At 33.2% G+C, this 72089-nt stretch overlaps 1 protein-coding gene across 1 annotated transcript; it reads left to right on the top strand.

The window, feature by feature from the left end:
* Positions 1–4215: 4215 nt before the first annotated feature.
* On the top strand, positions 4216–46320 carry LOC145293114 (inositol polyphosphate multikinase-like). The gene is made up of 6 exons (XM_080139495.1): positions 4216–4491; positions 31333–31524; positions 37705–37887; positions 38615–38784; positions 39701–39785; positions 45248–46320. The coding sequence occupies exons 2-6, from the start codon at positions 31422–31424 to the stop codon at positions 45718–45720; spliced, it is 1014 nt and encodes a 337-aa protein (XP_079995621.1). The 5' UTR covers positions 4216–4491; positions 31333–31421; the 3' UTR covers positions 45721–46320.
* The last annotated feature ends 25769 nt before the right edge of the window (positions 46321–72089 follow it).

A 72089-nucleotide genomic window follows, 5' to 3' on the forward strand; every position in this document is an offset into this window, starting at 1 on the left:
GACATGTTAGCCAGTGAGATATACTGGTTCTAGTTATGCCGATGTACGTGTTGTTAAGACAAAAAATGCTGGTCAAATATACTAATATATATCCCTAAAACCTCTGGCCTTGATGCGGGAGAGACAGAAACTTGCTGATATGGTTTCAAATGATCTGAAATAACAGCAAGGTGATACTTGATTCCAAATATTTCTCATATGTTATATCTCTCCTCTTTTAGAAATAGAGTACGATTATGAATATCTCCAGTATCAAATAATACTTATACACTGTGAAATTTACTTTATGTATGAAAACCAAAGAGTGGAAATATAACATATGAGAAATATTTGGAATTAAGTATCTCCTTGCTGTTATTTCAGATCATTTGAAACCATAGCAGTTTTAGTCTCCCCTTCATCAAGGCTAGAGGTTTTGAGGAAATATCAGATATTTTGTAATTCATATGCAAAATAGGAAAACAAATGACTATAATTGAAACATTGGTAAAGGTGCAGTATCTTTCCACCCACGAAAAATCTTTTTAAATTACCAATATTATAGGTTTTCGATGGTGCTGAAAACCAAAATAACAGTAAAAATCCCAGGAAACGAGTAGTTTCCAAGATATGAAGACATTATAAAGTGGTGGATCACTTTTCTATATTAATTTAACGCAAAATGAACATCCACTTTATAGTCAAGGTTGCTATAAAGTGGGTGCTCATTTTACATTAAATTAATGTAAAAAGTGTTCTCCCACTTCTTGAAATGATAATTTGCGATGTTAAGGGCAAATGTCTCATAGCCCACTACATAATTCAGGTCATTACCGTTCCAACGAGCCTTCATTTGTTAAATTCTGATCTGGAGTGGCCAGGATTTCGAACTTATAAAATTGACCCAAAAAGTGGTATATCTATATATGGATATATCTATACTCGTAACAAAATTGAATATTAAAATGCTCATATCTTTGGTTCTATGGGCCGAAATTACATGAAAATTTGCAGACTTTTAGAAGATTATTCTATGCTTAAAATTTTATGACAATTGGTAAAAACGAACCTATACTTTCAAACCAATAAAATATGTCAAAATTAGCATACATAGCAAGGCAGCTTTAGGTTTGCTGCTTTGGGATGAATTTTGCTTTGGATTTTTTTGCTTGGATGTCTCCCCTGTGGCCTTGCCAAGCCACTAATATATATCTATTAAATACCTCCAATGCAAGATATAGATTCAATCTCCCCCCCCCCTCTTTTTTTCTCAATAATATATATTATAATTAGTTAAATCACAACAAAAAGAACAGAATTCTAAAAAATAATTTTGAAAAGATTTAAATAGAATAAAATTCCAATATTCCCCGATATGAAGCTTTAAACATAGATTTTTAAATAAGGTTTTCCAGTTGTTTAAAAATATTTTAATATAATATAAAAAGTGATTATTGGCAATTATAGAACAACAAATTCAACTACAACTTGAAATTATTTTAATTGTTAAAAGTTTTTTATTTCTGAGGAGGTCAACTTGATTTTAGTGCAAAATTTAAATTCCCACGATTTTCTTGTTCCAGTTCAAACTAGGCTGAAAAGCTGCTGACACAGCTCATGATATCAATGATGCATTTGGCCTAGAAACCACTACCAAATGTGTGGCAAGAAATTTCGCAGTGGTGACGAGAGCCTCAAAGATGAAAACGGTCACGGCCGGCCAACTCTGGTTGATACCGAACATTTGAAAGCCTTAACTGAAGTCGATCCTCGCAAAACCACATGAGAAGTTGCTGTGGAACTCGAGGTCATCCACTCAACAGTCGTTTGCCATTTAAAGCAAATAGGGAAGTCAAAAATTGGATAAAATGGATGAATTGAATGATAATAAAAAAAATCGTCATTTTGAGGTGTCTTCTACACTCCTTCTGCACAACAGAAAACCACCCATTTCTCAAGCGGATTATGACGTATAATGAGAAGTAGATCCTCTACGACAACCAGCGATGTTCGGCACAGTAGTTGGATGCTAGAGAAGCTCCACAACACTTCCCGAAGCCGAAATGACATTAAAAAAAAGGTTATGGTGACTATTAGGTGTTCTGCAACCAGTCTTATCCATCACAGCTTCTTGAATCTAGGCGAAACGATTACAGTACTGCCAACAAATTGACAAAATGCACCAGAAGCTTCAACGTATGTGCCCGAGATTGGTCAATATGAAGAGATTAATTTTCCTTCATGACCACACTCGCCTGCATGTTGCTCAACAGACCCCGTAGAAGCTGAACAAATTTGGCTATGAGACTCTGCCTATCACTTTTTCAAACATCTCGACAATTTCCTGCGCAAAAAATGTTTCAAAAGCTGAGATGATGCTGAATCGCCCCTCAATGACTTCATCGCTTCCAGAAATCCGGATTTTTATGCTAATGGGATAAATAAATCTGTTTCTCATTGACAAAAAGGTGTCGATTCTTATGGTTCTTATTTCGATTAATAAAGTTTATTATGAAAGAAGTTATGATCTTTTTAAGTTAAATGTCAAAAAACGACATTATTTTTGCACCAACCTAATAAATTCATTGGTCGCCATCTTGAATATTCTTGTTTACAAGTCACTCCAGCCTCGTTTTCAAAAACAAGTCAACTTAGTCTCGTTATTGTTTTTTGGAGGGGTGGGTATTGGAAAGTCCCGTCGGAGCAAGGGAAGTATTTTTTTTAATTTTAATCTCTCGTTTTTTAGTGAAGATTCAAATGCCCCTTTTTTTGCTCTCATTTATAATTTATTTTTTAAGGAGGGGGGGGGGGCGTGACACTCCCTCTCTCCAAAAAATTAAATTATAAAAAAAAAATAATTTACAAAAAAAATTAACGACACCGGTGTTTGCTGTTTGACTTGTTTTCGAAAACGAGGCCGGATTGACTTGTAAACAACAATATTCAAAATGTTTAGGCCAAAACCACAGTGTAGTATCTGTTCTTATACTGCACTTTACCTTTTCTGTCCTCGGTTAGTAGAGGAGAAATCCTTCATGACTGAGACAATTTTTATTTTTGTTCCCATTCAGAGTGCCTCTTTTTGAGGAGCTGGATTTTCCCTACATTAAAAACTGATCTTGTGTCGAACTGCCTTTGTGGGGAGGCAAATAAATAGGAACAATATTCAAAATGACGACCAGTGAATTTATAAGGAATGCCGGCGACTATTAAATATGATATTCGTAGGAAACATATCTAAAAATCAACTTTTTAATGATAAGTATTCATTTGGTCTTCCATTCCACAAATAACTTCAAATGACTCCTTATGTAATAGTATTCAACATTAAAAAACAACAAAACTTTTTTAAATACCTACACAGATTTTTTTTTTTTTTTTTTTTTTTTTTTTGCGCAATCAAACCTAAACATAAACCCGAAACCGATCGCTCTTAATGTACAAGATCAACAAAAAATTAAATAAATAAAACTAAGTTAGCATCACCATCACCCTCCTCCTCCTCCTCCGTGCTCCTCACAGTAATCATATTTATCAGTGAGGAAAAAAAGGGTGCGGGTCCTCGTTACTTTCTCACAAACACGCACCAACGAATTTGTGCGTGTTTATGTAAACGCGGCGATAACGCCGGGAGCGCAATTAATGGTTTTAATATACGAAACTAAACAAGCACCGCCCCCTTTCTTCCCGTTAGTTTCGTATGGAAAGTTAGAGAAACGAGGCGGTTGTGTCATTTTCCCCAACTTATAGTTTTTATCGTCTACAAAGCAAACGTATACTTCAAGCAATCGCTTTATGAGCAGAAAATATAAAGCGGGAAGCATAAATAAAATTAATCGATTACTAAAGAATATATATTCAAATTTACAAGATAAAATTGTTTACTTTCAAAGCTAAAAAACATTTTTTTAAAGTTCGATTCATATTTCTTCGTTTAATTTAATGAAATTATTTTTTAAACCATAACCCGGATTCATAATGACACCTCATCATGCCACAGCTTTCTTTTTAGTTCTATTATTTTCATTTCTTTAAAAATTTATATATATGTATAATATATATATATATATATATATATATAGTTTACAAATATTTTCATTTCGAAAACTTGTCATTTGGTTTAACAAAATAGAAAACGATTACACTCGCTTTAATAAAATTAAAGAAACGGTAGACGCAAAACTAATTACTTCGCCCGTATTGAGTGCCAAGTAAATTCTGTACATTTTTATGAACGATCATAGGATGCAATTATGGAAATGAATGAATTCGAAATAAAACGGAAAACGCCTAATCTTATCGTCCGTCGTTGTTGTTGACAAGTCGTTGTCGTCGATGTCAACAATAATCACGTTTAGTTGATCGCCTCTTATTTCAACCGCGAACATACAATATTTATACAGATCTTTTTTTTCTTTTTTCTTTTTTTTTTCTTTTTTTTTTTAGCATAAGATTTCAGCTAAATTCAACATTTACATCAAATCTCACCCTACACAGAAAATCTTCGAACGAGTAAGTACCTATATTTTTTTTATTTTTCTTAAAAAAAAAAATAAATAAATAAACAAATAAAAATAAAGATTGTGCACGTTTTCAGCGTCCGGCATTCTCTTTCCAATTATTCGAATTGTAATTTTAGGATTAACTTTCACATTACGATATAAATGTAAAAAATATTCCTGAGAATTTAATTTAATATCTATTCTCTTAAGACATATTTTTTAATATTAGAAAAAAAAAAAAAAAAGGAACTTAAGTCACAGAGAAAGTCCTGGTTCCAATTACTAGCAAGGTCACCCGGCGTTGTCCTGGATTGAATGAGGATTAACGAATATTCCACCCCCCTCATATTTTATTGTCATCGAAATCGGTGAAATCATCACCCATTTTTCGATCTAATCGATTGATTGCCTGCTCTAGTTACGGACCTGCCGCGCTACCTACACACAGTACACACCGTGAGAAAACTTCACATGCCTCAGTGAGGCAATGAGGCATTGCAATTGCCTCACCCACCAGTCATCACAGTGACTTAGTCCACAATACAATGTAGTCTACATTGCACTGCAGAAAATCTACAGTTGATTTTATGAAATTATATATATATATATATATATATATATATATATATATATATATATATATATATATATATATATATATATATAATGGTTTGAATTAAAGTTTAAACTGCAAAATAGCACTTGGTCCGGTCCGCCGGTCCGGCTGTGGTGACTGGTGTGGTGCTCTAAATAGAAGCATTTATTTCGAACGCTCCCCTGTCATATCAAAGAAACTACTGTTGATTTTATGAGCCGGGTCTTTCTGTGTGTGGAGTAATAAAACTGCACACATTGATGCGCTTGTTAAAATCGCCTGTTCCTTCTTTCATCGAATTTGTCGATTATCGATACATATCGAAGACATTCCGATACAAAACTTATCTAGCAAGTTAACGACACATAAAGTACATTTGCGTGAAATTTAAAAAAAAAAATCGTCCCAGCCATTTAGGAATCCATAGGGAACTCTCTCACACACACACACACACACAAAGTTTCTTTTATACACGCACACAGTTCCTTTTATATAATAGAACACACACACACACACACACACACACACACACACACACCGTTCCAAAAGAAAAGCCTCCAGAATGATACCATGAAATCGAACAACCTTTTGTTCTCCGGAATTTTTTTTTTTTTTTTTTTTTTTTTTGTTCTACATAGTCACCGCCATTCTCAACGCACTTTTTGCAGGAATTCAATGACACATCTGCTCTGCTTCTGACGCATGTCCATCCATGACATGGTTTGCTTTTAACTTTAGTCTCACACCGCACGCAACAGAGGTGAAGCTTCCAGGTTTCAGTCATCATAAAAATGTAATTTGCAATCCCCGCTGATCCATTCAGGCGGAATAAAAAAAATAGGAGACATTACTTTTAGAAAAAACACGCATTTTTAGAGGAGGGCATTCTCGTACGGACAGCCGCCCACCGCCCACCCTCGTATATATAATTTGAACCAGGACCCCTGTGGCTTAAGGTACTTTTGTTTGAGGGTGTGTGTGTGTGTGTGTGTGTGTGTGTGTGTGTGTGTGTGTGTGTTTTTGCAAAGAAAAATTTTTTAAAAATCGATAATAAATTAAAACTTTGAATATTTTTACTTTTTTTACTACATCTTAAAATGCAATGCAATTTTAAAATGATAAATAGAAATTTGGGGCTTATTCAGATTGGCACGCATATCGGCAATTAAAATCAATATTAAATATTGAAAAGTCTCTATGATGTACGTACCAGTCACGAAACGAAGATAAAATATTCCCAAAATCACATAATTTGGTGAAGTAGTTTTTTGGGTTTTTTTATTCAAGGAAATCAAATTTTATTCCGTGCCAATGCGGGGGAAAAAAGCAACGTCTTTTGTTTTTGCTTTTAGATAATGTTGGAAACGTAAAATTTAAAACCAAACAATCTCCCAAAAACCCTATTTAGCGACATTACTATATAGTGCCAATCTGAATAAGAACCAAAAATTCTTTAAAAAAGAAAATTTCAGTCGCTGAAGGCATACGCATCTTCAAATTGAGGTGGAGTCCCGAGTTCGACTCCGCCAGTGATAAAAATGGATTTACTTTCTATTTAGATCACATACATTATTTAAAGTGAAATAAGTTTCGGTATTGTTCCCAAACTTACAAAAGGGTGACTATAATAACATTAAAAGCACTAACTGATGAAATAAAGTTGGTGCTAGTAAAGGCACTTGATCCGCGCTATTTTTTAAATCGTATTTCCAAGTTTAATTAAAGTTTTATGATATGTTTTTATTCAATTGTAAGGTTAAAGTATCGAATAGGTACAAAACACCCTCCCCTCCCCATGTTAAGAATGGCTTTTAAATAATAACGTTATTATTTCAGCACGAATCAATAAGTGCATGAGTACCATAAAGTTAATCTCTGAAAGAGAACATTTTTGTTTTTGTTTTTTTGTTTTTTAAGTTATAATGAAAAATAGGAGCTTCTACACTATTAGGACGGAATTTCGGAAATCATGATACTGAATTTCATATGAAACAATAGTATCTACGCATTCCTCATATTTTTAAGATGATTATATCCAAAAATTACGAAAATTGTTCATTAAAGAAAATAAATAATAGAATTTGATGAAAACGATCGTAAGACACAGGAGAGTTCAAAGGGAGGGGGATAATTTTCCGTTTCGATTTAAATAAGATGGCCGCAATTTTTCACCTGCTAACATGATTATGCTGAACTTATTTTGGAATACATTCTATCTAAAGAACTATTTTGCATTTTGGATCAATTTGAGAGGATTTTCATTCAAGCTGAAATATTATGCGCGGTTTGTTTTTATATTAGTTTTTTACATATCCAACATTTTTTTCAATTTAAAAAAAAATTCTTTTGTTTGGCAATTTATAACTACAATAAATTGCGGTTTCACTTAATGCCTTAACTAGCAAATTCTAGCATTGCTACAAATATAATTTGCTGATTTCTTTATGTCCTCTGATGAGAATAATAATAAGAATAGCATTCTTTGAAAGTCTGCGGAATAAAGACTTTGTAAATTGTTTTTTGGAGTATTCAGTTGAACAATAAATTTTGATTGTAAAGTTCAACTTACAGTTTTAATTTTCTTTCTCTTATATATATATATATATATATATATATATATATATATATATATATATATATATATATATATATGAGTTACATTCCAATGATCAATAACAGAATCTGTTCACTATCATGATTTATTTTATTATTTAATTTTTATACTTTCAAATTATTTTACTTATCGTCAAATGCCTACATTTTTTTCACAAGTGCTTTACACGTGTTTCGTTGTAATGATGGCATATATGGTCCATTGTGCCATCAAGCAACTCATCAGAGACAAATATTATTACAGACTGCAACAAATAGACGAAACAAAAAATAGTACCACAATAAGATAGAAACAATATCATTCATTTGTGTGTGTGTGTGTGTGTGTGTGTGTGTGTGTGTGTGTGTGTGTGTGTGTGTGTGTGTGTGTGTGTGTGTTGTCTTTTAGGGGACTATGACTAATCATTCTCTTTTTGCTCCAATCATAATTGCTCTAACAATGCATTTGATTCTAGAAATCTATAGTTTTCATGACAAGAATATTTGAAAGAGTTCCATGAAGATTTTAAAGAGGGTCTTTCCAAAGAATTCTTTTTTCTATCGGCACCCCCTCCTTTACTTTGAGGAATCACAAGAGAAACTGGTGCTAGTGTTTCTATCAACATTTTAAAACTTTCTGCGACCGTGAGACTCCTGGCAAAACCATGAGCCTTGGAAGGTCTGAACTAGCATCTTATCTCTAAGAGAGAAGGTAATAAAACCCATGTCTCCTCGTTTTTAGACTATTTTTCCTTATCATTCAAAATGTGTAACATCTATCACTTGAAGAGATACTTCAAACAAGAAACAAACTAGGTAATCATCATCATGATTATCATCATCACGTTTCTTTCATAGTGGCCTTCATGAGAAATTGGGATGATTATCTATTTTATTTACTACTAGCAGGACCCGTGTACTGGCGTTGCCCGGCACAAAGATGGCACAAAACCAGGATAGATTTGTTAAAAGTACCCTACCCCTTTAAAAACAAAGTAAACTATAATTATCTAGTGCATTATCATAGACCGAGGAAAGCAATAACTAAAGAATGTTAATGAAGACATATTTTAATCAATCCTGAAACTATTGATTCTGGTGTATTTGTAATGAAGAAGAAATCCTTATAGGCTGAGTTGTGTTTTTTTTCTATTTTTATTAAGTAATGGATAAGTTAATACATGAAGCTCTGCTCTAACCTATAACCATTGGTTCTGTTGTCTTTCAGTTAAGAAGAAATGCTTCTAGATTGAGATATATTTGTTTTGTTTTTATGATGAAGTCTATAAATTAAGAAATAAAGCCCCATTAATAAAAAGAAATTCTAGAAAGCATGTTAACCAAGCGTAAAAGCATGGTTCTGGTTATATTCAATGAAGAGAGATCCTTCTAGATTAAAGTATTTTTGTTTTGTTTTATGAAGCAGTCGTTAAGTTAAGGAATGAAGGCCCTTTAATAAAAATAAAAGACAATGCAACAAAAAGCATATTAATCAATCCTATAACCACTGTTGGAGAAGTCCTTCTGTACTGAGGTAGTTTTATCTTTTTTGTTTTTATAAGGTGGTCTATAAGTTAATAAATGAAGCACCACTAAGCATGTTAAGCAAGTTTAAAATCATGATCTGGTAGTTTTCAACAAAGGAGAAATCCTTCTAGACTAAGGTATTTTTGTTTTGCTTTTATGAAGTGGTAGTTAAATTAAGAAATGAAGCCCTGGGAAAAAAAAAAAAAGGCAAGTGTTGAAATTTTTAATAGAGAAATAATTTTTATTTATTTTTTTATTTATACACATTCAACATCTCCTCATTTGGGTCAAGGAACGCATTCCTTGACCGGTAGGTCACATCCATCATCATCATCATCATCATCGGTATAGTTCCCTTTCTAGCAGTCGGCTCCACTCCTACCCTCTGGAGGGGGAGGGAGGAGGAGGAAAGGGCTTTTGCCCATTTTCGTCAGTTCGAACCTAGCCGGCCAAGAAGAAGGACGCTATTCAGCTCCATCAAAAAAGGATTCTTTGACATTAAATTCTTACGGTAAATTCTCTCCTCCTTTAGAGAAAAACGTTTGTTTAGCACTCCATTGGGTGGTATTAAACTGTTAACGTTATTTTATTCTCAGTCATTATAAGACAACTAGGTCTTACGACTGGAAGATAATTACTTATTATTAAAAGACAAGAGTCTTACAACTGGTAAATTATTATTCTCAAAGGATTAACAAAGGAAACAGCCATGTGTTGTGGAGTTCTTTTCTGTAAAGAACAAAATTAATTTCGCCGACAAGACGAGCAGAATATCGCCCCTAGAAAGAAAATCCCCTCTTTGAAAAATTTTTCAACCGAAGTTTCCTTCAGAAAGGAAATCTTCCATAATTCAAGAATTTACCCCGTGTTTGTACACATAAAGCCTACCAAAGCGGCTTTATGGTCTTCTGTTTCTCCCCTTTGAATTAAAAGGCACATGAGCCTTCACAAATGAAATTACTTCTTTCTCCCATTTTAGGTCAAAGAAACTTTTTGTTTGTCCTTTCGGAAAAGAAAAAAAGAACATTTTGTCAAAGAAAGACTGAACATTTCGTTAAAAGGATTGAATTCAAAACAAGGACTGTTTTCTGTTTTTTATACGTTCTTTTCTTTCAGCCTTTCTTGCAAGTAAGGATTGACGTCGTTTTTTTTGTAATTTTTTATATGTATTTTTAAATGTTTCTTAAGGGTTTTTCTTAACCCCAGCCTTGGGAAATAAAGGCAATCGATAACTTTTTGTTTTAATAAACTTGGATCATATTGAACATATTCGGGTCTGTATTTCTTTGCTCATTTCCATTAGTTATTCATTTCCGAGAATTTTGCTTTAAATGCTTTTTTCCCCTTTTTTTTTCTTTCCTTTTTGTTACCATGAAAAACAGATTTTGGTGACGAACCCAAACTTCCGTTAATTTGCCTTTATTTCTCTACAAGCAGCATAAGACATTTTCTTTTAAACCCCGGTATTTTGCCTTTATGTTTCCACGCCTTATGCGTTTACAAGCAGCGTAAGACATTTTCTTTTAAACCCCGGTATTTTGCCTTTATGTTTCCACGCCTAATGCGTTTACAAGCAGCGTAAGACATTTTCTTTTAAACCCCGGTATTTTGCCTTTATGTTTCCACGCCTTATGCGTTTACAAGCAGCATAAGACATTTTCTTTTAAACCCCGGTATTTTGCCTTTATGTTTCCACGCCTAATGCGTTTACAAGCAGCATAAGACATTTTCTTTTAAACCCCGGTATTTTGCCTTTATGTTTCCACGCCTTATGCGTTTACAAGCAGCGTAAGACATTTTCTTTTAAACCCCGGTATTTTGCCTTTATGTTTCCACGCCTTATGCGTTTACAAGCAGCGTAAGACATTTTCTTTTAAACCCCGGTATTTTGCCTTTATGTTTCCACGCCTTATGCGTTTACAAACACCTTAAGACATTTTTTTTAAACCCCGGTATTTTGCCTTTATGTTTCCACGCCTTATGCGTTTACAAGCAGCATAAGACATTTTCTTTTAAACCCCGGTATTTTGCCTTTATGTTTCCACGCCTTATGCGTTTACAAGCAGCGTAAGACATTTTCTTTTAAACCCCGGTATTTTGCCTTTATGTTTCCACGCCTTATGCGTTTACAAACAGCATAAGACATTTTCTTTTAAACCCCGGTATTTTGCCTTTATGTTTCCACACCTTATGCATTTACAAACAGCATAAGACATTTTCTTTTAAATCCCGGTATTTTGCCTTTATGTTTCCACGCCTTATGCGTTTACAAGCAGCATAAGACATTTTCTTTTAAACCCCGGTATTTTGCCTTTATTATTCCACGCCTTATGCGTTTACAAGCAGCATAAGGCATTTTCTTTTAAACCCCGGTATTTTGCCTTTATGTTTCCACGCCTTATGCGTTTACAAGCAGCGTAAGACATTTTCTTTTAAACCCCGGTATTTTGCCTTTATGTTTCCACGCCTTATGCGTTTACAAACAGCATAAGACATTTTCTTTTAAATCCCGGTATTTTGCCTTTATGTTTCCACGCCTTATGCGTTTACAAACAGCATAAGACATTTTCTTTTAAACCCCGGTATTTTGCCTTTATGTTTCCACGCCTTATGCGTTTACAAGCAGCATAAGACATTTTCTTTTAAACCCCGGTATTTTGCCTTTATGTTTCCCCGCCTTATGCGTTTACAAGCAGCGTAAGACATTTTCTTTTAAACCCCGGTATTTTGCCTTTATGTTTCCACGCCTTATGCGTTTACAAGCAGCGTAAGACATTTTCTTTTAAACCCCGGCATTTTGCCTTTATGTTTCCACGCCTTATGCGTTTACAAACACCTTAAGACATTTTTTTTTAAACCCCGGTATTTTGCCTTTATGTTTCCACGCCTTATGCGTTTACAAGCAGCATAAGACATTTTCTTTTAAACCCCGGTATTTTGCCTTTATGTTTCCACGCCTTATGCGTTTACAAGCAGCGTAAGACATTTTCTTTTAAACCCCGGTGTTTTGCCTTTATTATTCCACGCCTTATGCGTTTACAAGCAGCATAAGACATTTTCTTTTAAACCCCGGTATTTTACCTTTATGTTTCCACACCTTATGCATTTACAAACAGCATAAGACATTTTCTTTTAAATCCCGGTATTTTGCCTTCATGTTTCCACGCCTTATGCGTTTACAAGCAGCATAAGACATTTTCTTTTAAACCCCGGTATTTTGCCTTTATTATTCCACGCCTTATGCGTTTACAAGCAGCATAAGGCATTTTCTTTTAAACCCCGGTATTTTGCCTTTATGTTTCCACACCTTATGCGTTTACAAACAGCATAAGACATTTTCTTTTAAACCCCGGTATTTTGCCTTTATGTTTCCACGCCTTATGCGTTTACAAACAGCATAAGACATTTTCTTTTAAACCCCGGTATTTTGCCTTTATGTTTCCACGCCTTATGCGTTTACAAGCAGCATAAGACATTTTCTTTTAAACCCCGGTTTTTTGCCTTTATGTTTCCACGCCTTATGCGTTTACAAACAGCATAAGACATTTTCTTTTAAACCCTGGGTTTTTGCCTTTATGTTTCCCCGCCTTATGCGTTTACAAGCAGCATAAGACATTTTCTTTTAAACCCCGGTTTTCTGCCTTTATGTTTCCCCGCCTTATGCGTTTACAAACAGCATAAGACATTTTCTTCTAAACCTCTACACATTGCATTTATGTTTTCAAACTCTTATGTATTTACGAGATACATAAGACATTTCTCTAAATTTTCTGAATTTTGCTTTTAACCTCTCCTAATATGATGTGTTTCCAACAACGTTGTAGCTTTTAAATTCTCCCGCTATTTCAACTTGTGTGCGTGACGTCAGCACATACCTTGAGACCTCCTCCATTAAGCCTTTACAATAGTCCGTTTTTTTTTCTTACTATTTTAGACTTTCTTAAAATTTAACATTTGGAGCAAGCGCTGTTTTAATTTGATCTGGTTATTGATTGCCTTATTTCCATTTTGTATATTTTTGTATATCATTTTGTAAGCTGTTTTCCATCATTTTTGCCTGGCTGTGCGCCACCTCCCACCTTTATGTGCCTCCTATGTCGCCATTTTGAAATTTTAGGGAATTGAAATTTAAACATTTTTGCTTTGGAGTTTTTTTTCCCCTATAAATTTGCATTTTCCTTTTATTTGTTACTTTAGTGGAACACACGTAACATTTATTGATACAAATTTGAAAATTTATTGATAATTTGAGAATTTAATGTATTATTTAATTTTCTATAATTTTGTTATGTAGAAATTACTTTTTACCTTGTGAGTTAAGCGAGAATTTAATAAGATATTTACCTCCCGATAATTTAGTCATAAACAGCAGGTTCTTAAGATATATTTTGCTCTCCTATAATTTTTTAATTTACGATAAATTTATTTATCAACAATTAAATTATTTTCCCATAGTCATAGTGGGGTTATTATAAAAAGGAAATAGGTTTCCTGGAAGATGTTTTGTAAATTGTATACGTTTATTTCAACAAAGAATTTATTTCTTTGTTAATTCATTTATCCCCAAACCTTAGCGCCTCAGGTTTTAAGAAGAAAGTTTTAAAAGAAATATTTCCTTTTTTTTGTTTTCGCCAATAGTTGGCAGTTGGGTGCTTTTAATTGTTGTAAGTCTACAACGTGGGAATTTGCCCCGGGACTTAGCGTTAATAATTAAATTTAAGTTGTAGTTTTCTTCTGACTTTAGTTTTACCTAACATTGGTTCTGTCCGTAGTTAAAAAAAAAAAGAAAAAAATATTTATGCTGCATTTTTTTTGTTGTGTGTAAAAAAAAAAATCCTTCTGTCCTCAGTCAGAGAAGGAAAAATTGATAGCTTTTATTTTAGGAGAAAAATTAGAAAAATTCTGCTGCACTTTGGCAGTTAATATAAGAAATTTATTTTTGTCCTCAGTCTTGAAGGATAAAATTCCTTCGGAGGTTACTCAATTTGTCCCAATCCAAAGTGCATCCTTGGAATTGGATGTTCTCCTTTCTTAAGACCGACTTTGTGTCCACTTACACCTGAGGGGAATAATTGATAATTTTATTTATACAATTTTAGTGTTTAAAATTATTACTAACGCAAATCTCAGTTTAATGCGGATTTGTTTTAACTTTCTATAAGAGAAAATTTAGGTAGAATTCTATGTGATAGTTATTCGGCTTTAGTTTATATTTATTTCATATTTTTAAAAGCCTCAGCATGTCTTCAAATTCTTCTTACCGTACATTGGTAGAGGAAAGGTCGTTTGCTATGGATGCTATTATTCTCAATCTCAGCTTTATGAGTTCAGACAAAAATTGTCCTAAAGTTCTCTTTCGACAAAATATGACTGAGATTAGAGAAGGCTTAGATACGTTTCTTGACTTGACTGAGCAAGTCTATGCTTGTTTTTCTCCTGAGACTGTGGATATGGAATTTCTAGCGCAGATGCTTCTCGGGTAGATGCATTCCAGAATGGTGTTAGAGAAGCCATGCATTGTTTAGCTAGTGGTAAGCTAGGTGAGTCTATTAGTATCCTGGTGCTCTTTGATACACCGACGATAATGCCGGTCAAGGTTTCCAATCCGGAACCAAAATGCCATGTTGCTGAGATCAACTCTCTAAGTACTGGAGAATTCGGCTTAGTGAGGGTCAGGCCACAGTTAGAAAATTGTGCAGCAATTAAATTTAATCTGCCTAGATTGCAGCTTGCTGTAAATATAGCTAGGAATAATTTAAATTTGTTAGGAATTTTTAAGGACTCCAGTTTCGTTCATAATTTGTTGAGCATGGATCCCTGGAATTTTATGCAATTCATGGAGGAATTTAAGTGGGAATTGGATAGAGGCATTGTGCCTATTATTAAAGGGAAACAGTTAGGGTTTTTTAAGCAGTCCGCTGATAGTCAGGGAAACTGTTTAGATTTGGACACTTGCCAAGATGGGCAAGCTCTGGTATCTGCACGCCTTGATGTGCATGTTATTCCGAAGAACTGCCCCGCTCCTATTTTCGGAGTCAATATGACTGGGTTATTATGGATTAGAGAAATAATTCAGACTTGCCAGTTCTCGTAATTTAAATTCCATAATAAAAGACAGCCATTTTTGATTTTCTTACATAGATTGTCATCTAAGAACATAGAAGATTAATATTTTTCAAAATTTTAATTATGTTTATATTTCGACGTTCCATAGATAGAAGTAAAAAATTAAGCCCCTTTAAATTTTAACCTGATCTAGGTTTTAAACTTTTGTTACGGGAATTTTTTTTTTTCTTTTCTTGTCGGAAGAGTGTTGAAATTTTTGATAGAGAAATAATTTTTATTTATTTTTTTTATTTATACACATTTAACATCTCCGCATTTGGGTCAAGGAACGCATTCCTTGACCGGCAGGTCACTTCCATCATCATCATCATCATCATCTGTATAGTTCCCTTTCTAGCAGTCGACTCCACTCCTACCCTCTGGAGGGGAGGGGGGAGGAAAGGGCTTTTGCCCATTTTCGTCAGTTCGAACCTAGCCGGCCAAGAAGAAGGACGCTATTCGGCTCCGTCGAAAAAGGATTCTTTGATGTTAAATTCTTACGGTAAATTCTCTCTTCCTTTAGAGAAAAACGTTTGTTTAGCACTCCATTGGGAGGTACTAAACTGTTAACGTTATTTTATTCTCAGTCATTATAAGACAACTAGGTCTTACGACTGGAAGATTAATACTTGCTATTAAAAGACAAGAGTCTTACAACTGGTAAATTATTATTCTCAAAGGATTAACAAAGGAAACAGCCATGTGTTGTGGAGTTCTTTTCTGTAAAGAACAAAATTAATTTCGCCGACAAGACGAGCAGAATATCGCCCCTAGAAAGAAAATTCTCTCTTTGTTCTAGGAACTGGAAAGATTTTTCAACCGAAGTTTCCTTCAGAAAGGAAATCTTCCATAATTCAAGAATTTACCCCGTATTTGTACACATAAAGCCTACCAAAGCGGCTTTATGGTCTTCTGTTTCTCCCCTTTTAATTAAAAGGTACCTGAGCCTTCACAAAGGGAAAATACTTCTTTCTCCCATTTTAGGTCAAAGAAACTTTTTGTTTGTCCTTTCGGAAAAGAAAAAAAAAAGAACATTTTGTCAAAGAAAGACTGAACATTTCGTTAAAAGGATTGAATTCAAAACAAGGACTGTTTTCTGTTTTTTATATGTTCTTTTCTTTCAGCCTTTCTTGCAAGTAAGGATTGACGTCGTTTTTTTTTGTAATTTTTTATATGTATTTTTAAATGTTTCTTAAGGGTTTTTCTTAACCCCAGCCTTGGGAAATAAAGGCAATCGATAACTTTTTGTTTTAATAAACTTGGATCATATTGAACATATTCGGGTCTGTATTTCTTTGCTCATTTCCATTAGTTATTCATTTCCGAGAATTTTGCTTTAAATGCTTTTTTCCCATTTTTTTTCTTTCCTTTTTGTTACCATGAAAAACAGATTTTGGTGACAAACCCAAAATTCCGTCACAAGGTTGAGTATTGGCTTACTAGGGACGAGTCACCACAGAAACAATAGTGAAACGTTTTGCAGCAATTTAAAAAAAATGCAAAAATATTCGAAAACGAAACAAAATATTTTTTGCAGCACTTAGTTGTACATATTTTTTTCCTAATTTATTTATTTCGTTTCAGTTCATTTGTTGATGTCTTGTTGAATGATAACCAGGTACGCGTTAATAAACAAAAGAAGAAAAAGAAGTGTAGCAAGTATATCGAAAAGAAGTTTAGTGTTTTAGTGTTTTGTTATTAATTTAGAAAGAAAAAGTATAAAGTATTTAGTTTTATTGCGTTATTTTGTTTCCGTATTCAGCTTTGTTTTGGTGTTTTCGTTCTTAAAGCAACGTTTGTATGTTTTTATTTTTGTGGAAGAGAGTAAGCCAATAGTCAATCATAACAAAGAAAATGATAAACAGGTTATCACCGGAGGAAATAAAAAGGAAAACAACTAACTAACTAACTAACTAACTAACTCTCTCTCTCTCTCTATATATATATATATATATATATATATATATATATATATATATATATATATATATATATATATATATATATATATATATATATATCAATGTAAACAAAGTATATTTAAAGATGGAAAGCATAGGAAATTTAAAAGTAACCACTATGTATGTTGTTTGTTTTAGATGATGCATGAGAAAATTCTGGTAGTTTAAAAAAAAAAAAAAGGAAACAACCGAAGGTGTGTTGTTTGGATGGGTGACGCCATCTTGTTTATTTCATGAAAGTTGTTGAAAATGCCTTATTCTGATATGTTTCTGTTCTAATGAATGGATACGAGCAGTCAATGAAATCGGCCGCAAAGTGTGCAGATGAAAGAACTAATATTGAATGTATAGGAATAAGAACTGAACATCGATGATGCTTGTGTTAATAGTGTTGCCCAATGTAGAAAAGTTCCCGGTTATGCTGGGGAGAGGAAGAGGAGTAAATGATTAGCAAGTGCAAATTGTGCTACCACCATTTAATATGACATTTTGGAATGTGATTCTCCTCGGAAATAATATATGTTAAACAGTTAAAAGCGAATGATAATATGTGCAAAACCTATGACAGTAGTCTGACCAGATTGAATTTATATGTGCTGTCTGCATTTGCAAAGCTATAATGTTCTTCTTTTTGTAATCTTTTTCCTTGTCGTGACGGCATCTCGCATACAGCTCAGTCATTTGTATACAGCTGCATATGTGCATCCTCACTTTGTTACAAGACGCTCTCTGTCAAAAATGACAAGAAAAGTGTGCTTCCTCAGTGTTCGCACTAGATATATCACTAAAATATTCATATAAAATCGGACTTTAATAATTTAATTTTTTATATGTAAATCATTATCATCATTTCTGGTAACAGTTCTGAATTTTTGTGAAGAGGGTTATTTGGATTCATCAGATTTTTTTTCTCATCTTGAGTGTTATTTTTTCAATGTTTCGGTTGACTTTCTTCAGGTGTATCATCTCAAACTCGGGAATCTGGATAGAATTTTGAATAAAACCTTTTATTTAATCCATGGGGGTAGTCAGCCATGACTGAGTAGAAGTCCTAAGCAATTTTCAATTATATTTTTGGGTCGTCCACACTGAGGATTGAACCTTCAATCTCCAGGAATGTAACTTTTACAACTGAATTTCACCAAGTACACTGCACTATGAGTCCTTACAAAACTCAAAATAAAATTGCAAATTACTTAGGTCTTTTACCCATTCATCACAGGCAGGAACTAGAGCATGCTATCATTGTGGATTAAATAAAAGGTTTCATTTGAAACTTCATGCAGATTCCCGAGTTCAACAGAAATATTCCCGAGTTTGGCAAAATACATCGACGAGAACGTTTTGAAACAAGATGAAAACAGTAGTTCAAAGAATCCAAATAATATGAAGAATCAACCCTCATCTCAAAAATTCAGAAACGAAATTACAGTTTAATGATATTAATTCAAAACTTTAGAAATTAAACCCGAATGCTAAGAGGACGTATACGTTTAGATATCTGCCACTTGTTGACTCTTATATGCTATCTGAATTGGTTGACTACAATTTAAACGAGATAAAGAAACTCAAGGTGAGCGGAAATACCCATTTGATACTTGAAAATCAAATCAATAAAAAGAAAAGCAAGGATTTTAGATTCTCAACTTGACAACTGTGCAATTTGAGCAAATTTAATTCCAATTGACAAAACGAGACACAATCCTATGCAACCACTGTTGGCTGTTTAACCACATAAACAATCATTATTATTATTATTATTATTATTATTATTATTATTATTATTATTATTATCATCATCATCAGCTGTAACTGTGAGACTTGAAGTGATATTGTTTACTACTAGTAGGGAGATCCGACGTTGCCCGGGAATGAATGAGGATCAATAAATGTTTCACCCTCCCGTATTTATTGTCATTAAAATTGATAAATCCTTTTCAATCCTTCCTGCAGTTACTTAGTTCACAATGCATTGTAGTCTACATTGCACTGTAGAGAAGTTACTGTTGATTTTATAAAATTATTTTTATATAATGACTTGAAAATGCAAATATCAAGTATCATGGTTCAATTGTGCTTTAAAGAGAAACATTCATTTTGAATGCGCTTCTGTCATATTAAAGAACCTACTGTTGATTTTATATGCTGGGCCTTTCTGTTTGTGCAGCAATAAAACACTTATGATGTTAGATTGCATAAGGCGTTAACTTTAGTAAAAATTGCTTATTCCTTCTTTGATTGGATTTTTGGATTACTTATCGAAAACATATCTAATTATACATAAAATACATTTGCGTGAAATTTTTAAAAAAATCAGCCTAGCCGTTTAGGAGTCGATAGGGAACTCGCGCGCGCGCGTAACGTTCCTTTTTTTTTTATAATAGAAGATATATAAGAGTCATTCCAAAAGTAAAGATTTCTTTGATCGATATTTATTGAAGACATTCTGATACAAAACACTGCCAGGCACATTTGTGTGAAATTTTTAAAAAATCAGCACAGCCGTTTAGGAATCCATAGAGAACGAACTCACCGACACACACAAAAACGAAGTTCCTCTTATATGATAGTAGAGATATGTTTTTTAGAATCAGAAGGCATAAGAAGGCCCAACTCAGACACTGATAAAACGAGACATAATCTTATGCAACTAATCTTAGTTACTTTGACAACCACATCAACAATTTTTGTTTTTTAATTTTTTATTCAATCTGAGGTATGACCTTTTTTTCTTTTTTATGGAAATCGTTTCAAACAAGGCGAGGAAAACAAATGAACATGCTCCAAACAACGAAGGGAAAATGAATGAACACGTATCCAAGGCAATTGCGGAAAACCTAGAGGAAGACCTCCAGTCTGTAGTGGAATGGGGACAAAACTGGATATTCACATTCAATGCTGCCAAGACTAAGCTTCTTTCCTTTAATAACTACAAGAAACCTGTTCAACCTCTAACAATCATGGTTAATAAGATATTATGTGAAAATACTTTAATGTTTAATGTTCACAGGAGACATGAGTTTGGACAGATATATTATGGGCACTGCTAAGGCTGCTGCAAAGAATGTGGGCTCTCTTCACCATGTTAGAAAGTTACTTACACCAAAGAGTATCCTATACCTCTACAAGGCCACCATTCGCCCATGTATGGAGTCTTGTTGCCAAATTTGGACTGGTGCATCTTCTACTTTTAGACAAGGTTCAAAAGAGAATCGCCAACCTAATAGGTCGTGCATTATTATATTTGTTGAAAATTGCACATTAGTACCATTTAATGATACAGTTAGAACAATAAAACATAAGTGTATCGAAAAATTTTCCAGGCAAGTCAAAGAATATTTGTCATTTAATTCTGTTCTTGAAAGAACAGAAGCTACACATTACTCAACAGAATTTCATGATTTGAGTTATCAGGATTACCTCCTGATAGACTTGAACTCGAGAAAGGAGCTCCAATCGTGTGTATGAGAAATGGTGATTCAGCACGCTTATGTAATGGCACTAGACTAATAATAGATGAGCTGTATAATAATTTGTTTGACAGTTTGAAGGAGAAATCGTTTTAATTCCAAGATTTAAAATTTTTTTATCTTAAGGAGACAATATTCCATTTGGCAGAGTTCAGTTTCCTATACAATTAGCATTTACTATGACTGTTCATAAGTCTCAAGGACAGACTTTACAAAAAGTTTATTTTACCTAGTCAGACCTGTCCTTCAACATGGACAACTATATGTTGCACTTAGTAGAGTTAAGCAAAAAGATAACATAAAAGTGTTTTTAAAACATTCAAATTGTACAAAAAATATTGTAAATAGAAGAGTCTTGTCTCAATCAGTTTTATTGACCTTATTATTAACATATAAATTAAATATTTAATTTAATATATAGTCTATTTCAGAGTTTGTCTCAATCATATTTTTGAGTGTCACCCGCACTGAGGATTGTGCCTTCAACCTCCATAAGAGTGTAACCTTACAACTGAATTTTACCAATTATTTTATCTGCTTCAATTGTGATTTACTTAGGACTTCTACACTGTAATGGCTGACAGTACAAGAGCATGCTATTCCAATAAGAGATGATGTTTAGAATTCTATGCAGATTCCAAAAATCAATAAAGATTCCTGGTTTTGACAAGAGACATCTGAAGGTTAGAGGTTACATCGACCGAAACATTATGAAAATGACACTCAAGATGAGAACAGTAGTCCAAAGAATCCAAATAATATGAATAATCAATCGTCATCTCCAAACTATAAATATTCTTTGAAACAGATTGTATATTAAGTCCAATATCTATATATTAAATGATTAAGAATTTAAGTAGAAATAAAATGTACTAAACTACATTTTTGTATATCTATTGGTTTAGATTCTACTAGGGTTTAAGTAAGCCATGTTTTATTTCAATGATTGTTGGACATCTTTAAATACGTCTGCCATTCTCACGAATACTAAATATTTATGTTTGCAAATAAAAGTATAATGTTCAAGAGTCTATTGGCATTCATTTGCTACCATTTTTTTTTCACCCCAACCGAGGCACAGAATAAAAATTTTAAGTGACTTTTTACTTATTCTTTCCATAAAGTTAGGTGCAAATGTACTGTGATAACTATGTTAACAAAGTGGTGATATTGTCCCCCAACTCTCATTGTGCAAATTGAATCTGAAAGAAAAAAAATACAGTTTTAAACAAATCCCAATTTCATACAACAAAAGATTTTATTTACATTAATATGTTATTGTTTTCATTACTTTTATCAATATTTAATCAAATATCAATTAACTTTACAGCCACATTTAAAACTCAAGCAGATAAGGCTTGTATATGTAACATAGTAAGAATATGTAACAGTTGTGAAAAAATCTCTTCAAAAATGAATTTATACATCTACTAGTAGAGAGACCCGACGTTGCGCAGAAATTAATGAGGATCAACGAATGTTTCACCCTCCCATATTTTATTGTCATCGAAATCAGTTAAATCGCCTATTTTTCAATCCTCCTTGCAGTGACAGTCCACAATACATTGTAGTCTATATTGCAGTGTAGAGAACCTACTGTTGATTTTATAAAATTATTTTTATATAATGGCTTGAATTAAAGTTTAAAATGCAAAAGTCAAGTATTATGGTTAAATTGTGTGCTAAGCAAAAACAATTATTTTGAACATGCCCCTGTCATATCCAAGAGCCTACTGTCAATTTTATATGTCAGGCCTTTTGCTTGTGCGGTAAAAAAACTTCTCAGATGAACTTGTGATGTTAGGTTGCATAAGGCGTTAACTTTAGTCAAAATTGATTATTTCTTCTTTCATCGGATCTTTTCAATTATTGATACTTATCAAAGACTTTCCAATACAAAACCTCACTAAAAACGCTGCCAGGCACATAAAGTACATAAAAACGTCGGCCCAACCGTTTAGGAGTCCATAAGGAACAAACACACGCAAAGTTCCTTTTATATAATAATAGAGATTCGTAATGGAGATTTGGTATCTGTTTGTTTGCCCTGTCTGAAGCCAAACCTATACTATTATTATCTTTTAATGTTAAAATCAGTTTACTATACTACTTTAGACTATTGTACTATCTTTGTATGATTAATTCAGGGAACTGTAGTGTAGTATCTGTTCGGTTGTGATGATATCATTCACCCATGCATTACCTCCTTGTTTTGTTTTTGGGAGGGTCGTCCAGAATTCAACCTAATTAAAATATAAAAATGCAGAAAAATCTTTATGATGTAAATACCTGTCACTGAACAAAAATGTCATATTCCAAAAATTGATCAAGTAGATTTTTTTTTACCAAGAAAATTAATTTTTATGAGGAATCGAGGATGGTATGTCTCACTCCGCCATCTCTAAAATTCAAATTCTTAACAACCTCTCCAGAAATAGATCAAAATCAGCCTTGTAATGGCTACGATTTATTATTAATCATTAAAAATAGTAAAAAATGATTTTCTTTTTAAAAAAAATACTAGATCAATTTACGTCATTTTTGGAATACGATATTTTTGTGACCGGTATGTTGTACATCATAAAGATTTTACTGTATTTTTTAAAAATTAGATTGAATGCTAAATAAAAGCGTTTCTTTTTGGGGGGAAGGGGGTAGTGTTTAATGCTTGTGTGTCTTGATACCTTCCTCCTAGGTATCACCTTCTTCTTTGGGTGAGGGGTAGTGTAGTATGCGTTCGTGTGTGATATATATTAGCAAAAAAATGACGGGCATATTTTTGCTAGTTTAATAAGAAATGAATGAATCATATATATATATATATATATATATATATATATATATATATATATATATATATATTAAAGAATATGTTTTACTAATTGATACTAATAAAATGTCCCTCAAAAAAATAATATTTAGCAATAAATTTATGATAAACATATGCGACATAACGATCATCAGAAATGGGGCTTTGAAGTGGATGGTGTCCTTTCAAAAAAAAAAAAAAAAAAAAAACAATTAGAGAGATAAGGTCAAAATAAAAGTGGGGAGTTGGCGTCTTGGTGGATCTCTTATTACCAAAGAGATAAAAAAGAAGATAAGATTCATTCATCCAACTAACTGAGATTATCTTAACCAGGCTGATATCCAACAGCGCCCAGAACTACATTCATCATGCTCCAGCAGGGAACACAAAAGCTTGCAACTTGTATCCACCTTTTGTTGAATTCTACAGAATTTAATTTCTTATTATCACATCTAATTTTAACTTTAAATTGATGCTTAAAGAAAGAAATCTGACTGACTAACCCTTGGATTTAGAGTTGAAATCACTAAACTCAAAATTTGCCCAGACTTTACCCAAGAATGTCATCCAAACATGAACATTAAGAGCCTAAGTTAAAACTTGTGAAGAATCAATTTTTAATTTTTCAATAAATAATTATATTTACTTTATCCAAAAAGATCAGTTGGTGTCATTCTTTCTTCTTTTGGCTTGAAATGACTTTTACTCCGCCAGCGATACAACTTTGGTAGCCAGCACCGAATAACTTACTCTTTAGATCTTTTATAATGTGGTGATTTATCGGACAGGATCTTTAACTCCCAGGGCCTTGACCAAAATGACTGCCAGATACTACGTAACCAACTTAGACATGGAGCAGCCGAATTAATCACATCACTCACTGGATGTCATGGTAAGGGAGGTGGGGTACTCTATGATACTGGTCTGAGATGATTTTTTGTTTACTGGCTGCTAAATTAACATCAGTTTATTCAACATCTGATTTGTTCAAGCTGGGAAGGTGGAGTATATTAACAATGTCTGATTCATTACCAAGAGGGTGGGGTTGTAAATACCTATGACTTGATTAATAAATCTTTTAAAATCACGTTTTCTTTAAGGAATACTTTTTCATAATAGATACTAAGATTTGTATGGCTTTGAAACCTCTTCTCTACCATATTCTAATCTCCACCCTAATAAAATCCCAAGTTCAACAAGAACAAGACTTGAAGAAGGTCTAATAATACTTCAATCAAAGCGTTGTGCGAATAACACTAAAGATGAGAACAGTAGTTGGAAGAGTAATCATTATTGTTCGACACATTTTCTAACTTGCATAATAGTTTTGTTAATAGATTATCAAATTTCCCACTTTTTAAGTTAAGTCGTATAATGTTTGACCTCATTAAATTCATGCATCTGTCATTTAACTTTATAATCGTTAAATTAAAACAGTTTTCACTTCCTGTCCTGTCGTGGCCAAATGGGTAAGATGTCAGTTTTTTCCCTTTCGCTTCCACCTTCGCGTCAAGACTTCAGGTACGAGCCTACCTTCCTACCAAAACTTTTTATTTTCTTTTACACCTCCAAAACACCCAGACAATGTCGGGCACCCCCGCTAGTCTATATATATGAAAGGCAAAATGTGTGTACACATTTTATGTATGTCCGGCAAAGGCTTTTTTCGCCAGGCTTCTCAGGGTGGGAGTGGGGGTGGGGGGTTACTATGTCTTAGACGTGTTTATATACCCCCTAGATAATAATATCTACGATTTGCAAACACGCATCGTGTCTAGATTTATTTACATTGACTTTTAAAAAATTCTTGCTATTTCGGTTCCCCATCTGTGTGTTCAGGTTTTTCATATAAAACCAAAACTAAATCTAAAGCAAAGGTAGTTGTTCCCGGCCCTCATGCCAGGAACCTCCAGAAAGGTTTGATCAATGTGGGGGAAACTCCTTATATCAGACAATTGCTATTCAATTGGATACTTCCCTTTTTATAGGGAGCTGGTTTCTCCCCCCCCCCAACATCTTGGGTAAACAAACAACCAAAGTTGGCGAATGAAAACCAAAAACAGTACCTCGCAGTAAAAATTAATTGCAAGATTTCTATTAGACCTTATAAAATTCACGCACCTGTCAATTTGTGTAAACAAACCTAAAAAAATTGCCTCGCAGTAAAAGTTAACTGTGCGATTTCTATGGCATGATATTTGACCTCATTTTTTAATCCTTAAATAAATTCAAACGTTTTTTTCTTACTCTCCCTTGCTGGCGCAGCGGTAAAATGTCCGGGGGTTTTTTTTCACACTTTATTTTCCACCTTCGCCTCAAGGCTACTGGTTCGATCCTACCTACCTACCAAAACTTTTTTTTGTTAACCCCTCACCCCACCCTTGCAACATACGCACCTACAAACACCCGGGCAACGCTGGGTACCCCCGCTAGTATATATATATAAAAGGCAAAAGTGCCGCGTGCGTTTTTGTGTATCCATGAAAGGCTTTCTTCAAGGCAGCTCTCAACCACGTTATTATTTTTTTAGAACTTTCCTTATACTTCCTAGATTATAATATCTACGATTTGCGAACGGACATCGTCTCTACATTTATTTTGATGGTCTTTTATAAAATTCACGCTATTCCGTCCTTTTGCATGTTTGTTCGTCTTTTTTTTATAAAAGCGAAACTAATCGGAGCAAAGTAGGCCACCTGGCTTTCCGGCCTCCATAAAAGCAATTAGCTTTGATCAATGTAGGGAAAACCCTTCATATCAGACAATTGCTATTCATTTGGAGAGCTCCCCCTTTTTGGAGGGAGCTGGGTTTCCCTAACATCGTGGAGAAACAAATAAATGAAATGGTGGAAAACTGAACTGGCCATTCTTTCAATGTGACCAAACCAACAGTTTCCTGTTCTCACACAGGGTTTGGAACTTGGCTTCTCCGACTTTGTCTATGAAATTAGTAATCAAAACAAAAACTGTTAATAGGATTAAATATTAAATTTGATGAAATCGATTAAAAATGTAATTTTTGTTTTTAAGATTACAAACTAATATCTGTTAAAACTAACTAATTGGACAGTTTTAAGTGTTCTTTTTCTTGACAAAATAATAGGGTTAAAAACTTATATAAACAAGATTTGTCTCTGGAACATATGGTCAAGATGATTAGAACATTGGATATAATTTAAGGTCTTTAGCTCCTTTCTAAGCAAAGGCAGTAATGTAATCTATCTATCTATCTATCTATCTATATATATATATATATATATAAGTCAAAACAGCCACGTTTTTGTATGTCCAGCAAAGGCTTTTTTCATTGGGCTACTCTGGGAGGGGGGGGGGGGTAATATGTTTTAGAACTTTTTATATACGCCCTAGATCATAATATCTATGATTTGTGAAGGGACGTTGTATCTAGATTTATTTTGATTGACTTTTATAAAATTCATGCTATTCAATCCTCTCGCATGTTTGTTTTTCGTATAAAAGTGAAACTAAAAGCAGCGAACATCAGTTGCCGTCCTTCTCGGCCGGGAACTCCAGAAAAGCAATTAGCTTTGATCAATGTAGGGAAAACACTTCATATCAGACAATTGCTATTCATTTGGAGAGCTCCCCTTTTTGGGAGAAGCTGGTTTTCCCCAACATCATGTGGAAGCAAAGTCTAGCAGAAACTGGCCTGCAGCCGACCTTCATTTCTGAAACTGCATGATTCTTAACTTATTCATTTCAAGTCAACTTTTTGATTGACATCGCGAAATTTGAACGCTTTTCACTTCCTCTTGCATCATAGCATAGCGGTAAGATGTCAGCTTTTCTTTCACTTTCTTTTCCACCTTTGCGTCATGGGTTCAAGCCTGCCTGCCTACTACCAGTTTTTTTTTTTTTTTTTCCAAACAAACACCCGGGCAATGCCGGGCACCCCCGCTAGTCTATTGTATAAATCTCACTTGTCTGTTTAAATGCATGTATGTATGTATGTATGTATGTATGTATGTATGTATGTCTAAAACTTTTGACAGAAGTGACGGATTTTCACGAGATTTGAAGTCATCGGATGGCAAATATTGAAAAATTGGCTAAAATCATTAATTCCTTCACCCTCAACTGGGCACTTTTATACAGGGAGGAGTTGCTTTTTTTTATGTCAATAATATTTTCGAAAATCATCCCCTCTTTTCTATTGACTAGCCTTAATTTAATCATTTGTCACTTCCGGTTTGATGATGGGCACAACAGCAAAGACGTTACTTTTTTTCCATGTTCTTTTCCTCCTTCGCAGAACAAGTTTGAGCCTGCCTGCCTACTACCACTTTTTTTTTCTTTTTTTTTTTTGCTCAACACACACCTCCAAACATCCGGGCAACGCCGGGCATCCAGGCTAGTAACTACTAAGACACAAACAAAAAACAACACTTAGATGTAGTTCCATGTTAACATCAAATATAATCTAGTTTTAACATTTCTTTACTGTGTTTGAACAACCTTCACTAACCCGACTGGTTTGTGCCTGATTCTCGAGAGGTGTTCCAAAAGTAATGCCTGCTATTTTTTTCCACCCGAAATAGATCAGTTTGAATTGCAAATTGCATTGTTATAATGACTGAACTTATGCATTCATGACCTGAAAGTTTTGTCTCTCTGTTGCAGATATTGATGGGGTGAGAGTCTATAGATGTAACCCCTGTAATGGACATGTATCAGAAATAGAGATGTGTCATAGAATTTCTGGAAAAAATGCATTGAAAATGTCGGTGACTGTAGAAAAATATATTCTAGGGCACAAAAGCTGTTCTTTTTAATGGTATCATTCCCGTCTTCATAACTCTCCAACTTTGTGAGTTAAACAAAAGAATGAGAATCTTTACTTTTGGGAACAACTCTCATATGAAAAAGTGCACTCCAGACACTCATGCACAGCCATTGTTCATTGCTGGCAAAAGTGCATTAAGAATGATGGTGACTATGTAGAAAAATAAATTCTAGAGGACAAAAGGTCGTTTGTTTTAATGGTACCATTCCCGTTTTAGTAGCTCTTCAACTATTTCAGTTTTTAAAAAATAGAAGGCTTTACTTTTTGGTATGACCCTTGTATGCAAAGTCTGCCAGACAACAGCTCTTGACATACTGTCAAAAGTTTTCTCTACATCAATGAAGGTTAAATATTCTTTTTACTACCAAGATATTTCTCTTACAATTGTCTCGGGATAAATATAGAATTAGTGATACCTTGCTCAGACATAAAATCAAAGTGCAATTCATATATGCTTATCCGATTTTTTATTTGTTGCACAATTATTCTCTCAACCATGTTCAAGATTTGATCCATGAACTTTGGAGCTTTAATTTTGTAATAGTTCACAATCTATGTGTCCGTTTTCTTCTGGGGGTTCGTGTGAATTGCTCTACTCTCGTTCTTTCTCATCAAATATTTGTAGGAGTCCATTGCTTTTTTTGCTTCTCATAAAATCAGTTCTCGCTATCATTCTAAACACTTTCTCACACATTCGAGGCTATTCTTTATCACTATAAGTCTACTATCAAACTGTGTGGAATACTGTTGTCATATTTAGGCTGATAAATCTCTGTCAAATTTGTGGGTCCTTGATAAGGTGCAGATACATATCTATAATTTGATTGGTTGCATTCTTTTTTCTCTGCTACCTCTCTCATAGATATGATAAGACTTGATATGGCATAATCACATTGATGCACCAGTTCTCATTAGATCACCAAATGTAAGCAACATTGAGCCTGGGCAGTACTATATGGGTGACCATTTGAAAATACCAGGCGCTGTATGTAGGAAGACGTTGACACCTCCCTGCAAGAACTGCAAAAGCCTAAAGTCATTATGTTCACTGAAGAGATTAAAAAAAAAAAATTAATAGAAATGTCTCTAGACAAAGCATGAAGATGTAAAGAGAAAAATAACATTTTTTAAATACTACTTCAAGACATTAGACAATGATAAGTGTGAGATGAATTGATTCTGATATTAAAAAAACAGCAATTCTTCCCCCTTTGTCAGAAATATCGCTCATGAAATGTGAGGACTAAAGGACAAAATAAGGAAAGTAAGAGTTACCAGGCTGCTGAAAATAAATATGACTGGTGACTGCTTCTAAATTTGGCATTCCCTTGAAACTTCTTCCTTCAAATAAAGCCAGTCCAACCCACCAAGGGTAAATACCACTTCGGTTTGGGTGATTAAGACTCAACAGACTTAATATGTTTTAAGTTTGTATATAATTACTAAGGTTGTGGTGCCAAAAGAATATTCTTTTCATTATTCTGACTCTCGAGTATATACTATATATATATATTATATATATATAATCAGTTTATATCTTATGTTTTTGAATAGAGTGATGTGGTTCTCGATTGATTAACTGTGTCGGATATATACTAGAGACTCAAAACAATGATAAGAATATTCTATTGTCATAGCCCTAATAATTACACCTGACCGACTAACTGAAAATATTGAAAATTAACTATTTTCCATATAGTTTTATTACTTGCTTGTTTTCACATAGAATGTTTAGATGTCGAAAAGAGGGCACTAGTAACATCACCTTTTTAAAGATACAGCAACACCTTGAGATATGAATTTAATTTGTTCCATGACCACCAACGTATTTAAAAAAAAAAAAATGTGTCTTCTAATAATTATTCCCATTTGGATTAAAAGAAACAGAATTAATCTGTTCCAAGAGTAAGAAACTTACCCAAAACAAACTCAAATTATGCTCAGCTATTACTAAAAAAAAAATAAATACAACGGTAATGACACCGAAATTGATATATAATAATAAATGTTAATAAAATCAATAAAAAATAGTTGTACTTACAACCTAGGCAAGTGCTAGTGTACAGGATGCATACAAAAGGGAGGATGGCAGGTGCTCGTCTGAGCTCCACTCTCTGATCCCGCCTTGCCAATCTTTCACGAAAAACACCCGTCTAGCTGAAACCACTGTCAAAAATTTTCCCTACTCTTTATCTGTGCCTAAATCAAAACGTAGATTCCATGAACAAAGCTTCTTTCTTAAAACTGCACGCCTGTGGAACTCTGTTCTGGCTGCCTGTTTCCCCCCTGACTACAACCTGGATGTCTTCAAGTCCAACGTAAACAAATTCCTGATGAACCGCCCCCTTAAGTAGACACTTTATTAAAACTCAACATTAATGTACTGTACATGCAATAGCCCTTATCCCTGAGTGGCTTCCGGGCCTTAAAAAAACAAAGAAGTAAAGCTATCGCACAAACACACAACATGCTAACTAAAAAGGGGCAAGAACATAATTAAAACGGTGAATGAACTTATTAAATGGTTAATATTTAAATCTTAATGTAACAGAATAATGATTAAAAAATAAGTAAAGAATACAATTGTAACCAACTTACCATGGAGGCAGGGATAAGCGGCCAATAAAGGTGAGCTACGAAGAGGAGGAGGCAGGGAGAGAGGGCCCAGACAGCCTAATCTACAATGGACACACACACACACACACACACACACACACACACACACACACTTTTTTCTTGTTTTGCATTTTATATTTTTTCTATTGTTGACTTTTAATTTTTTGGTGTTGTATGCTTTTTGAAATCATATCTCAAAAAATCATATCTTAGGGTATAAATATAGATACAATGTATCGTTATATTTCCAAAACATTGTATCTTAAGGTATCACTGTATTTGTATCTTAAGGTATCACTGTATTTGTATCTTAAGGTATCACTGTATTTGTATCTTAAGGTATCACTGTACTTTTTTTTTTCTCTCCTACAGATTTCTTTTGTCTTCCTCAGCTGCTGCTTTTCTTGTATGCCTTTCTTCAAAACAATTTCTGTACACGAATAAAAAAAAAACTCAGCAAAATGTCATTAACTCAACACAGCTTAAAAGGCATGAACCCAGAAATTAAACCCTTGGCTCATCAAGTGGCAGGACATCGACCCAAAGTACCAAGTGCTACAAAAGGTAATGAAAATCATTTTGTTTACTACAAAACTGTTTCATGTTGTTTGTTTGTTTTTTTTTGTTTTTTGAATACTGTTTTCATCTTGAATGTCATTTTCATAACGCTTCAGTCGATGTGACCTTCGACCTTCTCCAGGTGTATCTTATCGAACTCAGAAATGTTTGTCGAACTCAGGAATCTGCCCAAACTTTTGAATGGAACCTTTTATTTAATCCACAGAGGTAGCATGCTCTAGTTCTATTAGCTATGACCGAGTAAAAAGTCGAAGTAATTTGTAATTATATTTTTTAGTGTCACTCACACTAAAGATTGAACCTTCAACCTCCAGAAGAGTGTACCTTTACAACTAAATATTTCCAAGTACACTATTCACTATGACACATGTTCTTGTGGACACTCAAATTACAATTGCAAAATACTTAGGACTTCTACCGAGTCATAATTAACGGAATATATATCTTTGTGGATTAAATAAAGGGTTCCGTTCAAAATTATGTGCTGATTCCCGAGTCCAACAGAAAGATTCTTAAGTTCAATAAGAAACACTTGAAGAAGGTCAAAGGTTACATTGACCGAAACATTGTAAAAAAGAAAAAAAATAACACTCAAGAAAAGAAAAGTAGTCTGAATAATACAAATAATGCAAATAATCGAAAAAAAAAAGTTCAGAAACGTAAAACTGTTTGATTTCATTCTTTCACAAGCAAATTAAAATATTTGAAATTTAATTGAAAACAAATATATTTAAAATTTTAATTTTAGATAAAAACGAATATACGTAAATATTTTAATTTTAAAAAATATATATTTAAATATATTAATTTTAGTTAAAAACAAATAAAATTGAATATTTTAACTTTAATTAAAAACATATTTAAATATTTTTATTTTAATTGAAAATAAATATATTTAAATATCTTAATTTTAATTGAAAACAAATATGATTAAATGTTTCAATTTTAATTGAAAACAAATATATTATATATTTTAAATTTAATTAAAAACAAATATATTAAAATATTTTAATTGAAAACAAATATGATTAAATATTTTGATTTTTATTGAAAAGAAATATATTTAAATAAAATAAAATACGCATCAAGTGCACTTGAAAGCCAAATCACAACGTAATATTAGGAAAATAAACAAATATTTTACTTGTTTGAAATTTATAACATAAATATATTTCAGAGCTAAACTCCATCCTCGGTATGTTGTTTTCTTTCTTTTTTTTCTCTTCTTCTTTCTTGACATGTAATAAAGTTGTGAAAAGAAAAGTTTGTTTGTAAAGATCCACACATTGTTTTCAGCGGTTGTATTTTGAAATGTTAGAATTGTGCGTTGACAACAAAAGATTAATGTCAAAGGTGCGAGTTCCATTATAGAAACATTGATTTAATTTTAATAAAATAAATGCATATTTTATTTTATTAAAATTAAATCAATGTTTCTATAATGGAACTCGCACCTTTGTTGAAAAATGTTGAAAAGTATTCTATTTTAAGCAATTCTGGAATGTTCTAAGATGTGGAATATTAAAGTATTCTATTTTAAGCAATTCTGGAATGTTCTAAGATGTGGAATATTAAAGTATTCTATTTTAAGCAATTCTGGAATGTTCTAAGATGTGGAATATTAAAGTATTCTATTTTAAGCAATTCTGGAATGTTTTAAGATGTGGAATATTAAAGTATTCTATTTTAAGCAATTCTGGAATGTTCTAAGATGTTGAATATTAAAGTATTCTATTTTAAGCAATTCTGGAATGTTCTAAGATGTTGAATATTAAAGTATTCTATTTTAAGACATTCTGGAATGTTCCATCCACCAAAACTATAAAATAACGTTGTTCGTGTAAACTCTTCAGTTATGCAGTAGGTGTGTCAGAATTTGGGAGGAATTTTTGACACCCCTAACACAAAACTGCAAATAAAATATAAAAAACTCATAATTTCTCTTTTAAAGTGGGTTATTTTCTTTATGGAATATACTTCCAAAATAAACTATTGCAGTTGTTTAAAAAATAATAGCAATATTATTTTTTATTTTAAAAACAGTGTTTACAAAGTGCCTGCGCACGTTCATGCAGCCATTATTTTTATTACGTAATGAAATCAATTGAATTCTACGAGTTAAATTTTTTTCAATTTTTAAACTTTAAAAATCTATCAAAATTTTTCTATTGCTACAATTTTTAAGATATTTTCAGATTTAATGTGAAATTTTATGCTCTTTCCAATAAACCGAATATACTATTCTAGACAAGCGTTTTTTTTAATTCACCGCCCCACCTCCATTTTGAAATGTCTATTAAAATCAAAATAATTAATTTTCTCACCTCAAATTTATATATCACAAATTGAAGATAAAAGATCAATAAATAAAATAAGGTAATTTAAAACAAAAAAATAAGTTATTTGCAAATTTAGAGTTTGTAGTTTTTTGTATTTATTGCATTTTAATATCCCCTAGACGCAAGCATGTAACAGCATTAGGAGTCAGGCACATTCTGGTGCATTAGAATGATGCAACCATTTTTCAACAAATTGGCAACAAATTTGATGTAAGTCTTCCATTTTAGGTCTGGGGTGATGGTCACTTGAGTAGCTTATCAAAACAAGTGGCTTAAAAAAGTAAACAAGTTTAATATGATGTAATAATCTTGAGTAATGTGGTGTAGTTTCAGTTGCAGACAGACACCAAGCTTCCATTATAATATGATAGAAGGATAAATCTGCAAAAAAAAAAAAAGTGGACATGTAATTGGAAACCACTCTGTTGCCCATCCCAAGAACATCTCATGGCCGTGCAATGTTTAAAGAGATTAGGTGACTGCAAACAACTAGGATTGTCTACATTGCAAATAATCTTCCGTTCATGAGTTTATGTGATTTTTTTCTATGAGCTCGTCTATCAGGAAATGTTGAGAGTATGAAACCACAATTTGACTATTACTTTTTATTTATTTGTTGACTGTTATCCTCATCTTTTTAGTTGTTGCTTGGCGACGTTTCGCCAACTATTCCTCTGGCCTTCATCAGATGGTACTGCATGTTTAATATCCCCTAGACACAAGCATGATGAAGGCGACAACTAAAAAGATGAGAATAATAGTCCACAATAAATAAAATTAATAAATAATACTCATTAATAAATAATGACTACTTTGAAAATTTATATTTTCATGTTTCTACCATAACTAACTAGTAGAACGTTACCACTGTCGACCAAGGGAAGAATCTATCGGTGCTATCTACATATGCAGTGTGATGATGAATGGAAGTAAATTTCATCTGGACTGTATAGGAAGATGTGTGCAGGAGACTTTGTTGGTTTGGTCACATTAAATGAATGAAGAGTTGTTGGGTTAGTAGATCTAGAACAATTGAGATAGCAGAATCAGTTGGCAAGAGAAGGTGGAAGAAAACATGAGAGAAAGTGATAAGGATGGATTTGAGAGAAAGAGGGATAGATAAGGACCTGGCCAGAAATAGTCTAGTTAAAAGTAAATTTTTAAAGTTGTTTAACACATGGTAGTTCACATAACTGGTCAACCATGTGCAAGAGAAATTCAAACAATTGCACAAAAGGGACAGTCAGAATCTTAAAAAGATCTCTTGGTTAGAATATATAAGATAGCAGGTGAATGTTTGGCATCTGGTAGGATGCCCCATCTCCATCTTAAATAAACTGATTAGAAAATTGAAAAAAAAAAAAGGAGGGGTGGGGCGGTAAACTAAATATGATGATGAAATAAAAGAACAGAAACTAACATTTCGTGGCTTCAAATGTTTGACGAATGCATGCTTGGTTGTGCAGTATTTGCATGTTCATTCATTTCATCACATGCACATTGTGACCTCTTCTTCACACCAGCTCTGCAAAGAGGCCTTTGTGAAAACTCAAGAGATGCTGTACTGAGACGATTTCGGGTTAATCATCTGAAAACTTCTTTTTTGGTTTAGATCACTGCACCATGCAACGGGATATCATTTTGTTGATGTGTAATACACAAAACATTAAAGCAAAACAGGGAATTGTATGGGTGTGGTGGTGGGGGAGTGGAGCATGTAGTGTAGTGTGGTGGGAGAGAAGTTTGCAGACGACTAAACAGTTCGCAGCAGTGTTCGATGCATCGTGGATGCTGATCTTTGAATAATTACTCACTTGAGCAGTAGTGGATACGTAGAGACATGATTCTGGCATAAAACATGATCAACTGCAATTTAAATATAAAGATGTACCTACATAGTTTTGTTTTATTAGAAAAAAAGACAGTATTCACTCTCTAGCTATGTCAGATGCTACCAGATCAGGATGTCTAAAAATATCGGCTCCCTGACATAAAATGCACCAAACATTGATGTTGTTTTTTGTTTTCTTTTGCTTTCACTTTGCACAACTCAATCATGTTCTGCAAAACTGAAGACAAAACAAATTTTCATTACTAACTAAACATAGACAACCATATATCTGAAGATATAAAGAATTTGAATCATGAAATTTTTTTTCAGAAATTATTAGATTCTGCATTATAAAGTAACCTGGAAAGAGTTGATATGCCGTAAAACAAGACAACTAAAATAAACACTATAAATAAATATTTGAAGATGTAAAAAATTTGAAGCATAAAATTTTTTTTTCAAAATTACTGGATTCGGCATTAAATAACCTGAAAAGGGTTGATATGCCATACAACAAACCAATCAGTATTCTCTGTCCATTTTTCTGCTTCATGGAACAGACTACCAGAGTCGATAGTGATGATATCTATTATATCCAGGTTTAAGGCCGCTTTGGACAACTATTCAGAAATTCTTCAAACAGATATATTGTCTAATTGTCATTTTACATAGTTTGTTGCGCTTTGCTATTTTTTGCCCATAAATTCGATTTAATTAATGTATCATGGATGATAGTTTCTAAATTAAAAATACAAATTTAACGAACTTAGTTTTCAAATAAAACCAAACTCTCTTCCTTATCATGTGTATCTAAAACCAAATGGACTTCCATCAACATTTTCTTTCCTAGAACTTCTCATCTGTGGAATACGATATCATTAAACTTCTTCCCTACTAACTGCAACATGGTCGTCTTCAAGTCAAATATTAACAAATACTTGTCCAGTCATCAAATTTTGCTATTCGAACACATTATTTCCAATCCCTTCATAGTATTCTTCATCAATCCAAGTGACAATCTCATTAACTCTTATCCTCAAGTTGCTTTTGGCTTTGATAAGTAATGACTTGATATAATTTATATATTTTAATTTTTAGTTTGTAATATATGTTCTTACAAAATGACATAAATGCATGAAACACTTTGTATATGAAATACACAAGCAAAAATATGTTCTCTTTGATCGCATTTTTTGCTAGTTTGAGAGAATATTATAATGAATGCATATGTACTACACTGCCACATAATTGAAGAGGTAATGCCTGGAAGGATGATATAATAAAGAACAAACATATAATACCCCCCCCCTAGGAGAACTGATGGTTTCATGAAATCAGAAGAGATATTACATTAGGTTCACAAACCCCTACCACAAAAAAAAGTAGTGCTTGGGGAGGAAGATATCATAACCACAGAATACTACATTATTTCCACTGCAAAAAAAGGAGAAGGTAATGCCTGGTCAGATGGTAATCTAACAAAAGAACAGATACTACACTATTTCACCACCACCAATGCTACTAGATCATGCTGTCTGAAGATGCTGGCTTTCTGACCTAAAGTGCACCAAACATTGATGTTATTATCTTTTGTTTTCCTTTTGTAAAACGCAATCATATTCTGTAAAGTCAAAAACCAAAACAACAATTTTCCTTTACAAAACATTCAAACCAAACACCATAAATAAATATTTGAAGATATAAAGAACTTGATGCATTAAAAAAACTATTTCCAGAACTATTGGATTTGGTATTAAATAACCCAAAAATGATTGATCTGCCATAAAACAAAACAACCTAACTATCGCACCGTGAATTGAGCCTTGAAAGACAGGACAATATAAATAGAAGTAATAGCCTAGTTTCGGCTTCAGACAGATAACATCTGTAAATGATATAAATTCCTTAAACAATTTCCGCAAAACACTTTATTCAGTATTGATTATAAATCTCCACTCATATCTAATTATTTTGTTTGTTTGTTTTTTCTCACAGCTTTTTATCAGGCACCAAATGGTACAATATTGAAGCATGTACGTACGGCGCTAAGGCTTCATCGGGAACTGAAATTCTATCGTCTCATCTTTGAGGATGAAAACACGGATCCAATTTTGAAAGACTTGAGAAATTTCCTTCCCAAATATTTGGGAACAATCCAGCTTGATCTTTTTCCTGATGGTAAATTAGCATCTTTTAACATTTTTGTAACGTGTGTGTGAATATGGTAACACTTAGCATCTTTTAACATTTTTGTAACGTGTGTGTGAATATGGTAACACTTAGCATCTTTTAACATTGTTGTAACGTGTGTGTGTGAATATGGTAACACTTAGCATCTTTTAACATTGTTGTAACGTGTGTGTGAATATGGTAACACTTAGCATCTTTTAACATTGTTGTAACGTGTGTGTGTGAATATGGTAACACTTAGCATCTTTTAACATTGTTGTAACGTGTGTGTGAATATGGTAACACTTAGCATCTTTTAACATTTTTGTAATGTGTGTATGAATATGGTAACACTTAGCATCTTTTAACATTGTTGTAACGTGTGTGTGAATATGGTAACACTTAGCATCTTTTAACATTTTTTATCCAAATTAAAGAAGCCCAAAACATTATATTTACAAAACAGAAAAAAATAGGTTTACCATGTGTCGAAAGGTAAAAAATAGGTTTACTATGTGTCCAAAGGCAAGCGAGAGTTACAGGGCTGTCAAAAATAAGACCAGCATTCACTTTCTTCCTTCAAAACGTTTTAATTATGTTATTTCAAAGTTTGGCAAAGTGCACTTGAAGAAAGTCGAAGTTTACAGCGGCCGAAATGCTCAAAATAACAATTAAGATGAAAATAATCCAAATCTTTGGGGTTTTTTTTGTGATTTCAATTTTTTTCTCTTTTTAGAGTATTTTATTCACCTGAAAGATATCACGCATTCTTTCAATAAAGCATGCATTGCTGATGTCAAGATTGGTAGACAGACTTATCACCCAACAGCTTCTCCTGAAAAAATTGCCTATGAAAAATTAAAATACCCTAAACTTCCTCATATCGGCTTTCGGATTGGTTTCAGAGTAAGTTTTTCTTTTTTCTTTTTTTTTATTTATAAATTTAGACGAATCGTCACTATATTTTTTTTTGTGTCCATGAATGTGTTCAATAAACTAACCTATTTCTGACTAAGTCTTTATTTATGTCTCTTTCAACGCCATCCTTATCACTTCCTTCCATGTTTTCTTTGGTTTTCCCCTGATCAACTGACCTTGTTACCTCAACTGTTCTACATACACTAATCCAAGAACTCTCATCCATTCTTTCAATGTGACTAAACAAACAAAGTCTCTTGTTCTGCACACATCTCTCTACAGTGTTCAGATTTAATCTTCCTCTGAGGTCATCAGATCTAAGCTTGTTTTTAAGACTTACATTATACATCCATCATATCATTTGCATACTGAAATAATTAATTTGCATGGAAATTGGAATCTCACAATTTCTGATAAATCTGGATTATTAGGATTATTCAGTCAGTATAACCTCTGACCGTCTTCAAGGATCCATGGCGTAACGGATAAAGTACTAGGCAAATTCAATCCTAAGTGATACCCTTCTAGCAGTTGAAGTCCAATCCTCAGTGTGATGCTAAGAATTGTGATGGCTGATGGAATGAGAGCATGCTACTCTCATGGATTAAATAAAGAGTTTCATTGAGAATTCTGTGCATATTCCCGTGTCTGACAGAGAGATTCTTAAGTTTGACCAGATACGCTTGAAACAATGTGAAAATAAAACTCAAGATGAGAACAGTAGTTCACATTATCCAAATAATTCAAATTATCCTCATCTAAAAAATTCAGAAATAATTCTAATAAATTATTATACAAACGGAGATTATTTAATTAAACACTAAAACAATTGTATTAAAATGTTTTCATCTGCTTGTCTCCCTCCTCATGTTCTGTCATGATTTTTATTTATTTGTTTTTTCAGGTTTATCGACCTTGTGCTGAGATGTACGAATTTCATGATCATAAAAATTTACTGAGTTTAGAGAATTCAGAAATCTTAGAGAAAGGTAGGAAACACTTGCAAAAAAAAAAATCTAAACAATGTTTTAAGCAGTTTAAAAGCAAAATCAATCTTATATTTATAAAATAGAAAAGTAATAAACGTGTTAATATCAATTAATATCAACCTATGCTTCCCCCTCCTTCGCAGCCAAGACCCCGGAGAATACTAAGGAATAATTCACAAAAGAAAAATAATGATGAGGAAGCAAAACAAGAAGATGACGATAGAGAAGCCAACAAATCTATTGGTGATCTGTTTCTGGGTGTTTAAATGGTGATGCGCTGAGAAGAAATGGGTTTATCCATTTCTGATGACCAGCTAAGAGTGACTAAGAAAGAAACCAGATATTTAGGAATTCCAGTCAAAGGTGATGTATTGAGGAGATAGTGACTAAAACTTGCTGCCATGGTTTTAAATGATCTGAAATAACAGCAAATATTTCTCATATGTTTTATCTTTGAAAATAGGGTACAAATAGTCTCCAGTCTCAAATATTCTTTATACACTGTGAAATTTACTTTATGTATGAAAACCAAAGAGGGGAGATACAACATATGAGAAATATTTGGAATCAAGTCTCCCCTTGCTGTTATTTCAGATCATTTGAAACCATAGCAGCAAGTTTTAGTCTTCCCTCCATCAAGGCCAGAGGTTTGGGGGAAATATCAGATGCAAAACTAGGAAAACAAATGACTATGATTGAAACATTTTGTGGCTGTAAAAAAGTGCCAAAAACAGGCTCTGGATGATGGATGATCCCCTTAATGTGTGACCATAAGGGCAAATATCACACAGCCCACGACACAATTCAGGTCATTACCTTTCCAACTAGCCTTCATTTGTTAAATTCTGATGAATAGTCGCTGAGATTTTGAACATAAAATTGTCAAAAAAGGTATATAATATATATATATATATATATATATATATACTGGTAGCCAAATTGAATATTGAAATGCTCATATCCTTGGTTCTAAGGGATGAAACTACATGAAAATTTGCAGGCTTTTGTAAGATTATAATACTATTCTATGGTTAAAATCATATGACAATTGGTGAAAAAGAACATATATTTTCAAATCAATAAAATATGGCCAAATTTACCTATATTTGTATAAATAGTGTCCTGGCAGGCAGCTTCAGTTTTGCTGCTTCGGTTGTCTCACCTGTGGCCTTGCCAGTGTATATATATATATATATATATATATATATATATATATATATATATATATATATATATGATAATAAAAGGCTAAAAAAATACTATGATATAAATTAAAAATGAAGAAATAAAATGCTCTATGATTTGTGTTTCATGTGTTTTAATCTAGAGATTGTTGGTTTGAATGTAATTAGTTTTCAGCTGATGTTAAGATTTCCTTTCAGTTTCCAGTTAATATTTTTTTATATAAAAAACATCCATATTTTTATCCTGATTATCTGACATTAACTGAAATGGAAAGAAAATACTTCACATTAGAAAACAGCTGAAAAGATGCAATTGACCAAGAAGTGCTGCTCACAATACAGAAAGTCATTGCAGAAGTGAAAAAAATGGACCTTATAAAAGGAGAATGGTATATAAAAGAGAGCCATGAATAAGTAATATGGAGTGATGCTAGCAGCCTAGCATTAGGGGTATTGTTAGAAATAGGAGGTGTAACTGCTGAAGATGCTGCTCGGTTGCAAAAAAAGGATGATGTTGCAGAGCTCAATGCTGTGATGAAGGGCATTAATCTAGCTTTAAAATGAGGCCTACAGGTAGTGGATGTTAGAACAGACACTGCGACAGTAGCATCATGGGTTGAATCGAAGGTGTCAGGAGATAAGCGGATCAAGACAAGAGGGGCAGCAGAGATGCTTATCAAGTGTCAACTTTGAGCACTGGGAGACTTGAGCCGAGAATTCGGACTGAATTTATATGTTGCATTGGTCCTATCATAGAAAAATAAAGTGGATGGTCTAACCAGAGTAAAGAAAGTGTGACTAAAGGAAAAGAGAGATATGGCCTTGATGTGATGTGCAGTAGAACAGCTAAAGGACCTGCATAAAATGCATCATTTCAGAAACGAACAAACTTTATATCTAGAAAGAAAAGTGAATCCACATATGATGATGGAAGATGTTCGGGAGGTAATGGAGCAATGTAGAGAATGTCAATCAACTGACCCTGCACCAACTAAACATGAAAAAGGGAAATTGCATATTGCAAAAAATTGGTAGAAACTGGCCATTTATATCACGCATTATCAACACAAACTGTATCTGACTATGATTGATTGTGGGCTTGGGAGGTTAGCAATATGATGCAAAATCAGAATCGAAACAGGTGAAGAGAGTTGTTAAGGAGGTGTTTATGGAAAGCAGGCCAGTGGAAGAATTTTTAGTAGATAATGGTATGTCTTTCCATAGAAAGAAAATTTTTAGAGAGCTATGTGAAAAGTGGAGTGTTAGGCAATATTTTAGAGCTCCGTACTGGCTGAGAGGCAATGGAATCATAGAGAGGCACCATCGCACTATAAAAGCTGTGGCATCAAGAAGCCAAATTTCGCCCAAATAAACTGTATTTTCATATCATCTGGCACTGAAGGCTGACCAAGATGAAACATCAATGCTGTATCGATCTGTTTTTACATACAATAGTGACACCTGCTGGCTGTCACAGACAGAGAATGGAACAAGCATGAGCGGAAATCATGGTTGGTGAAGAGGTGTAGGTGAAACCACCCAATTTTCATACAACTCCCTGGGGAAGAGGTAATATAACTGAAGTGTTCTCCAGAAACAAAATGGAAATTGACGGAATGCCACATCACATCTTAAACATATGGAGAGTTTCCTTGCCAGTAGAGGAGGAGGTTGATGAAGTTCTGCAAGAAGAACTGATACGATGGTCGCACCGTGAATGAAGACACCCAGCATGGATGGTGGACTATGAGACCAATTATTAATCTTAAAGTCTGTGGAGTGCCGTGTAGACAAGAAGAAAAAAAAGAAAAAAATGGCCGCCTCTCTTTTATATATTTGTAGTGTTGTCACATGACGTGCAAATGGGATGCTTTCGGTTGAATATAAAAAGCCTGATTTTTAAGAGACGGCATTATTTGAATGTCAGAGGAGCAAGTTTTGATAGCAGAACATCGAAATTTGAAGTTGAGGTTTGACAGCAGAACATCAAGATTCAAAGTAATGCAATTTTTGGCAGCAGTTTGTTAGTAAAAAATTTTTACCAAAGAATGCATTCATTCTTTAAAATAAATAAATTATTTTAGAGAAAATAATTAAAAAATATATATACATACCTTTCTAATTTCTACTATAATTCAAAGCTGAAATTAAAATTTCTAAAAGTCACCCAATACATGCTATCAAACTGAATACAATGATATACATTGAAATATTGATTATAGTCATCTAAAGTGACTTCCGGCATAGCTCTACCAGACGCGGTGAGAAGGCAAATCAGTTCTTTCATTTTTATTGTTCTTCAGTATTTCTATTGTGAAATGATTTATTGAAATAAAATATAAGAAAAGGACATTATTGAAAAATATACAATAAAAATTAACAAAATCTGTGTTAAATAGAGAAGTAGTCAACCACATCAACAAAAATAATGTTCTTAGTGACATGCAATATGGTTTCCGTTCTGCTAGATCTACAGCAGATGTGTTAATAATTATATCTCATAAGATTAGCAAATCTCTCGACGATGGCTTCCTTTCTAGGGCAATTGCTCTTGACATATTAAAGACCTTTGATAGAGTATGGCATAAAGGTCTACTTCACAAGATCTCCAGCTACGGTATAGTTTGAAATGTTTTCTCAATTATTAAATCATTTCTCTCTGATAGGTTCATAAGAGTAGTGGTTGATGGGCAGAAATCAGTAGCCTACAGTATTACTGTTGCAGCCCCTGAGGGGTCCATCCTGGGCTCAACTCTCTTCCTGATCTACATCAATGATCTTCCAAATCACATCCTTACATCATTCGTAGACATTTATGCTGACGACACTACCAGCTATGTGGTAACATTTCAAAGGCCATAAATGACCAAGTTCTATTTGATTCTCTCACCTCTGATTGTGGTGCAATGGGGAAAGAGGTGGCTGGTTACATTTAATGCATCTAAAATCAAGTTTTTCTTTACATTATCAACGCTCCGATCCCCATCTGGCATCAATTGAAATGAATGGCTCGTTTTGGGGAAGCTCCATGTTTTGACAAACTTCTATTCCTGATCTGAAATGGAACACATACATCAAATCTGTTGCCAAGGTTGCTGGAAAAATTGCGGGATTCTTCTACCACTCCAGTAAATATCTCATTGCTGATGCAATTCTGTACCGATATAAAAGCCAGGTACGTCCAAGGATGGAGTACTGTTGCCACATCTGGGCAGGAGTTACTAGAAAAAGCTTATCTTGCCTTGACAGAGTTCAAAATAGACTTTGTAGCTTAGTGAGGGATGTCCTTTTCTCTTCCTTGCAACCTCTTTCTCACAGAAGAGACGTTGCGAGCCTGTCTCTGCTTTATTGTTATTTTCATGGCAAGTGCTCGTCTGAGCTCCAATCTATGGTCCTCCCCCTCGCCAAACATTCATGAGAAACACTCATTTGGCTGAAAACACTATCAATAATTCCCCCCCCTCCTCTTTATCTGTGCCCAAACCTAAACATAGATTCCATGAACAAAGCTTCTTTCTAAGAACTGCACACCTGTGGATCTCTTTTCTGTTTTCCTGCTTTCCATCTGACTACAATTTAGTCATCTTCAAGTCCAATGTAAACAAATACTGTACAATCATTAACCCTTATCCTCGAGTGGCCTCTAAGCCTTGATAAGTGGTAACTCCTATGTAAAAAAAAATTATACAGATAAAAAAAATATAACAAAATTATACAGATAAAAATAACACTTGATTTGCACTTTTAATAACAAAATAAAAAAAATGTTTTTTTATTTGAAATTTTATAAGAAATATGTTTATGAAATTATAAAAATAAGTTTATTTTTTAAATTGTAAAAACAAGTTTTTTATTTGAATTTATATAATAAATATGTTTATGAAAGTATGAAAATAAAATTATTGAAATCAAAATAACAAAATTTCAAATATCATAAAAGAAACATATCCAATAAATAATATTCCCAAAACAGTTTTAAAAGATTTTAATAAATTTTTTAAATAATTAAAAAAAATAAATAATTAACCTCAATAAGTTTTAATTAAAATAAAACCGAAAAAAAAACTTTTCAATGATTATTGAATAAAAAAGAACAATCAGAGAAATGTAATAAAAAAAAAAATGCACAGGGGAGATATGGGCGTGAGAGAAAAAAGTGAAGCAACTGATTTGCCTTGTAACCACTTCCAGTAGCACTATGCAGGAAGTTAGGAAGTACATTAGTTGACTATAACTGAAATTTTTTTCTAATTATGTTTTTCTTTTCTTTTATTTCAGGTGTTGGCAGTTACTTTAATTTACCTGAAAAATTACGGAAAGATGCCATATTGGCCATTCTTGGTGAACTGAAGGAACTTCATAACTGGTTTGAATTGCAAAGAAACTTTGCATTTTATGCCACGTCCCTTTTGTGTGTTTATGATGGAAATAAAACATGTGAATTTCATCAGAGCCAAGTCCATGGAAGCAGCAACGGCAGCCTCCTTAACAAAAAATCTGAGGTGCATCCACCTTGCCCTAATTGCACAAATGATAAAAGCAGCGAATGCAACAAGTGTTGCACTAATTTACTGACCAATGGCCACAACCCCTGCTCCTCTGAGTCTACATTACCTCCGAGCGATGGGTGTGTACAAGTCAAGATGATAGACTTCAACCATGTTTATACGACCACTGAACGGGACGATAACTATTTATTTGGCTTGAACAATTTCATGAAATATCTGGAAAAGCTATTAACTGATTATTGATCCTATTACATAATTTTTTAAAAACATCTTAGCTTTCTGGAATTTCAAAGAATTTAATTTCAACTTTATTATGGAAACTTTGGTGCAAATCTGTATCTCTACCCGCTCATGAAAAGCCAAAACTAAAGAAAAATCTTTATGGTGTAGGTACCTAAAATGAAGGAAAATATCGTCCACCAAAAATCACAAAAATTGATTAAGTAGTTTTATTGGGAAAAGAAAAAGAAAATTTAATATTATGGCTAAATGACGATTGACGATCTCTTGACACCATTTTTCAGGACAAGGGAGATAATTCCAAATAATGATTCAAACTTTTGCAGAAAGCTATTTTTAACATAAAGAGGTGGGGGGACATTGGAAAAACTTAAATTCACTTAAAAATGATTATTTTTTAAAAAATAAAACTATTTTATTAATTTCAGTGATTTTATTTTGGTGTACAATATTTTCTTTCTGTCAAAATTCAAAAGTTTTCAATGTATTGAAAGATTTTTCTTTATTTTTGTTTTTTCTTTAGGTAGGGTGGAAGTTATATATTTGCACCAAAACTTTAATAAATACGATTTAAACATATAAATTCTATGATATTTTATTAAATTTAATTGTTTGTTTTTAATAATAATTTTTAAATTAAAGCATTACTCATTTTCATATTTTATTGACATGGAAAAATATATACATAAATATTTTTTTCAGAATTTTTTCTTTTTTCTTTGAGAAAAATTCGAAATGAATTTAATTGATATATTAAAACAATCTTTTTGTATTAGGTTTACAAGAAGGTTCTTGCAGAATTTTTAATTTTGATTTCAAATAAGCTTTTGTTATAATACCTTTACTTTATAAATAATTTTAAGGAGCATTTTTTTGTCTTCTTTTCAAAACGTTAAATACAAGATGGAAATAAGGCAAATTCGCACAATTTTCTTATTTCAATTCAAGCTAAGCTGAAAAGCTGCTGAAACAGCTTGTGATATCAATGAAGTGTTTGGCCTAGGAACCATTACTGAATGCACAGTACAATGATGGTTTAAGAAATTTCATGGTGGCGACGAAAGTTTGAAGGTGATGAGTGTAGTAGTTGGCCATCGAATGATGACAATAATCAAGCCTTAGTCAAAGTCAATCCATGCACAACTGTTCAAGAATATGCTTCTGAATTAGACGTAACATATATGGCGATTTTCAGAGATTGGAAAGGCAAAAAACTTGATAAATGGGTGCCTCATGAATTGAATGACAAAAGTGCCATCTTCCCTTTTATGCAACAAGAACAACCTGTTTCTCGACCAGGTTGTAACTTGCGATGAAAAGTGGGTTCTTTACAACAACCGGCAACACTCAGCTCATTGGTTAGACACCGATGAAGTTCCACGATACTTCACAAAGCCAGAGTTGCACCAAAAGAAGGTCATACTGACTGTTTGGTGGTCTGCAATCGGTCTCATCAATTACAGTTTTTTTAATGCAGGCGAAATGATTACGGTGGAGAAGTACTGTCAACAAATGGATAAAATGCATCAGAAACTTCGACAATAACACCCAGCATTAGTCAACAGAAAAGGCCCAATCCTCTTCCATGACAATGCCCAACCGCATGTTGCTAAAGCGACCCTGCAGAAGTTGAATGAATTGGGCTATGAAACTCAACCTCATCCGCCATGCTCTCCAAACCTCTCACCTACTGACTACCACTTTTTCAAGCATCTCAACAACTTTCTGTGTGAGAAATGCTTCAAAAGCCTAAGCAATATCAAAAATGCCTTCACCGACTTCATCACCATCAGAATGCAAGATTTTTATGTTACTGGCATAAATACATTTGTTTTGCATTGACAAAAGTGTGTTGACTCTGATGGTGCTTATTTTGATTATTATTATATTATCTATATATATAAAAGCGAAAATGTGTGTATGTTTGTATGTGTGTTTGTGTGTCCGCTAAAAACTTTCGACAGACACGACGAAAATTCACAAACTCGGTATCATATTGAAGCTCCATACTTCACCTGAAAAATATCAAAAAATTGGCCAAAAACGTTAATTTTTTCACCCCGAAATCGACAATTTTCGACAGGAGGGGGTCAACAAAAACCGTCCCCTCGTGACGACGACCGGTTCTACGCATGTGTCAGATGACGTCATGACCTGATTTACTTTAAATAGTTGAAAAACTGACTAAATTTCATGTACGTCGCGTTAGCTCAGTTGATTAGCGCGTTGATTCATTATCTAAATGTTTTGGGTTCGAATCGTGGTGTGAGATGTCTTCTTTTTTTTTCGATTTTTAAAATTTAAATATGTTATTTAAGCCATTTTTCACATAACGTTCGTTTTTCTGGGTTTTTTTTTTTTTACTTCGTTTATCACCCCCGACCACACACCCAAAAACACCCGGGTACCCACCGATTTTTTAAATTTTAATATCAAAACAGGCTTTTTTTTGGTTTTAACGTTCGTTTTTCTGTTTTCTTTTTTGTTTTTTCGATTTTTACATTTAACATCGTCTGTTTGCCATACGTTAGTTTTTTTTTGTGTTTTTTTCGATGTTTTGATTACCCCCCCCCCCAACCACCGCTTAAGTTTTAACGTTCGTTTTTATGTTTTCTTTTTTTTCTTCACTTATAACAAACAAACCTGGTAATTGACCTCATTTGCTGAATAGCTATTGCTTACGTCGTCGTAACGCTCTATGACTTCCGTGTGGGCACCTGTCAATTTGGTTTTTACTTAAATAAATTCAAACATCTTTCAGTAACTCATTCTGGCTGGCCGAACGGTTCATGTTTTTTTCACATTTTATTTTTAAACATCGCCTCAGGGCTTCGGGTTCGATCCTACCCCCCCCCCGGTTTCTTTTTTATTTAACAGCACACACACCTCCAAACACCCGGGCAACGCCGGGTACTCCCGTTAGTCTATATAAAAGCGAAAATGTGTGTATGTATGTTCGCTTTTTGTGTATGTCCAAGAAAGGCTTTTCTCAGAGAAGCAGTCGGTCAGCTCACAACTTCTTAAAACTTTTTATATCACATATAAATCATAATATCTACGAGTTTACAACAGAGGTCGCCTGTCTATTTAATTTGTTCGACTTCGGGAAGATAAATATTCAAAATTTTTCGCTCGCTGCATGTGGATTAGGCTTTTTTGTATAATAAAAGCGACACTAATTCTGGCTGTATTTTTCCGGTCGCGATCGCCGGAAATGTCCGAAAGCAATCAGCTTTGATCAATGTGGAAATATTTTCCTTATATCAGACAATTGCTATTCAATTTGGACAAGGGGAGCTGGTTTCCCCCCCCCCCGCCCAACATCTTGGGAAAATAAAAATAAAAAAGCGTTCCCGCATTAAATAAAATACTACCCGCAAAGTTGACCTCATTAAGTCATTAATACGTGCACCTGTCAATTCTAAGTAATTAAATAAATTCAAACATGTTTCTGTTAGTATGTTGTGGTGGCCCAGTGGTTAACGTTGCATGTTTTTTTTTCACACTTTAATTTCCAACTTTGCCTCAAGCGTTTGGGTTCGATCCTCATACTCACCTACCAAAACTTTTTTTTTATTATTTTAAACCTCCCCCCCGGAGTTTTGATTTATCCAAAACCACACACACCTCCAAACACCCGGGCAACACCAGGTATCCCCTCGCTAGTTATCAATAAATGTTTGTTTGAGCCGAGATATGTTCATCTGAATTTAAAAACTGCAAGAACTTTCTTGTCAACCTGATATTATTTGGATTCATTGGACTCTTGTTTTCATCTCGAGTGTCATTTTTACAGTGTTTCGGTCGATGTAACCTCCAACCTTCTTCAGGTGTCTCTTGTCGAACTTGGGAATCTTTCTATCAAATTCAGAAATTTGGACAGAAGTTTGAACGGAACCCTTCATAAGGGTAGCATCTTGTCCCGTCAACCATGACTGGATAGATTGGGTCCTAAGTATTTTCACAATTGTATCTTTCAGTTGCCAACACTGAGAATTGAACCTTCAACCTTCAGGGGAATATCATATTTACAATTGATTTTTCCAAGTACTCTAACCACTGCGCCACGAATCCTTGCTTTAAATCTATAACCAATCTTTTGTTTTTCTATATATTTTTCACATTTATAAAACTTCTTGCTTTTGGCTAAGAGCAAAATGTAGTATCTGTTTTGATACTGCATTTCAGCTTTTCTGTTTTCGATCAGTAAATAAAAATCCTTCTATATGGAGGCAATTTTTATTTTTGTCTTAATTCAGAGTGCCTCTTCCTTGAGAAGCTAGATTATCTTCTCATTTAAAACTAGCCTTGTGCACTCATGGGAGAGGGAGACAGGTGTTCTTTCCATAAACCTATTTTCAGAAAATATAACCTGCGCTGAACTCTTGTGAGCTACAGCTAAACAGTGGTATTTTAAGCTTTGAACTGACATAGTAAAATATGTCAATTATAAAAGCTGACAGCATTTAGAACTTATGTCAATTTTTTTCTCATTGACATAATTCAAAGCTGAAGATATCTGAATTTTTGGTGAATCAAAAGAACAAACAACTCTAAGTCCATAGTAAACAATGTCAGATAAAAAGTTTGTATTATACTTAATTATTTTTAGTATAAAATAAGAAATAAATTGTTATTGTTTCACTGTTTTGAATTTATTTTTAGTACTAGTGGCTCAGTTTGTGTAAATGGAAACACCCCCTACTCTAAAAAAAAAGACAAAATCCATTTTTTTTTTAAGAAGGAATTAGTGTGGCAATTTTTTTTTTTTTCATTATAGAAAAATATCCGTGAGTTAATTAATAAGAAAATAATAAAAAAGAAAAAGTCCATGTATTTTTTCATTTACGGACTGTTATCCTCATCTCCTATAGTAGTTGTTCCATGACAATCTGTGAATACGCAAGTAAAGGCAGAATGAAAAGTAGGTAGATGAACATTTTTGCTTTTGTGATAGCAATTTATCGTAGTGAGTCGCATGGTAAAATGAACACACAGACACAGAAACATGCAAGAGAAATAATAATCAGTGAGAAAAAGCGGGAGAGAGAGGAGATAAAAACTGTTGTAGATAATGTTGATGCCGTAAAAATATATGTTTTTGTTTTATTTCGGCAGACAAAGAATTCTAAAAAGCGCGAGAGTGGGGGAATAAAAACTGTTGTAGGTAGTGTTGATGTTGTAAAATGTTTTTTTTTTATTTCGGCAGAAAACAAAATATAAAAAGTGAACGAGAGAGAGAGAGAGAGAGAGAGAGAGAGGGGATTAAAAACTGGTGTAGATAATGTTGACGCCTTAGAATGCTTGTTTTTTATTTCAGCAGAAAAAGAAATCTAAAAAGCAAGCGAGAGAGAGTTGGGAAGAATATATACAGAGAAAGAGGGGAAACAAAAACTTGTAGATAATGTTGATACTATATGTTTGTTGTTTTTTCTTCGGTATAAAAAGTACATTACATGGCGAACAATATCTACATCAGTTTTCATTCTCTCTCTCTCTCTCTCTCTCTCTCTCTCTCTCTTTCTCACTCGTGTTTTACATTTCTTTTCATGCCGAAGAAAAAAAAACATTTCACGGCGAACAATATCCAAACCAGTTTTTATTTCCTCTCTCTCTCTCTCTCTCAGTATATATTCTTCACAACTCTTTCTCTCTCTTGCGCACACGTGCTTGTTCAGTCTATCTTTCTCTCATAGTCAAAAACCTATGCAGACAAGATAAGTAACACGATTGAAATCTAGCTAATCGTAGGAAAATATGTAAGTAATTTAAATCGCCTACACTAAAAATGTAAAAAAATATATTAAAAAAACACCCCATAAAACAAAGTAAAAGAAAACAAAAAATAGCAGCATGTAAGGTTCTCTAAGCTACTCCAAAATCACAAACAATGGTACCCATACATTTTCTTCTTTTTTTTTGTTCAGGGTTTTTTTTTTTTTAGGAATGGGGGATAGTGGTGTGTTATTAATGTCTGCATAGGTAAGTATAAAGTTATCAGTATTTAATTTTTTTAAGTTCATGAGCGGTTATTATGTTTTGTATTTGGTTTATTTTTTTAAACGATTGCTTCTTGTAGAGAGTACCGACATATTTGAAAAGTTCTGGAGTGTTCTTTTATGTATTAAGAGGTAGATTCTGAAATAAACAAATTGTCAGCCAATGAGAATGGGCAGAATTCGGGAAGAGAGAATTTATTACTTTTGAATTGGTAAAATAGATAGATCATGTTATGTCTATGATCCAGTTACGAAGAATGCAAGTACAATATCTGTAGAATGTGTATATTTCCTCCCGGGCTTGACTGGGGCAGTAGGAGGACTTAATATTTAGGGGGAAAATAGGAACTACTTCCTCTAAAGATGCTGCGATTGCGATGGTGTTACTTCCTAGAATGAAATGTAGGATTTTATTATAACGACTAAATGTGTCTAAAATGTCATTTTAATGTTACATAAGATAGTGGCTAATAGTCTAGACATAATAAATTTGTATGTGGCATCGGTTGTTGCAAACCTATGGTACTTTGATCCAGAGGAGAATTTCTGAAATCAAAATATTATATATGGAGTTTATAAAATATATTACTTCATGAAATATTTATTGATTTCTTTTTTTTTTTTTTTTAGAAAAATAATTTTTTTTTATCTAATATTGCTTCAGGTCGCCTGTCTTGACTCACCAATTTTTTTTTTACTACCGAGTTGAAATTTTGTGTAATAATTAAAGATGGATAAGAATACAGAAATTGTAAGGAAAAAGTTATTCATTTTATTTAGAAAGCGAAATGTTCACTCTCCTATAAATACTGGATACATGTGATATATTTTAGAAATCAAAGGGCTATACATTCAAGATAAAATAGATAAAATTATTGTAAAGCAGTTTACATAGAGAGGTACATTGCACTTTTAACAATAAGTTAATGGCTTATGATTGCAACATTCATTAATATAAATTCATACAACATTGAATAAATAAAATTTTAGCAAATTTCACAAGAGTTTTTCACAGCATTCCAACAACTATCGGAGAGAAGTTGATGAATTTTATCCTTTCTTCAGAGTAATTATGCAGTCAGCAGTACTATTATACATTATCTGAAAAGAAAATATTTTGTGTCCTATTTATAGCACAATGGGACCGAATGGGTTAAAATAATATTGTTTTGGTGAAAATCTTTCTCTTTCACTCATTCATTTATTTATTTTTTTTTATGTATCAACCATTTTCGATGACTGACTTGTGTATTTTTGTCACAATTACAAAATTAACTGAATAATTATAATAATTATGGAGTTAGTTTCAGAAAGGAAATATTAAGTGCTAGTTTTTATTGACATTTATGTTGCTTATAAAAATTGACATAATCGAAAACTTAAATTACAGTTATTATGTTACTTCTTTTTAGTTTAATTTTAACTGCTTTTCTTTTTTCAACGAGAAAAAAGTGAATTTCAACTTACACTGGTATAGCCTCCCATAGTTCTGTTTTTTTTTATCAAAATCCGTTTTGACTTTTCGTGCTTGTGCAGTATAATGAAATTTTGAACAAATGCATTTTAGATAAAAACATATGTCGTGTCGAAATTATAAATTCCAAAAATTCTGAAATATAATCCAATAGAAAATGTGCTAGAACTATTTTTTTTTTTCAGAAAAAAAATTATAGGCACTAACGGTCAGACATTTTCTATTTTTTTCAATGGCGGATTCAAGGAAAGCAAGGGAGATAATTCAGTTCTTCATACAGAATCGGTTGCTGAACTCTTCCACATTAAAATATGATAAAACTTGATAATTCGATAAATTCTATTTTTATTTGTAATTATTTTTCTACATGATCATTTTTCATAATTTTTAGAATTTATACTAATTTTACCATGACATATAAGTACAAAATAATGTTTTCACTTGAAAAGCGTTTGTTCAAAATTTCATTATACTGCTAAGTTTAGTTTTGTTTTAGTTTTTATTTTAAATAAGAAAAAGTTGATTTCTGCCAAATGGCTAGAGTAAATTCTTGTTTTTGTTTTTTTTTTGGAGGGGGGAGGTATTTCTCTCAACAAACTATTAACGTTTCCCTACGCCCCGCCCCATAGTGTTGAGAAGTAAAAAGAAAAAAATAAGTTTATTGGGCAAACAAAGGTATAAAAAATGAGTTTTTTGGCAGAACAATGGAGAGAAGGTTGTTCACTAGGGTAAACAAAGGAAGGTGAATAGGATTGTTAATCAGAGTGTAGCGAATAAAACGACCTGAGATATTAGTTATGCAAAGATTCTTGGGATTCATGGTTGGTCGTCTGTATTTCCTGATTCCATTGAAATGATTGGTTATAGTTTGCCCATACGAAAACAGAAACTATATTTTTGGAAACTTTTTTAAGTTTGAAATATTAACTAAGCTCAATATTATCTGCCTCATATATCCAAACGAGTGTGAGGCCACACAATATTGAGTTTATCTTCAAAGCCTTATCTGCCATGAAAATCAGCATTTTAAAACCTGTTTTCTTTTTATTTGTTATTGAACATGAAATCCTTTTCCTACCTACCGCAACCATCAGCCTACAATTTTTTTTTCTTTTCAAACTAAAGAAAAAACACTTAAACAATCAGCTGATTCATTTCCTTTTTTGTGCTATCAACCTAATTACTACAATGGATCTTAACCAGGCAATTATGGCAGAAGCACTAAAATGAACTCCATTGAGTTACTTTTTAGGGAGGGGATGGCAAGGGGGTATTAACCCAAATGAAAACTGTCATTGACTACAAAATCAAGCGAGTTTAAATCCTCCTGGATCTATTGTCATCAGTTATGTATTAATACTGCTGCAAATAGTATGAACCTGCAACTAGCTATAGATAAAATAACAACTTGTGTTCAATTTATCATATACAATGAATCATTTTTTTACATTTTTTATTGTGCTTTGGCAGTAAATAATCTAAAACAGTTTGATATGCTATAAAACTAATACAAACTAATGCTAGTCCCTGTTCTGTAGAGTTCTGAGAATTATGTCTCACAGCACTGGAACTCTTTATAAGGAGAAATTTTTTCCTTGTTCACCGTTTTGTACCATATGCATACACGTCTTTTGCTTACTCATTAAGCGTGAGCAAAGAAGTGACTTCTTTACCTTAGAATTTGGTCATTTATGTTCAGCAACTCCCACCACTTCACATCTTATCTCATCCTTCTCTATAAAACATGCCACGCCTCTTGCATTTTCCTTTTCTCCTGGTTTTCCCATGCTGGCAGCAGAGAGAGCATACCTTTTGCATTTTTGAGGTGAAATTGTTTATAGTATTACTTCTACAGTCCCTGATTTCATGAACAATCAAGTAAGAGAACTAATTCTCTCTTTTAAACTACAGGATGCCCCACACAAAAAAAAAAAAAAAACTTTTAAAAGAGAAAAGTAGTTGGCTTTAAGCATTGCTGGTAAACAAGTACGTTGGTATTTATGAAGGCTGACAGCAATGTAGAAAAACCGAAATGATGAAAGAAAGTATAAACAAAAACCAACAATCGCAGACAGTATTTGGGGTACGAATCTTCAGATAATCTGTTTATTTTTTAAAAGGTCTTTCACATATCAAATCAGTAAATGTGAAACTTACTGCTAAAATATTAATAAAAATATCCGGGATGATGAAACATCTTTAAGAATTTCAGGAGAGAAAACTTTAAAATTCTTAGCTACACACAGACATAATATAATTGTTGGAAACAGAAACCAGCTGTTGACAACATAATCTTTGTTAAAATAAATAAATTTTAGATGAAATGTTCAATGTTCTTTCTACAAGCAGTTGCACAATGACGTAGACAGTTTAACTAACTTTTGATTGGATTTTGGGTGACTTCAAGCTACATATTGCTGCAAGCTTCCATTATCAGAATGTTTACATGTTTTATGTCTGATCTTTTACTCCTCCATAATTGTACTTGATGTAAAGGTAAAATCCATTATGTTGAGATCTGGACTTTTTTAGGATCAGTCATTTGGTTCAATCAAGTCAAGAAACACTGTTCTGGAGTGGTTGGTCTCCATCACATATTTTTTTACTTCGTTTATAGACTACAATGTTGTATTAAAATGCATGAGCACATGATAAAATCTGATGTAACTAATGTTGGTCCAAATATAAAATTCCTGTTTATTTCTGTTAGACACACACATTTTGTTAAGCCATTACGAAAAGATGGCGTACTAAAATGAAAGAAAGTAATTGCAACTTCTCTGCCAATTTTTGGATTTTGTAATCATGTCCATATACCTTTTTCTTTTAAAATTGAAATGTGCTTTTTCTTCTGATGAGTTAAGGGCGAAATAAATTCATTGATTGATATAATAATTAAATGAACGATTTTGGGCTACAAAAAAGGTGCTGTCAAGATTTGTGCATGTCAACTTACTTAAAATAAACAATAAGATGGTTAACATTTTGAAATTTGGAATATAGATTTTTGTACTTTATTGTCATATGCTCTGTAATTACATTGAGCTACATAAATTAAAGGATTGCTATAAATGCTATATAAGGTGAAATATAATTGAAGAAACATGTTTCCATATATATATATATATATATATATATATATATAATTCTTAAAATAGATTGTACTGTCAAGCGAGGTACAGGGAATAGAGAGAGGGGAGAATGGAAAAGAGACATTTTTGTACACACTCTCAGCCGAACCACCGCACCGGATGAGTGGGAAAAATCCTATCCCGACAACGAAGAGGAATGGAAATGACCTGACACCGTTGGAGGAGATAATGCTAGGGAAAACCCTATCTCAACAGCAAAGAAGGAGACAACATCAGGGAAACCCCCATTCCAACAGTGAAAGGAGGTAATGTTGGCAGTGATAATCCGGTGAACCTTAAAAATATAGATTTGAGTTGTGGACTAGCAAAGAGACGGATGTTGAAGACATCTGTTTTAACCAACCACCCGAAACAAAAGAAAAAAGGAAAGTAAAATTGTAAGTCCTCTCTCTACATACCTCTCTCTCATGCATCGAATTGGCGAGTCCTTTCATTTTGTCATTGTTTTGTTTGTATTGATGTATTTTTTGTATTGATATATTTTTCGTCTGCATTTTTAGATAGTAGATTAAGATACCCCTTTTACATCCTTGTTTTTTTTTTTTTTAATTTCATTCCCTCCCTACCATAGTTTATTTTTATGATAAAATTAATTTAAAACGTTACCACTTGTGTTTGTGTTTTCGTTCTTTCTTGCATTCTGTTGTTTTCAATCTTTGTGTCAATTTTTCTTTTTTCACATGTGCTATAAATATTTGTTTTTTCGTAAATTTCTTTTTATATCCCTTTGTTTGCTTTTATTTATTTCCTCCCTCTTTTATCACATATGTTACAATATATATATATATATATATATATATATATATATATATATATATATATATATATATATATATAACTCTGTGTATCGCTTTATTGCAGGTTAATACTTTTTTTAATTTTGAAATTGCTATGAAATGCAGAGAAGTGACATTTGGTATAACACTGGAAGAGCATAACAAGGTGCCTTATTTCCCTGATTTTTTTGTTTGGACACATATTTTTTAAATTATACTAATTTTTCTATTTTCTGGTAATTTTAAGTGTGTATCACTTTATTGCAGGTCTCTCAAAATGCCTAGAAAGGGTTGATTGACAGCTAGTGAAAAGGAACGTGTTGCAGGCTTTGCAGAAGGTTTATTTCTCATAGATCTAGCCAAGGAACTTGGAAGAGATCAAAGAACATTGTCTTCATTCATTGAAAATCCAAACATCAAAGCAAGGAAGGACAAAAGCACAAGAAAGTCAGTTTCTGCTCGTGATGTTAGAAAAATTCGCCGTCAACTTACCAAACAGTCAGGCAGCAACAGTGCTGCTATAATTGACAAGGCTGGAATACCTTTCTTGTCCAGAAAGGCACGCTGCAATGTTTTCAACGAAATGGCAAGAAACATTAAGTCCATAGCAAGACCTGTTTTAAACCTAACTCATAAGGAAAAACGGTTGGCTTGGGCTCAGAAATACATGAAAACCAGCTTTGAAAATGTTCTTTTCACTGATGAAGCCAAAGCAACCCTTGATGAACCAGATGTGTGGGCCAAAGTTTGGAGTCCTCTAGGGTTCCCTACTCTTCATCAATTCTATCATCAACAAGGAGGTGAAGGTGTCATGTTTTGGGCTGAAATAATCTGCGATGAACTAATTGGACCATTTCGAGTACTAGAAGGTGTCAAACTGACAAGCTAGTCTTATATTTTATTTTTAACTAAGCATTTGTCACCATGACTTGATGACCTTCCATTAGCACGTCATCCCAAATTGATTTTTATTCATAACAATGCACCATCCCACTCAGCTAAGGTTACGACATCCTACGTGAAGTCATTAGGAATTAGTAGAGAAAAATTTGATGACATGGTCACCTTGTTCTCCAGATATAAACCCAACTGAGCAGCTCTGGTCAATAATAAAGATGAAAGTTTATGAAAGAGGTGTTCAATTTTCGTCAAAAGATGAAATTTGGAGGAAGATTTTTTAAAGTTTTCTACAGCATCACATCATCTCAAATCCGCCGATTGACATCATCAGTTGACAAGAGGCCATTCAAAGTGATTTTGACGCATGGGAGTTATGTTGATAAATAAATATTTCCTTAAACAAAATAATGTGAAATTCGTTCTTGTTTTTTGGTTAATATTGTTACTGGATATATTTATTTCATATAAATAGAAATATGAAGTTGGAATATTGTTTTATTACCGAAAATATACATTTTTATACACTTGCAATAAAATGATACACACTTAAAATTACCAGAAAATAGAAAAATCAGGATAATTTTCAAAATATTTGTTCAAATTCCACAAAAATCAAGTAAATAAGGCACCTTGTTATGTTCTTCCAGTGTACCGAATTTCATTTCTCTGCGTTTCATAGCAATTTTAAAATTAACAAAATATTAACCTGCAATAAAGTGATACACAGGGGTTATATATATATATATATATATATATATATATATATATATATATATATATATATATATATATATATATATATATATGACACTGGCATCTGGCATAAGCACATTTGTGCAAAAATAAAAATGCACTATAGGTAGATAGAGGCAGAATAGATAGTAAAGAATAGAGATAAATAGAAGAAATATACAAAATAAGCAGAAAAAATATAGGAAGAAATATATAACAAAATAATAGAGAAAGCTTAAATAATAATATGGAAGAATAAAAATACAATAAAAATACATATAACAAGAAAAATTGATGATGAAAATAAGAATTGAATAAATTATTAATTACAATCTATATAATATTCTGCTTGTCCTTCCTTAGTTAGTACGTTTTGCTTTGAAAAGGCCACATATAATTGTTGAAGGCCAAATTGATTTTAAAAAAAAAAAAAAAGGGGTCAAATTTGCAGAATTTGGCTTAAAAATGCCAATCTGGAAATCCTAGACAAGAATATAAGAGTGACCTCTCTTCGATGTAGCCTCATTTTCGAATATATAATAATATATGATTATTGTTGCGATGGTGTAAGAAAAGAACTTGTCATAATTCTGACATGCAGTTCTTCACCGAAGAAGTCAGCGAGACATTACATAAAAAAGGGAATATTCGAAAGAAACAGGGTGAAAATGAACATTGTTAAGGGGTAAATTAAATATTGTCTCCTACAATGTGATTTTATTATTTGTATTGAACTATGTAGTACAATATTACTTTCTGAGTATTTATTATTACTTATTAATTTATCTCATTTGAGTCAATTCTATATTTTAAAAACAATGGATACTATTATCATAGAAATGTTAATAAACTCATATTTGCTGCGTGTTATTGTTTTTTCTGTCCAAAAAAAACTCATTTTTTTGCATTACCCAGAAAAATGTCAGCTTTATCAAAAGATATTTGTTGATTCAATATATTTCTCATTCTGTAGAATCCAGCTAGTGTTTATTACTCCATCAAAAATTCAAACAAGTAATTATGATAAAGAAAAATCCTTAACCCATAGATTTTCAAAGATAGACTTTTTCCATCAAATGGATAAACATTAGTAAAGTATTAATATCAGTGTTTGAATTTTTGATGGATTAATAAATATAGTAATTTATTCGATTTTTATTTTTATCATCAATTTTCCTAGTTTTATTAATGGGTCTCTAATATATTGATTGAGCTTTCTATTATCTTGATAGCTTTCTATTATCTCGATAGGTGCTAATACAAGTTAATGTGTGGACAGACTCACAAACCTACACATCTTTGTTTTATATATAGAAAAAAAGATATCAAGAAGTGTTTACATTCATAATCTGGTTTGTAATAAATGAATCATCTGAAAACGATGTCCAATGAAAATATTTGTCCTAATTAAAATCAACAACATTGTTATCGACGCTTTTTTTTTTTTTTTTTTTTAAGTTTTTCCTTCATGCAACAGCTGCCATGATTTCAATTACATTTAACTTTTCAAGAAAAAAGTATTTGTAACAAATATCAAAAACTATGTCAAATCGATGTGTAATTATTTGATTCAAAATTATTTGGTAGAAAAAGTTTCTGCCCAATTTGACATTAATAGTAATCATTAGTTGTATATATTTTGCGTTGCCCAGGAGTCTTTTTAGCTACGACTTTTTGCTCTGCCTTCCACAATTATTCACTTTCCCAAATATTGTTTTGTTATATGCTGAATCATCCCTTTTATACTTGACTAGCAAACCTACCCGACATTGCTTGGGAAAAATGTGTAATATAACTTATATCCCTCTCTCTTTCCCCATCTTTCTCTTTCTGCTTCACTTAGCCAATTCCTCTCTCTGAACACATGCACACATATAAGGGAAATAATTCTATAAAAAAAAAACCGGATTACTTCCTTTTATATAATATTAAAAGATATGTGACAACATTAAATAATATAAATGTCCATTTCACCTCTAAATAATGATTTTTTTTTATTTAAATTTTAGATAGTACACATCCAGTATTACACATTTGTGAGTTATTGTGTATTTTTCACATTTTAGTTGGATATGCAAGCAGACATTTACTCTTTATATAATAAATTAATGAATTTGCGATAAAACTATCAATATTTTTGGAATATTATGGGTTTGAAATTCTCCTTCTTCATCATCATATATTATAATTCTTCTTCTGCTGTGCTTCGGCCGTTATCATGCTGTGCATTCCTAAAAAAAGGAAAGTGGAATATTCCAAATAAACCTTGTCACCCCTTAATAATAAAACAAAAAATTTGGTGTCGCTTTTAAGGCAAAACTAATAAAAATGATTTGTTCTCCTTGGCCTTTTAGCCAAGATCAAAGTGTATTATCTGTTCTTCAGATGCTACATTTCAATTTCTTGTTCTCTCTCGGTGGAGGGGAAATCCTTCACGAGTGAGACAATTTTTTTGTTCCTTGGAGAACCACATTAAAAAACGACCCTGGTGTCTAAATCTGTCCCATGAGGAGGCATTGTAAATAGGTACTATATTTTATGTAACAAAGTTTTAATATTACAAGAGTAACTGAGAAAAGTAATTTCTGATTAATTATAAGATGCCCTGGAATGTGTCCCTTCTGATTTTTTCCTTGCTTCCCCTCGAGGAAGAATTAGACATGAGTTTTAAAATTGAGGGAAACCAGCTCTCCAAAAGGGACGATCTGGTCAGTAACAAAAATAAAAATTGTATCAGTCATGAAGGATTTCTCCTCCCTTAACCGAGATCAAAAAAGGGGGAGAGATTAAAGTCACTGGAATGCTGAGACTGATACTACACTCAGAAATTCATGTTGAAGTAATCATTGCCTAATCCCTAATCGTGTTAATGTTTCTATGCATCAATTTCGAAAAGCTGCTGAAACAGTTTATGATTTAAAGATTACTTTATTTCATGTGTATTTTTAACAGGTGGGTGGCGGACATGAAGTCAGCCCCAGGATTGGATAAGATGTGCAAATATATACTAGCAGAAACTCAGCATCGCACAGGTTGAATGAGATAGGTGTAAAACATATAGTAGCAGAATACCCAGCATCGCCTGGGATCAAATGAGGCAGGTGGAAGATATATACTAGCAGAATATGTGGCGACACCCAGGATTGGATAAGATAGGTGCAATATATATATTATAAGAATACCCGGTATTGATTGATGTGTTTGTAATGAAATAATCAGCCCAGACAATATATCAAAGTTATTACTTTAGTAAGGGGGTGAGCGATAATGTGGGTTAAAATTATAAAAAATGATTGACAAAATTAGTAACATTTCCAAGAATTATGAAAAATGATGAAATGCGAGTTAATTGATTGGTGTGTTTGTAATGAAATAAGCAGCCCAGACAATAAATCAAAGTTATTATTTTAATAAGGGGTGCGATAATGTGGGTTTAAATTATAAAAAATGATTGTCGAAATTAGTAACATATCGAAGAACTATGAAAAATGATGAAATATGAGTTAATTGATTGATGTGTTTGTAATGAAATAATCAGCCATGTTGGTTTAAATTATGAAAAATGATTGTCGAAATTAGTCCTATGTCAAAGAATTATGAAAAATGATGAAATGTAAGTGTTTATAATGAAATAATCATCCCAGACAATATATCAAAGTTATTATTTTAGTAAGGGGGTGATAATGTGGGTTAAAATTATGAAAAATGATTGCCGCGATTAATACCATATCCAAGAATTTGGAAAAATGAGGAAATGTGAGTTAATTGATTGGTGTGTTAGTTATTATTTTAGTAAGGAGCGGGCGATAATGTTGGTTTAAATTATGAAAAATGATTGTTGAAACTAGTAACATATCCAAGGATTATGAAAAATGATGAAATGTGAGTTAATTGATTGGTGTGTTTGTAATGAAATAATCATCCCAGGCAATATATCAAAGTTATTATGTTAGTAGCGGGGAGCGATACAGTTTAAACAAAAGGGCCAGAATAATATGATGGTGTCTTCATTCATGCTGAACGCCCACAGAATGCCCAGCAGCAATTTGTTACATATGAAAAATGCCACTGTGGAATTTTCACAGGTCCCACTAGTTATTATTATTATTATTATTATTAATATTATTACTATTATTATTATTATTATTATTATTATTATTATTATTATTATTCTCGCTGTGGACATTACATAAATATATACACGAAATCGAAGGGAAAAAAACAATTTATTTGTAACTAGTGGGGCGGGTGGAGCTTGCCTGGTCATAAAATATGCTTAAATATATTTTAATTCATGTAGATTTTATATTTATTATTACAGAACCAATTCTCTATTGAATATTATATTGTACCTAATATATAGTAATGATTTAAAATGGCTTTTTTTAATATATGACTTGTGTGCCATCAGCCAGAATTGAAACCAAAACATTTAGCACTCCAGCCGCATTCCCTACCATTTGAGATATACACAGATAGATAAGAAAGATTTAAAATTAGACCACTTCAAGCTATGAATGAATTTGCGGAAACACAAAAGTAATAAAAATATGCCAGCAAGTTGAAATGACCAGTTTGCATTTCAATTTGACAACATTATTCATCCATCCAAACAAAGATTTTACTTGTTAAAATCCACCGTTGATGTATGATTACTATTTCCTGTTAATTTCAGTGTTATGTAGGGACCAAAAAAAAGTTTAGAAAGTGTTTGAATTCAGCTTTGAAATGACTCAAAAATAATATAACAAGAATAAAGTAACATTTCATTTCTGTAACTAACCATTTTGTTGAAGAAAGAAATACTTAGAAAGCTTCCTTTCATTAATAAATTGGTGTTTTGTTTTTGCTCCCCCCCTGTAAATTCACCCTTGTCTGTTCGTTGCTCAACTGACCCTGCAAAAGCTGAACGAATTGGGCTATGAGACTGTCTCATCTGTCATATTCACTAGACCTCTCGCCCACCAATTATCATTTTTTCAAGTGTATCAACAACTTCCTGCATGAAAAATGCTTTAAAAACAGAGATGATGCCAAATCAGCCTTCAATGACTTCATCGCCTCTAGAACTTTGGATTTCTATGCTGATGGGATAAATAAACGTGTTTCTCGTTGACAAAAATGTGTCAATTCTAATGATTCTTATTTCGATTAATAAAGTTTATTATGAAAGAGTTACGATCTTTTTAAGTTAAACATCAAAAAACGACATTATTTTTGCACCAAGCCAATATATCGATACAAATTTGATTTTTTTTATATAACTAAAGAATTGACATTTTTTTTATATAACTAAAGAATTGACATTTTTTTTATATAACTAAAGAATTGACATTTTTTTATATAACTAAAGAATTGACATTTTTTTATATAACTAAAGAATTGACATTTTTTTTATATAACTAAAGAATTGACATTTTTTTATATAACTAAAGAATTGACATTTTTGTTTATATAACTAAAGAATTGACATTTTTTTATATAACTAAAGAATTGACATTTTTTTATATAACTAAAGAATTGACATTTTTTTATATAACTAAAGAATTGACATTTTTTTATATAACTAAAGAATTGACATTTTTTTTATATAACTAAAGAATTGACATTTTTTTATATAACTAAAGAATTGACATTTTTTATATAACTAAAGAATTGACATTTTTTATATAACTAAAGAATTGACATTTTTGTTTATATAACTAAAGAATTGACATTTTTTTATATAACTAAAGAATTGACATTTTTTTTATATAATTAAAGAATTGACATTTTTTATATAACTAAAGAATTGACATTTTTTATATAACTTAAGAATTGACATTTTTTTATATAACTAAAGAATTGACATTTTTTTATATAACTAAAAATTGACATTTTTTTTATATAACTAAAGAATTGACATTTTTTTTATATAACTAAAGAATTGACATTTTTGTTTATATAACTAAAGAATTGACATTTTTTTATATAACTAAAGAATTGACATTTTTTTATATAACTAAAGAATTGACATTTTTTTATATAACTAAAGAATTGACATTTTTTTATATAACTAAAGAATTGACATTTTTTTATATAACTAAAGAATTGACATTTTTTTTATATAACTAAAGAATTGACATTTTTTTTATATAACTAAAGGATTGACATTTTTTTTATATAACTAAAGAATTGACATTTTTTTTATATAACTAAAGAATTGACATTTTTTTATATAACTAAAGAATTGACATTTTTTTTACTTTGTTTTCTTTGGATTCTTCAGACTATTCTTCTCGTCTTGAGTATTAGTTGCACAACGTTTTGATCAGCCTTCTTCTTTTCAAACTCTGGAATCTTTCTGTCAAACTCGGGAATATGCACAAAATTTTGAATGGAACCTTTTATTCAATCCATGAAGTAACAGGCTCTTGTTCTGCCAACCATGACTGAGTGGAAGTCCTAAGTAATTCGCAATTGTACTTTAAGGGTCACCTGCATTGAGGATTAAATCTTCAATCTTCAAAAGAGTGTAACTTATAACTGAATTTTACCAAGTACTTAGTTTTTTTTTACTTATTAAATGAGATTATATATTGATTTTTAGATGAGGTCGTGGCTATATTGACTCACATTCAACGTGGGGCGGGTCACAAATTTTTATATAATAGCAACCCAAATTTGATATCGGCAGTGAGTTATTTGGACAAAATCACCCTTTGAATTCCTGTGCATCCATCTTCCTCCCTCATCAACCTACACTCCGTCACCACTGACAATAAAGATATATAAGTGTGTCATCATTCTTTTTGGTACAACAGGTACATCCGTATTATTTGGGTTCTTCAAACCATTATTCTCATCCCCAGTGTTATTTTCACAACGTTTCGCCCGATGTAACCTTCGATCTTCTTCAGGTGTATTTGGTTAAACTTGTTAATCTTTCTATCGAACTCTGGGAATTTGTACAGAATTTCGAGCAAAACAATTTACTTAATCCATGGGGTAGCATGCTCTCGTCCCATCAGCCATGACATGCAGATTCCCAAGTGCAACAAGAGACAATGTTGGAATTTTTTTTTGTACCAATAATAGTGCATCCCCCCCCCCGTTTACATTTATTATTTTTTAGCTGGTTCTGTATTTTGTATCTTTTTTGATTCTTAATTTTGTACATTTTGGGTTTGTACGAAACTCCCTTTAATTTGGAGAAAAGGGAAATGCTAGCTCCGTGATGACGTCACGAGCCCAGCGCGAGATTCGCCCTCTTTTGAAATTCCGCCGACATGGAGATTGGACGTTCGTTTCATTGCCCGGCATTGAAAATGGAATTTTGACGAGCCTCCTTCAAAGAAGAAAACCTGGCAAGTATGCGACGAGGCATACTTCTGAAAACTATCTACGATTTTGCACGTAATTAGGAGTGTAATTATTTTAAGAAAAGACCTTATTTTACGTGACAAGGAATTTTTGAACCTCCTACAAAGAAGAAAACCCGGCAAAGAAAACCCCGGATATGCGACGCGGCCATACTTCTGAAATCCATCTGCATGTCTACAGTTTGCACGCAAACATAGAGGGAGAGAAAATTTTAAAAGGACTTTAAACGAGAGAAAAAAAAGAAAAAGGCACGTGTCTGACTGGCCTTCAATATGTGAGTACGCTCCTAAAATTTACTAAATAAGAGAGTGTGATTAGACACTACTATTTTAAATCTTCGTTCTTGGATATGACATCTTCATTATGAGAACCAATGTTAGTTTTTTCATCATATGTTACTTTGGCGGTTTTTGAATTTAATGCCCGCAAAGGGAAAAATTTGCAACTAATTTTATTGTGAATAAAATCTCTTCTTCATTTCAAAGCAAGACCTTTATATTTTATTCTTTACCCCCCCCCCCCGATCCTTTGTTTCATGCTGTCATTTTTTTTTCAGGTTAGTTACTTTAGCGTCGAATTTATCTGGAAGCAAGATAAAATTTCGACAACAACTGAAGAAGGTAGGAGGTTACATCAGCTAAAACACAGGGAAAATAATACTCAAAATGAGAACAGTAGTCCGAATAATAGAAATTATCAATCCTCATCTCAAAAATTCAGAAACATAACAGAGTTTCAGGTAAGATGAGCATGCAAAAAAATATGTAAGACAATGAAGACTGATGAGAACTCAGATACAAAGATTACAATATGGTTGTTTTCAAGTCCAATGTAAACAAGTTCCTGATGAGCCGTCCCCCCTAAATAATTAAATTATACCTAATTTCTACCACTTACACTGTTGTCCCGGTGAACGTTAACACTTATCCTAGAGTAGTGTTCTGGCTTTGATTAGTGGCGACTCCTCTGTAAAAAGAAAAAAAATCATAAAATCTGCTACAAATTGTTCATGTATTCATTCATGTCTCTCGCTATCGTCACGACAAAACAATCTCTATCATTTGAGAGTTCATTTCATGCCACAACAAAACCCACACGTTCATGACTGATTCAAGGGAAATAACTCATAACTCAAAATGGTTCAAGGGGGATAAGTCATGAGCCTCATTGGAAGGATCTTACTTTGTTTTCGCAGACAAAAAAAAAAAAAAAAGAAATGAAAAAATAGGATTAAGGAACAAAATACGAGTCTGGCATCTGGTCTGTCAAAAAGGTTTTTGACTAGCTAAAAAGAAAAATGATTGCTTTTGATTTTATAAGCTTGATCAGGATTTAGAGAACTATGTTGCAAAAGAATAACACAGGTCCAACGGCCAACGCAGTACATCTCATTTTTCTCAATTTTCTTTATTTTTGTTGAGGATTGGGCATCGTACTGGATGCCCGCCATTGACCAGCTATTCCAAACACTTCAACCAAGAGATTCTGTCTTTTTAAGTGAAAGTGTTTGTATTTTCGGTGGGCCTGAACAAGCGTTACTCCGTGCCTAATTTTTTTTAGTTCAGTTTTTTGCAATTTTTTCTGTGGATTATTATTGATTGGACACAAACCTGATTATTTGAATAAAGAGATGGAAAAAAATTATTTCGACATTTGAAAAGGGTGCTCACTTTTTAGAGTGTTGCGGGACTAACGGGTGTCGATGTTAGTACCGCAAATTCCAAATAATAATAATAAAAATCAAGTGTAAAATGAAATGAAAAAAGAAGATAAGAAAGTTTCTTCTTAATTGAAAGTCTCTTCCTGCGACTGAAGTAATTAAATGTTTTGAAGGAGAAAAGTAAAAGTTCTCGGTTAGAAATAACCATTGTTTTTTTGTTTTTTTGTTTTTTTTAGGAAGAAATAAATAAATCCATCGCTTACTTTAGCGGAAAGATAGAAAAGGGTAAAAAGTTCGTTAGGGTAAAAAGTCCATCTCCATGTGGAGGATTAATTATTGAGCGTGCACACGTTTAACGTCCACGTGGACGGAGATCGACGTTGATGTTATTTGCAGCATGCTGACTTGAGATCGACTGATTCGTTTGGGCGCAACAATGCTGTTTTTATAGATTCCGACCAGCTTCACGGAGACCTATGTCCCTGAGTTTTTTTGGTTGGTTTATAGATGGAGAAGGGGTGAAGGAAATGAGGCCATAGAGGTCACAACAAAGAATACATTTAATTGACAACGTTTGAAGTATGTAGAATCTGACTCCATGCAATTAAGGACAGACGAATATTGAAGGTTGAGAACCGGTTTTATTTATTAATGACAGTTTTAATTAGAAGAGGTAAAGTGTTCGTAGGATGTCTGTAGGTGTGTATGCATTGATAAGGAAAGAACTTTTGTAGGCTTGTATAATTCAACAAAGAATGAATGTTCGTAAGCGTACTTATCTTTTCGGACGATGGGGGTGGTAAGTGGGTGACCTGTCGTGCTACTGTCGGTGATATGTGTCCTGGCTTTTAACTTGAGAGCGGCGACTTCTTTCCTCAACAGCTAGCAGCACGGCGTCTTCGCCTCCTATGTTTTTCTCCTTTTTTTCTTTTTTCTCTAAAAATGCCCCGTTTTATAGGGGCACATCGGCTCCCACTGACTGTGATATTTTAGACCTTTATTTTAGGCGCGGAGCTCTGCCATTGGTTGATAATTCTTTTGTGGTTATCTTATTTTTCTTTTTCCAAACGGAAACGATGCGTGGAGCCATGTGCAAAAGACGATTTTTCATTTTGTCTCTTATGCTGGATACGTTAGCATCCGGTTCGCTGCTAATTTTCATCATGTTCCCACAGACCATCAGAAAAAACATTTCTTAAATTTGTTTTCTTCGTAATCTGTTCGTAACTTTTGCAGCCTACTAATCTAAAAACACTAACATGTTTATTTTTTTATTTTTTATTTTTTCTCTTTTTCCTTATCACAGGTTTGACTTTAATCCTGAATATTTGTCTTGTTTTCTTATCTTTCTCCTAAATCTTTTTTGTCAAAAATACTATTATTAACCAATACTTCTTCTTATATCTAAAACGAGAAAAAAAAAGTTTCCCATGAAATTGAACATTTCCCAAATTATATTTGCGTATTATCTGAACTCAAAAACATGCGGCTTTTTTTTTTCTCTTCTAAAGTATGCATTACTTCTAGCTAAAGTTAATACATAACCCTAAAGGTATTACTTCTTAACCAGCTTTTTAAACGAGTTAAAAATAACCAGACTTTTTCAATTTGATAAAAGTTCCATTATAGCATATTTATCATGGGGTGGAGCTGGAACAGTTTAACATCCCAGCTCGACCTAGATAAAGGCAAAAGTATCCATGCATTAACATCTTCAAGTACTACCCTAAGCCGGGTATGGGGCAACGGACTTATACTAAGTAGATATTAATAAGTCCTTCTAACCTTTTTTTTTTTAATTTTATTTTATTTTCTCAATGGAGAGTAGATAATGCATGTGGGTGTGTTATCGGCAGCTCCAGTAACTCTCACTTCTCCTTTTTTGTCCTTTAGTCCTCATTTCCAATGAATGATTTTTCTGACAAAGGGTGAAGAAAAAGCTGCTTTCCACGTCGGTAGTACTTTGTAAAGAGTAGCCTGAGATGTCGGAAAATTTCTGTTCTATGTCTATCCTTGTGGTCATGTTACTAGTAAGGGTGCTGGAGGTAAACGTTTCATCTGGGCTGACGTTACACGCCTGATAGTCAGGGACCCGAACCTTGGATTAACCACTAAGGAGGCTGTCCTATCAGCAGGTGCAAAGTACCGGGGCTGCTGTATTGCCATTTGGTGAATGGATTCTGGACCATACAGTAGTTTCTGGTAGGGCCTCTCGATACCATACTAGTGGGTAATTGTTACGGCTTTACCTTATCATGTGCTAGAAAAAAAAAAGAAAAAAAATTTCTTGTCTTTTTCTCTCTTATTTTCCCTCTCTGTCCTGCTCCAACCAAGTCTACCGATCTGCTCCACAAACCCCAAAACCTCAACAATCATGACAAATCTCCAAAAAAGAAACACGAATAAACCTAGAACCCCATCCTCCAACGTAAACCCCTACTACCAGGTCTCCTTCTCTAACATCAGGGGTCTACATTCCAACCTTCCAGAGGTTGAAACACAATTACAGGAGACGAAACTGGACATATTCTTTCTAAGTGAAACTAGCATAGGGCCAACCATTTCTTTAGACGAATTCACAATTAAAGGATACTCTAACTTAACATATAAATCTGACCCCCAAGATCGCCATGGGCATGGAATATGTGCCTACATCAAAGATGGCTTTCCATGTGGTAGGTATATCTCCAGAGAAGACCCTAATTTACCTTATATGTGCTTCCAGGTTGCACTAACTTACACCACTGCATTTATATTTGCCCTCTATCGCCCCCACAACACAGTGGGGTTACTATCTTTAAGAGGATATCTGAGAAAATTGACCACATCCTGTCTGCTCATCCTTCGGCTAACATTCACATTTGCGGTGACTTCAATGTCCATAATGTGCAATGGCTGACCCACTCAAATAAAACCGATGATGAGGGGAGGTTTTGTCATGTTTTGCCATTGCCTATGACCTCACTCAGATTGTTCACGAACCCACCTGTGTACCCGATACACCCGGTCAATATGCAAGCCTTCTAGACCTTTTCCTCACAACTTCCCCTGAGCTGTGTTCATGTTTTATTCTATCTCCTCTGACCACTCTGTTGTAGCAGTTAAGATAAAAATGAAATGTAATAAGTCTTCAGACGTACCTCTCCACCGTACTGTATATCGATACTCTATGGCTGACTGGGATAGCTTCCGTACATTCCTATCTGACCTACCTCTGCATTCCATGTTTAAAAAGGATGTGTCCTCTATAGTATCAGACCTGATTGAATGGTTAATAGACCGATTCATACCATGCAAAAAATTCCAACAAAAACCTAACAGCCAGTCATGGTTCTCCCCTGAATGCGCTGCTGCCAACACGCACAGAAATCACTTTTTCCATAGCTACCAACGTAATAGATGTACTGAGACTAAAGCTGCTTTCAGGACTGCCAGCAATCACTGTAAAAGAGTAATAAAAAATGCAAGAGAGCTATATGCTCAGTCTGTTAAATCCAAAGTAGCTGAGCAGCGGCTTGGTTCCCACCAGTTCTGGCAAATAGCAAACAGGATCTTGAACAGAAGCGTGTGTTCTATCCCAACTATCATCAATGGACCTGAGATCATCTCGTCAGCATCAGACAAGACCAAACTATTTGCCAAGAACTTTGCAGCTAATTCTACCCTATGCGACAATGGCCATCAACTCCCTGTATTTCCTCCTATAACAGACAACACGCTATGCAACATACAAATATCTGTGCGTGAGATTGCCAAGCTAATAAAGAACCTTGATTCCAGTAAAGCAACTGGCCCTGATGGCATTCCAGTTATAGTGCTGAAAAAGCTCCAACCAGAACTTGCCCCCATACTTACAAAACTGTTTAAGCGTTGCCTTAAGGAGAAGTGCTTTCCAACACCCTGGAAAACCTCATCAGTATGCCCTGTATTTAAGAATTCAGGTGAAAAGTCATCTCCCTCTCAGTACAGACCAATAAGTCTCCTGTGTGTTATGAGTAAGTTGCTGGAATCCATATTAAATAGAGAAGTAGTCAACCACCTCAACAGAAACAACCTTCTTAGTGACATGCAATATGGTTTCCGCTCTGCAAGATCTACCGCAGATGTGCTAACGGTTATCTCACATAGAATTAGTGAATCTCTTGACAAAGGTTTCCTTTCCAGGGTAATTGCTCTTGACATATCGGAGGCCTTCGATAGGGTATGGCATAAGGGCCTACTTCACAAGATTTCCAGCTACGGTACTACTGGAAATATTTTCTTAATCATTAAATCATTTCTCTTTGATAGGTTCATAAGAGTAGTGGTTGATGGGCA

This window comes from Euprymna scolopes, chromosome 14 (assembly GCF_053919585.1).
Source record: "Euprymna scolopes isolate OS-2025 chromosome 14, ASM5391958v1, whole genome shotgun sequence".
In the NCBI taxonomy this organism is placed as follows: Eukaryota; Metazoa; Mollusca; class Cephalopoda; order Sepiida; family Sepiolidae; genus Euprymna; species Euprymna scolopes.

What these genes read in the sequence shown, in the direction of transcription:
- LOC145293114 (XM_080139495.1), top strand. Translation starts at nt 31,422, where the DNA reads ATGTCATTAACTCAACACAGCTTAAAAGGCATGAACCCAGAAATTAAA. An exon ending in GCTTGATCTTTTTCCTGATG is followed by an intron (nt 37,888 to 38,614) that starts GTAAATTAGCAT and finishes TTCTCTTTTTAG; the next exon opens with AGTATTTTATTCACCTGAAA. An exon ending in GCTTTCGGATTGGTTTCAGA is followed by an intron (nt 38,785 to 39,700) that starts GTAAGTTTTTCT and finishes TTGTTTTTTCAG; the next exon opens with GTTTATCGACCTTGTGCTGA.